This window comes from Zingiber officinale, chromosome 4A (genome assembly GCF_018446385.1).
Source record: "Zingiber officinale cultivar Zhangliang chromosome 4A, Zo_v1.1, whole genome shotgun sequence".
In the NCBI taxonomy this organism is placed as follows: Eukaryota; Viridiplantae; Streptophyta; class Magnoliopsida; order Zingiberales; family Zingiberaceae; genus Zingiber; species Zingiber officinale.
This window is the reverse complement of record NC_055992.1, coordinates 147,302,149-147,374,237: the sequence shown is the minus strand read 5'-3', so window position 1 is coordinate 147,374,237 and position 72,089 is coordinate 147,302,149. Positions and strand designations below refer to the sequence as shown.

General features: G+C 44.2%; 1 protein-coding gene and 1 long non-coding RNA gene across 2 annotated transcripts; one reads left to right on the top strand and one right to left on the bottom strand.

The window, feature by feature from the left end:
• The first annotated feature begins 16,957 nt into the window (after nt 1–16,957).
• On the top strand, nt 16,958–17,500 carry LOC121973764. The gene is made up of 3 exons (XR_006109753.1): nt 16,958–16,984; nt 17,064–17,156; nt 17,408–17,500. It is a non-coding gene; the product is annotated as an uncharacterized LOC121973764 (long non-coding RNA).
• A 5,394-nt stretch (nt 17,501–22,894) lies between these two features.
• LOC121972906 (beta-galactosidase-like) lies at nt 22,895–28,652 on the bottom strand. Its single transcript, XM_042524522.1, has 18 exons — nt 28,488–28,652; nt 27,912–28,007; nt 27,700–27,812; nt 27,547–27,613; nt 27,366–27,458; nt 26,939–27,082; nt 26,590–26,678; nt 26,399–26,504; nt 26,191–26,278; nt 25,949–26,067; nt 25,704–25,868; nt 25,330–25,505; nt 25,058–25,161; nt 24,693–24,802; nt 24,075–24,188; nt 23,877–23,984; nt 23,519–23,727; nt 22,895–23,018 (listed from the first exon to the last, which is right to left on the bottom strand). Exons 1-18 carry the CDS (start codon nt 28,650–28,652, stop codon nt 22,895–22,897), a joined length of 2,190 nt encoding a protein of 729 aa, XP_042380456.1.
• Between the last annotated feature and the right edge of the window lie 43,437 nt (nt 28,653–72,089).

The following is a 72,089-nucleotide window of genomic DNA, read 5'->3' as shown; positions in this document are numbered from 1 at the left end:
TTATTAATTCCATTAAATATTAATTTCCATAATTGGTTCCCAGTACTGACGTGGCGAGGCACATGGCCTTCTTGGATATGGGAGCAACCACCACCGACTAGACAAAACCTTTTATAGAAAGCTAATATTTAATTTCCTAAAATAACTTTAGGTTAACCAAAAAGAACAATCAAATCACAAGGAAAAGAAAAATAAAAGAACACAGCATCGAAAAAACATATTCGAAATTCTAGAACGTAAGCCTCTTGTATTTGTTATTATTTCCATAAATAACTAGCATGATGCGGAAATAAAAATTACTAGTTATACCTTGTAGAAAAACCTCTTGATCTTCTACCGTATTCCTCTTCTAACCTCGGACGTTGTATGGGCAACGATCTACCGAGATGAGAAACCACCAACCACCTTCTTCTCCTCCAAGCAAGGTTCGGCCACAAAGGAAGAACTTCACCAAAGAAGAAAACCAAAATACTAACCAAGCTCCAAGAGATGCTAGCTTTCTCTCCTTCTTCTTCTTCTTCTAAGTAGTATCCGGCCACCACAAGAACTCCAAGAGGGATGAAGTATTCGGCCACCACAAGAGGAAGAGAGGGAGAGGATAATGGCCGGCCACAACACCAAGGAAAAGAGGGAGAGAAAACAATAGAGGTTGTATCTCATGAAGGCACCCTCACCCCTTCTTTTATATTCCTTGGCCTAGGCAAATTAGGAAATTTAATTACAATAAAATTTCCTCAATTTCCTTGACATGATTTAATTTGAGAAAAATAAAATAAAATTTCCCAAATAAACCAATGGCCGGCCACATCAATGAAGAAAAAAATTAGACAAGTTTTAATCAACAATTAAAACTTCCTAATTTGTTTCCGGAAATTTAAAAAAAATAAAATTTCTCTTTAAAATCTCTTCATGGTTGATAAAAGGAAATTTCTATAATTTTAATTTTATCAACATGTGAATAATTTTTAAAGAGAAAATAAAACATCTCTCCAATCTACAAATAAGGAAAGAGATCTAATCTCTTTCTTTAATCTTTTGTAGATCTTTTACAAGAGAGATATTTTAATTTTAATTCTCTTTTAATTATATCTTCCACATAATAATAAAAATTAAAATTAAATTTCTTTTTTAATTTAATTTGGCCGGCCCTACTAGCTTGGGTTCAAGCTAGGGCCGGCCACCCAATTTTATACCTAGGCCGGCCCTAGCTTGTTTCCCAAGCTAGCTTGGCCGGCCCCTATTGGGTGGGTATAGAAGGTGGGTATAGGTGGGTATAGAACTCTATAAATAAGAGGCTACGATAGGGACCGAGAGGAGGAATTGGTTTTGGTCTCCCGATAAAATTAAGCATCCCGTGTTCGCCCCGAACACACAACTTAATTTTATCAATGATAATTCATTCCACTAGAGAACTATCATTGAACTACCGCACCAATCCCAAATTATATTTTTGGGCTCCTTCTTATTATGAGTGTGTTAGTCTCCCTGTGTTTAAGATATCGAATGTCCACTAATTAAGTGAGTTACTGACAACTCATTTAATTAATATCTAAGTCCAAGAGTAGTACCACTCAACCTTATTATCATGTCGGACTAAGTCCACCTGCAGGGTTTAACATGACAATCTTTATGAGCTCCTCTTGGGGACATTATCAACCTAGTATCTCTAGGACACAGTTTCCTTCTATAATCAACAACACACACTATAAGTGATATCATTTCCCAACTTATCGGGCTTATTGATTCATCGAACTAAATCTCACCCATTGATAAATTAAAGAAATAAATATCAAATATATGTGCTTGTTATTATATCAGGATTAAGAGCATACACTTCCATAATAACCGAGGTCTTTGTTTCTTTATAAAGTCAGTATAAAAGAAACGACCTCAAATGGTCCTACTCAATACACTCTAAGTGTACTAGTGTAATTATACAGTCAAGATAAACTGATACCTAATTACACTACGACCTTCTAATGGTTTGTTCCTTTCCATTTTGGTCGTGAGCTACTATTTATAATTTATAAGGTACTGATAACATTATCTTCTGTATGTGACACCACATACTATGTTATCTACAGTATAAATTAATTGAACAACTACAACTAAATGTAGACAATTTGACCAAATGTGATTCTTTATTCAAAATGAATGTTTACAAAGCTTAGGCTTTCAGTATACACTCCAACAGGACTAGCCACTGGAACTCCTCCGGACAGCATCAACCTGAAAAATAGCAACGGAGGAGGGTGTGAGATCAACACTCAGCGGGTAACATCTGATATACATAGTAAGGAAATAACATTTAGCACTAATCATGCGTACAGTCTCCTGACGTAATAAAGGTAAATGCAAACTAAAATAAACAGAAGAATACTGTACTAACCAGGACCTGGTACAAGGATAAACAATCCGAGAGGTATAGAAATCCTTTATGCATGTCAAGCATGGGCATCCAACCAATATGCAGCAAATAAATGTAGCAAACACAATCACAAGAAATAAATGCATCAATGCGTATGATGCCAATGCAGTCATGGTCACCCCTGACGCCAGTCAGCCATCTCACACATAATGGTGGGACCGAGTGGGTAGGGATGTTACAACCGTGCACTCTGCATCAATACTCCTAATGAGTGACCGAGTAGACGGGATACTGTCGGAGTACACACATACTCCTACCCCAAATCATAAATGGGGGAGCGCAATGCTCTCATCTCCCGGTACACGATGACGGGGGAGGGATCTCGACGTGTTACCACGCTGCAATCACACTACCCATGAGAGGACCAACGGAGCACCGAACGAGCAAACTGACGCGCTACCACGCTACGTCACGCTACCCATGAGCGGACCAACGGAGCACCGAACAGTAATGAAACTGGCGATGTGCTCGACAATAATGGAGCAATCTATCACACAGCATGCAATCATGCGAATGGTGCATGACACTAAGCATGACAATATACTGAACCAATCTATATACATATATGATGTGCACCATAGTCAATAAATCATATCAAGGTTACACAGATCAGATAAGATATCACACCTAGGTTCTGAACATGGTGAAGCATGGTTATATCACTACCCCTATAAGCATGTATAATTAGGTAAGTAATAACATAAGATGCAAAACCAGCAATCAACCAAGCATGTAACAGGTATCGGGTAGTGACTAACCGAAACAAATAAGAAACATAATTATTGCTATTTGTTAAATTCACTACTATGCATATCAAAGACATAAAGTCAAAAGTACCCGCCTCTAATCGAAAAAATCCAATCTGATAATCGAGATACTCGTCTCGCGTCAAAATCCTGTGTCACCAATATATATATTTTTATTTAGCCAAAATTCTCATAAATAGCTAAATAAAATCTTTAACCCTAAATTAGGGTAAACCCCTAATCATGTCACCATCATCCTTTCTATAACCAAACTACTACATACCAACATATTCTAACACTAATTCCAATACCTTCATTGATCAATTAAACCCAACTCGCCCACATCAATAATCCAACAGCCAAAGTACCAAAATCAGTTACTAAAGTTAGTGTTCACCTCTAGTATAGCAGCAGGGCAGCAAAACACTCCCCTGTGATCTGTGAAGAAAGAGTTCACTGTTCCTTCATCAGTCCAACACCAACATCCATAATTAGCCAAATTATCCTTGAAATGCATTATTATCCGAAATTCAACTTACCTCAACCGTGACCTAAATCCACCGCAAGGAAGGGATGATCAAGAACAGAGAAAAATATCCAAGCTCTGATCTGGAAACACAGTAAGAACTGATCAGAGATCCTCCTCCTGGTCTAGAACAGCAAGAAGATCACAAGGGAAATCAATCACAGATCCCTAATTCCACAGCAAGTTAGATCGCCTACCTTAAGGATCACTGCTAGGGCAAAAGGTGGCATCGCCGTGATAGACAGAGGGTGCTAGGGCACCTGGTGCGCCGGTGATGGATCGGCTCTGCTCCGTTCGACCTCAGGTGGTGGCAATGCCTGATGCGGCTCGGGAAAGAGGAGAAGACAACCGTGAAGATGGCTAGGGCTCGCGGTGGCCGGCGCTAGGGCTGTGGAGTCGGCGTCGCTGCTCCCTGTGGCAGATGCGGCGTCGCTGCTCCCTGTGGCGACTGCGGCATCGGCGGAGACGCTAGGGCACAGAGGTGGTGGCTCGGCACCTAGGGCAAATCGACTGGTCGCGAGAGATGAGGGAGGAAGGAGGGTTCCGCTCGGGAAGGAGAAGAGAAGCAAGACCCTTGCCGAGGGGTTTTGTACTCGGGTGGGGGAGAAACCGTCGACGCCGGTTAGGGTTTCGGCGTCGGCACGCGCGGGGGAAAAGGAAAATGGCACACGGCGTCGAAGAGAAACCGGAGGAAATGAAAAAATAATAAATAAAAGAAATAAAAGAAAAAGTAAACTTTTCCTCGCTTAAATAGGTAGCCTAAACAGGCTTTCCCGGGCCCCATTTTCATCCCCATTAACTCGTTCGTACGAGCTCCGAAAAATTCTCAAAAAATTTCTAAAAATTTCAGAAACTTCCCTTATTAATATTCATCTGTTTTTGGTATTTACATTCTCCCCCACTAATAAAAATTTGGTCCCCAAATTTCGTTATCTACCATCAACAAGTACTAACAACAGATTAAGAGTATAAATGCTAAACGATAAATTAAATCACATACCTTAAGTGAAAAGATGGGGATATTGAGCTCGGATCGTATCCTCGAGCTCCCAGGTAGCCTCCTCGTCTGAATGATGCTGCCATCCAACTTTAACCAGCCGGATAGTCTTGTTCCGCAACTGACGCTCCTTCCGGTCTAAAATCCGTACCGGAATCTCCTCATAAGTGACGTCAGGCTGAACTGGAACTGAGACATCTGTCAACACATGTGTCGGATCGGGTACGTATCTCCTCAGCATTGATACGTGAAATACATCGTGCATGCCTGCCAGGGACGGTGGTAGTGCCAGGCGGTAAGCTACTGCTCCAATCCTCTACAGGATCTGGAAAGGGCCAATGTATCGCGGAGCTAGCTTACCACTGAGGCCAAATCTCTTCACCCCCTTCGTGGGTGAAACTCACAGAAAAACATGATCACCAATAGAGAACTCCAAAGGTCTGCGTCTCCGATCAGCATAACTCTTCTGGCGGTCCTGCGCCTCTGACATCCTCCGTCTGATAGTACGGACCAACTCTGCCTCCTGCTGAGCTCTATGAGGTCCCAACAGCTGGGCCTCTCCAACCTCATCCCAGAGGGTGGGTGTCCGACAAGGCCTACCATACAACGCTTCAAACGGTGCCATCTGGATAGCCGAATGAAAGCTGTTGTTATAGGCGAACTCTACCAATGGAAAATGGTCCTCCCAACTGCCTCTAAAATCTAGTACACAAGATCTCAGCAAGTCCTCTAGAGTCTGAATGGTCTGCTCTGACTGTCCATCTGTCTGCGGATGGAAAGCTGTACTAAATCGGAGCTGAGTGCCCAAGGCCTGCTGCAGACTCTGCCAGAAACGAGACGTGAACCGGGGGTCTCTATCCGAAATGATAGTCAAAGGAACACCATGTAATCTGATGATCTCCCGGCAATACAGATCTGCCAATCGATCCAGGGGATCAGTCCTCCGGATCACTAAAAAGTGCGCGGATTTGGTTAATCGATCAACGATTACCCAAATCGCATCATGGCCTCGCCGTGTCCTCGGCAATCCCACCACAAAGTCCATAGTAATATGTTCCCATTTCCACTCAGGAATAGGAATCCTCTGAAGTAATCCGGCAGGTCTCTGGTGCTCAGCCTTCACCTGCTGACAGACAAGACATCTAGCTACAAATTTCGCGATGTCTTTCTTCATACCGTTCCACCAGTAGGAACGCCTCAAATCTCGATATATGCGGGTCCCGCCTGGGTGGATCGCAAATCGAGAGCGATGAGCTTCCTGAAGTAGCTCCTGTAAGACCGGATGAGACTGAGGTACGCATAATCTGCCTAGGAAGTATATAATACCCTCCTCGTCTCGTGTAAACTCGGTCTGTTGCCCGGAAGCTATCTGACTGCCAATGAACTGCAAATGTTGATCACTAGCCTGGGCCTCTCGAATCCTCGTCCTGATCGACGACTGAGCAACCATGGTAACAAGTATACCCTGCTCTGTATGTCCCTGCTCCTCAAGGTCTAACTCAGAGAAACCCTGAACCAAGTCTGTAACTGAAACTCGGTGGCAAGCCAAAGTCCCTCTGGACTTCTTGCTGAGTGCGTCGGCAACCACATTAACTTTCCCCGGGTGGTAGCTAATGGTACAATCATAATCCTTCAGGAACTCCATCCATCTCCTCTGTCGGAGATTAAGCTCCTTCTGAGTAAAAATATATTTGAGACTCTTATGATCAGTGAGAATCTCAAATGTAATACCGTATAAATGATGCCGCCAAAGCTTCAGAGCAAATATGATGGCAGCTAACTCCAAATCATGAACTGGGTAGTTCTTCTCATACTCCTTCAACTGTCGAGAAGCATAGGAGACTACCCTGCCGTGCTGCATCAGAACGGCGCCCAAACCCTGAAGAGACGCGTCGGTGTAGAGTACAAATCCATCCTCTCCAGAAGGTAAAACCAAAACTGGAGCCGACACTAATCTCCGCTTCAGCTCCTGAAAGCTGGTCTCGCAATCCTCGGACCACGTGAACTTCACACCTTTCCTGGTAAGGCGTGTCAGCGGCATAGCAATACGCGAGAAACCCTCGACAAAACATAGGTAATATCCTGCTAGTCCCTGAAAACTGCGGATCTCCTGCACTGACTTTGGTTGCTCCCAGCTGGTGACAGCCTCGATCTTCTGAGGGTCTACCGAAATACCTCTGCTCGAGACCACATGTCCCAGAAAACCGACTGAGGATAGCCAGAATGCACACTTGCTGAACTTCGCGTACAGCTGATGTCGTCTAGGAATCTCCAAGACTATGCGAAGATGCTGTTCATGCTCCTCCTCGGAACGCGAGTAGACCAATATGTCATCAATGAAAATGATAACAAACTGATCCAAATACTCCAGAAAGATGTGGTTCATCAAGTCCATAAACACCGCTGGAGCATTGGTAAGCCCAAATGGCATTACCAAAAACTCATAATGACCGTATCTGATACGGAAAGCTGTCTTCTAGATATCAGAATCTCTGACTCTCAGCTGATGATATCCGGATTGCAGATCAATCTTAGAATACACTGATGTACCTCTGAGCTGATCAAACAAATCCTCGAACTATGGTAAAGGATATTTATTTCTGACGGTCACTACATTCAACTGTCTATAGTCAATACATAGCCTCATAGTGCCGTCCTTTTTCTTGACAAATAATACCGGAGAACCCCATGGAGAAACACTAGGACGAATAAATCCCCTGTCTAAAAGCTCCTGGAGTTGAACCTTCAGCTCATTCAACTCTTTTGGTGTCATACGATAAGGAGCTTTCGATGCCGTGTGGTCCCCGGAATCAGCTCAATAGCGAACTCCACTTGCCTTCTGGGAGGCAAACCTAGTAGCTCCTCTGGGAATAAATCTGGGTACTCTCAGACCACCAGAACGTCGGAGAGCTGCGAACTACTGCTGTCCTCAGTACTAATCAAAGATAACAGAAAACGCTGGCAGCCATGCGACAGCAGCTTCTGAGCCTGAATCACCGAAATGATCAATATACCGTCGTCTCTGATGTCAGTGAAATCCCACGATGGTTGGTTCGGAGGTCGGAATGTGACCACCCTCGTCTGGCAATCAACAGTGGCATGATATGCTGACAAACAGTCCATGCCAAGTATAATACAAAAATCGACCATTTCCAATACTAAAAGATCCACCATAAGTATTAGGTTGCCAAAATCTAACGGGCAACCTCTAACCTCTTGGGTGACGCCCAAAGTATCACCGGACGGTAGAGAGACAGTCAATCGTTGGGGTTTGCAAGTGGGTAATCTACCAATCTCCCGCATAAAAGTACGAGATATAAAAGAATACGAGCTACCAGTATCTATCAATATATCTGCAGATAAGGCATAAATAGAAATCATACCGCGGAAAACCGATCCGTCGATTCGCTGCGCATCCTCTCTGGTCATCGCATGAATACGCCCAGTCTCTGGTGGAGCAAGAGGTGGTAACGCTGCCTACGACGACTGCGTTTGACCAGGAGCCCGCCACTGAAGTGGTACTGGATATTGCGCCAAAGAAGTCTGAGAGGGTGGTGACTGATACTGTACCGATAGCTGAGACTGCGTCTGATACTAATCATGTGGTTGGGACTGCAGTTGATACTGCCCCTGCGTCAGATAATGAGATCCCGGAACGGAGCTCTGGGGTACTATGGGAGTACTGGGGTACTCCTGTCCGAGCATGCCAAATGCAGCTGCTGAAGTGGAAGCTGTCCCCTGCTAGCGATGTGAGGGTGAAAATCTCCGCCCTCCTCGTCTAGCCCCTGACTGACTGTGATGTCCTCCCTGAGCAGTAACTCCGGGAGCAGTATGCTGAGCCTTCAGCTGGCAATCTCGACTCTGGTGCCCAGGCAGTTTGCAATAAAAGCAAACTGACTGTCCCAGAGAGCAGGCTGTGGTGATGTGATCTCTGGATCCACATCGGAAACACTGAATGTCGCTGGCGGGTTGTTTCCGGTTCTGCTGAGGAGACCGGAAACGTCCTGAGGAAGACTACCTTGACTTTTGAGGCCTACGAGATACCCCAGAAGTACTCTAACCTGTCCGAGTATGACTACTCTACTGCTGTATAGCCGGTGGCTGCTGGATCTGTCCAGATGTCTGATCGGGCTGCTTCCTTTTCCTGTCCGGAAACGCTCTATGCTGAGCTGACTCAATCATGAGGACTCTGTCCAACGTCTCCAAATAAGATGTGGTACCAAGACCGGCAAGCCTTACTTGCAAATGTCGATCCAGCCCCTGAATGAACTGCTGCATACGTGAACTGTCCTCAGTAACTAGCTCTGGACAAAATCTGGCCAATCTGTCAAACTCTGTATTATACTCTGTCACCGATCGGTTGTTCTGTCGTAGACTCAGGAAATCCTGACGACGAACCATCTGATAAGCTCGTGGGAAGAAACGGCTCTCAAAAGCCTCTCTGAATCTGGCCCAAGTGATGTTCTGCTCGTCGATGATGGAACGCTGAGTAATCCACCAAGTGTCGGTCGCGTCCCGTAAGTGAAAAGCAGCTAGCTCTGCTTTCTCCCACTCGGAGCAAGCCATATAGAAGAAGGTCCGTTCCATAGTCTCAATCCAAGACAGGGCCACACTCGGATCACGGTCTCCTCGGAAGAGTGTAAATCGACTCTTCATCGACTCTGCCAACACTGGAATCCTGGCTCGTGCCGCGACAATGTTAGTGAGGTGTGTCGGAACGGCTGCAGGAATTGGCGGAACCAATGGAGCTGGTGCTACAGGTGGTACCGCTGAATAAACCGGAGGAGGTACTCTCGATGCCGTTGTATAAACTGGAGCATATGCCGTCGGTGGCACTGTAGGGTCAGCGTAGGTGGTCGTGGCTGGATGTACTGTAGGTAGTGGTACCGGATGTGGAGCAACTGGTATCGCTGGTGCAGGTGCTGCTGGGTATACCGTAGGTACTGGGGGAACAGGTGCCACTGGTATCGGATACACGGTGGGTCCAGGTGGCAGTGGTGCCGGGTACGCCGTAAGCTGCTCTAGAGCAGGTGTCGGGTATGTCAATGGTACCCTTGGTGGTACCGTAAATACGGTAGGGGTGGATACAGTCGGTGCAGCCAAGGTAGGTACCTCTAAGGGAGCCATCGGAGTCTGAGAGCCCGACGCACCCGCAGTATCTTGAGTTTGTCCCTGACTGACAAGCTCAACAGCAATAGGTATCTCTGGCATGTCCAGAGATCTCACGGTCCTCGTACGTGGCTGTCCAGCACCACGTCTCGCAGCAATACGTGTAGATCTCCTCATATCTGTTAAGTTATATCACAGATATTACTATAAGTACAAAACAATTACAAAATAACTTCATACCTAATTGCTGTCTGGAGATGTTCCGTCGCTGTCCAGTCCCGATTTTACCTCAAAATTTCGTACAAGAAAATCACCGAAAATTCATACTAAAATCCAAAACAAATACTCAGTTTGACTCACAAACCTGGGCTAACACAAAATATACAGAATACCAAAAGCAGGTATCACACCCTGCTCTGATACCAAATCCAATAAATTGGCATCTGATAAATCTCAAGATCCGTAACACGAAAATCAAAACAAGTATCGTCAAACCTTGGCGGTCTGATACCAAATAAATTGGTATCAGGTTATTCCAAATATCCAAAATACGAAAGCAATGTAAAATACTGAAAATGATAAGGGAATTTTTCGAAATTTTTAGAAATTTTTTTTGGAAATTTTTCGGAGCTCGTATGGACAAGTTAATGGGGACAAAAACAGGGTCCGGGAAAGGCCTGTTTAGGCTACCCTATTTAAGAGAGGAAATGTATATATATTTCCTTTTCTTTTTATTTATTTATTTATTTTTATTTCTTTTTCCTTTATTAGTGTCGTCGTTTCCTTCCCCTTGCCGAACCGGAGCGCGCCTCGCATCCTCCCCGTCGTTGTGTACCGGGAGATGAGAGCATTGAGCTCCCCCATTTATGATTTGGGGCCAGAGGACAGGAGTACTCCGACAGCATTCCGTCCACTCAGTCACTGTCAGGAGCAGTGATGTCCGAGTGCACGGTCACCATATGCATTTATTGCATTTTATTGTTGTGATTGCTGCACTTATATGCTGCATTTGTATGGATGCATTTGATTGACATGCATACAGGATTATGATTTCTTCGGTCTGACGACTTGTTACCTTTGTACCTTGATCCCGGTTAGTACAGTTATCTCCTGATTTCGTTTCAGTTGCATTTATTCCTTCTCGTATTCAGGAGACTGTACGCATGATTAGTGTTGTCTATTATTTGTTTTATTATGCATATCAGTTGTACCTGCTGAGTGTTGGACTCACCCCGCCTCCATTGTTGATATTTTCAGGTTGAGGCTGTCCGGAGCAGTTCCAGTCGCTGGCCCCCCATATGCACGTAGAGCCAGTTCTCTACTAGTTCGTTATTTGTTTTATTTTGGCCTTTTTCTATATCAAACTTTGTTTTAGTATTGTCTTTGGATTTTTCCTATGGATATTGTATGGAGTGATACCTTTTGATGGATTTTTGATATGATATTGGATTTCATTCTACTACGTGCCTGCCAGGATGGCAGAAGAGGTAAGTTCGTTGGATTTGAGCTTTACGTGTGTAGTGGAGATTGTTATTGATTACTACTATTAACTGCGTGGTTGTGACAGCCAGAGGCTGAATATCTTTATAAACTGTGTGGTGTTTGTTTTTTTTATTTTTGTTATCATTCCAGCCGCCTGTGGCTGATGTATATGTGATATGTAGAAAGTTTCATATTGTCCGCCGTACAGTTCTTCGGACAGAGACTCCTCTGGGGCGTGACAATTTAGTGGTATCAGAGCAGGTATACGATACTTGCTGTGTGTTCTAGATTTATACGATCTTTGTTTTCGTATTTTGGATACTTTGAATAATCTGATATCAGTTTATTGGGTATCAGCGCGCCAAAGTTTGGCGATATTTATTTGATTTCCGTGTGTTGGATTTTTTTTGAGATTTATCTGATACCAATTTATTGGTATCAGAGCAGGGTGTGATACCTGCTTTTAGTATATTGGACATTTTTATACTAGCCCTAGTTGCGAGACAGATTAGTCTGGGCAGTTAATTTTGGGTTGTACGGATTTTTTTCCGTTTCGATTTTGTTATGGATTTCCGTTATTGATTTATATGGATTTCCGGTGTTTGTTTTTCTCATACGGAATTCCGAGGTCATTTTGGGGACTGGACAGCGATGGAACATCTCCAGACGGCATATAGGTATGATGTTTAATTTTATAGTTTATGACAGGTATTAGCATTCTTTATTTAGTACATGTTTGGTTGTAGTAGCACATATTACATGTGATGGATTAGCCATTGAGCATGGTTGACCTTAATAGAGATAAAGGATTATAATCTCTGGTGATTTTTCTTATCATACCATCAGTAGTGTTAGCTTCTGTTACTACTCGTAGGAGATGGAGGCACATACCAGCCTCTGCTATTGTTAGTTGGGTAGTGGATGATACCTACATATTCTTGTTGACTTAGCCAGGAGAGTTTTATACTCATATCTTTTGGATATTAGGATACCAGGTACGATGGAAATTGATCATTGGGGGTTACCATGTTTGATCATTGTTGAGAATGGTTTGAGGTTGAGGGATATTGTGAGATCAGATATTATGATATGTTGATTTCTAATGATTTATGAGAGTAAATGTTATGTGGTTGTCTGATGATCAATTACTAGATATTTGTTTTGATGATCTATTAGTGGATAACTATTTTGATGATTTATATTTGGGTTGTCATTGAGGGTGACATAGTGAGTGTCATTTATGATATTCACAGGTTTGATGATTATGGTTGGTGATCAGATTATAAGTTGGGTGTTGGAGAGTTTTACGGTTGAATGTACCTATGAGATTTTAATAAATCTGGTTGGTTATGGATAGTTAACAGGATGAAAAAAAAAATGATATATGCTTCCTCTGATATGGGACTATGTGGAAAAAAATAATGATTGATATTTTGAATGCTAACTTGCCCTCATGGGGAGTGGAGATTTATTCATCTGATATAGTGTGGGCTGATGTTTTTGAGGATGAAGATGAGAGTGATGTTCTTAAATTCTGACTTTTTCTTTTGGGTCGTACACATTTATACATATGATATTATGTAGTTGGATATACCTTAGTTGCTTGTGGAGGATTAAGGTATTCTTGATTAGTTAGTAGATGAATGATTTAGTTTTGTTGGTTGATCAGTAGAGGATTGCCATACTCTATTTTTTTTAGAGGTTCGAACCTTTAGGTTATTTGTGTTTAGTTATGTATCTAGAGCACCTTTGAGTACTTGTTTTGTACTGACGTGGAAATGACTGATTTAGCCATATATCATTGTCGGCTTGGATAGGTGATAAAGGATCGATGTACCCTATTTCATGAAGACTTTGACCATGGATTGTATATACCTGGTGGGATAACTTAGAGGGTGCATTGGGATATGTGACCCCGCTGGTGTAAGGAAGTGTAGAGTTAATTGCTTAACACTTATGGGATACAATCGTTACTAGTGTTTACTGGGAGAGTACATTTGGATTTATGATGATAAAATTTTTCCCATTAGATATAGTCTTGGTAGTGTATGACATTGACTGGCAATGTTATACCACGGTGTGTATATCTTTCTTGTCCGATACCAGTTCCTTTGAACCTAGAGCAGGGTTGTTACTGGATGATTAGACTGCTTTATTTTGGGTTGCTTTTGATTGATGTATTCATGCTTGATACATATGCATGAATTTTGTTTAGATATACCTGTAACCCATGAGTATTGGTAGCATAAGGTTGGTCTCTTTGGTTGAGCTGGTATGCTGATTTTGCATGTCTATGTTGCATGTATATTATGATTGTTATGTGTTGTAGGAGTCCTATGGTAGACTGTCCATTTGCAAGTAGTATATATATCCATGTTCTGATATGGTTTGAAGGTTCCTGGTGGATCATAGATATGTAGTTCGGTGTATGTATCTGGAGGTATTATTGAGGATAGCTTGTTGATTAAATCCGAGATGTAGTATAAGTACATCGGTGGTGTTTTGATGGAAGCATTTTGTCGATTTAATCTGAGTTGTGATATGTACATATGTGTTTGGTGTGGTATCTGAGGTAACCTTTTTGATTATGTTTGATTTGTGAGTGCACCTGGGTTTAGTATGCTTTATTGGAAGTATATGTTGGTTATACTCTTGGCATAGGTGAAGATATGTCATATGAGCGTTGTTTGAGGTGTATTGTTGATTTTACCTACATTGATTTTGGACACGTGTTCGGTATGTATTGTTGGAGGTATCATACTGATTATACCTGAGTTGTGAGTATGTTTGGTGTATAATAATTGGAGGATTTTGTTGATCATACATATGTTGTGTGAGCATGTGTGCTAGGTGTATACATTGGTAGCAGTAGGATGATTCTACTTATACTGAATGCAGAATGTGGAGTGACTGCATTATGTCATTTGTTGAATTAACTCATCAACTAATTTTTCTATCAGTGGATGACCCACTAGGATGCTGATAGAGTTGATGATGGATTTGATTAGTTACTAGGTTGTTATATCCTAGGCTAACCACAGCGAATTATGGTAGAGAGATCTTGTACAGTCTCTAGCTGGATAGTTAGGTGCCTTGGGGTACTTGGATATTGTTTTGTGGTGGAGCGTTACTCCCACATATCACGGATTGCTGGTAGCGGAGCATTGCTCCTATATTTATTGCAGATACATATTTCAGATTATTTGTGGTGGAGCGTTGCTCCCACATGTTGAGGATTTCTTGTGATGGAGCGTTGCTCTCACTCTGGAGGATTTATTCTTTGGTGATATATGTTATTGATGATCAGATTTTTTCGATTTATTATTGGAGATCCTATGGATAGGAATGTCTGTGATACGTACATTATGTGTCTCAGTTTTTGCCATAGAGGCTTACAGTGCCTTAGATGTTTTCAGGGACTCGATGATCCTGGTATGTCGAGGATGTTTGGATGGGTTTCCATTATCTTTGTGGACGATGTTGTGATCTATTACGGATCCGAGGTGAGTCACGTACACTACCTTTGCATAGATCTAGAGATGATTCGACGAGAACATCTATATGTGATTATCAGTAGTGCTGGTTTGGATTGTTTTATGTGAGATGTTTGAGCCACACGGTCACCAATAGAAGTATACCGTGGTTCCACATGAGATCGAGATTGTTACCGTCGGGAGTAGACGGAGTCAATAGAAGAGGCTTGTAACCTCCTTTGTTTGGCCGATATTTCCGGAGATACGTTGAGGGTTTCTCACGGATTGCTATGTCACTTACACGCCTGACCATGAAAGGCGTGAAGTTTATTTAGACTGAGGATTTCAAGATCAGCTTCTAGGAGCTGAAGCGAAGACTAGTGTCGGCTTCGATTTTTGGTTTTTACTTTCTAGAGAGGACGGATTTGTCCTCTACACCGACACGTTTCTACAGGGTATGGGTGCTGTTCTGTTGCAGCACGGTTGAGTATTCTTATATACTTCTTGATAGTTGGGGGAGCCTGAGAAGAAAATACTCAGTTCATGATCTGGAGTTGACTGCTATTATTTTTGCCTGAAGATTTGGCGGCAGTACCTGTATGATATTACATTGAGATTCTCACTGACCATCGGAGTCTCAAATATCTGTTTCACTCAGAAGGAACTTAATCTTCGACCGAGGAGATAGATGGAGTTCCTGAAGGATTATGATTTTACCATTAGCTATCACCTGGGAAAAGCTAATGTGGTTGTCGATGCACTTAGCCAGAAGTCCAGAGGGACTTTAGCTTGCCACCGAGTTGTGGTCACAGATTTGATTCAGGGTTTATTCGAGTTAGACCTTGAGGAGCAGGGATAGACTGAGCAGGGTATTCTTATTGCCATAGATGCTCAGTCGTCGATCAGGACGAGAATCCGTGAGGCCCAGTTGTTGGAACCTTATAGAGCTCAACATGAGGCAGAGTTGATCCGTATTATCAGACGGAGGATGTTAGAGGCATAAGGCTGCCAGTAGAGTTATGCTGACCGGAGTCGGAGACTCATAGAGTTCTCCATTTGTGACCATGTATTTCTGCGAGTTTCACCCGTGAAAGGGGTGAAGAGATTTGGCCTCAGTGGTAAGCTAGCTCCGCGTTACATTGGTCCTTTCGAGATCTTGGAGAGGATCGGAGCGGTAGTTTACCATCTGACACTACCACCGTTCCGGACAGGTGTTCAAGACATATTTTGTGTATCTATGCTGAGAAGATACATAGTAGACCCAGCTCACGTGTTGGCTGATATTCCAGTTCCAGTTCAGCCTGACATTACTTATGAGGAGGTTCCGGTACGGATTTTTGGATCGAAAAGAGTGTAAGTTGTGGAACAAGACTATCCGGCTGGTTAAAGTCGGATGACAGCATCATTCAGACGAGGAGGCTACTTGGGAGCTTGAGGATACGATCCGAGCTCGATATCCCCATCTTTCCACTTGAGGTATGTGAATTATTTACCGTTCAGCATTTATACTTTATATCTGTTGTTAGTACTTGCTGATGGTAGATAACGAAATTTGGGGACCAAATTTTTATTAGTGGGGGAGAATGTAAAATACCGAAAATGATAAGGGAATTTTTCGGAATTTTTAGAAATTTTTTTTGGAAATTTTTTGGAGCTCGTATGGACAAGTTAATGGGGACAAAAACAGGGTCCGGGAAAGGCCTGTTTAGGCTACCCTATTTAAGAGAGGAAATGTATATATATTTCCTTTTCTTTTTATTTATTTATTTATTTTTATTTCTTTTTCCTTTATTAGTGTCGCCGTTTCCTTCCCCTTGCCGAACCGGAGCGCGCCTCGCATCCTCTCCGCGCACCCGACGCCGCCGACGCCTTCTCCTCCTTGCCCTAACAGCACCCCCTTGTTGCCCTAGCCGTGGGGATACCGAGCACAGGGCCGACCGAGCCCCCCATCCCGATCCTTTCCTCTTTGCTCCAAGTCGTGCCCTAGTGCTTTACTGCCGTCGCTGCTCCTCTGCACAGTGTCGGCCAGTGAACCCTAGCTCCGGTTGCCATCACCTCTGTGCCAACGGCCAACGCCACTGCTTCTCCTATGGGGCTTCTTCCAGATTCAACGAGGGACGAACCTTTGAGACACCCTCTCCTCTTCGGTATCAAGAGGAAGAGTTTTGTGTTCACCAAAACAGTACTTGGATCTCATTCATTCTGGAGAAATTTCAGATTAGGGTAAGTTGTTTGAATTATGGGTGTGATCCTTGAGGAATTGGGTCTGATATTGATTTTTGTCGTGTTAATTGTGATTTAGGTTTATCTGTTTGGGAGATTGGCAATTTATCCTTGCTCCGACTGTTGATTTACAGAAGCAACGTTTCCAATCAGATTTGGACAAGTTGTAGAGGTAATTTTGTGTATGTACTATATTTCATTTTTGTTGTGGACTGGTTAGGGTGCCGTAATTCTACATAATCGTGATATGTGGTTTGAGTGAATTTGGGTTTTAACCATTTTGTTGATGATTGATAGATAGGTTAATAACTAATGTTAACCTAGGTATACGTGTTGAATTAAGGAATGGATAAGATTATTAAATAGGTTTGGAGATTTTTATTTAGCTATATAGCTAAATACCTTATCTGTTTAATAACGCAGGACTCTGATTCGAGACCGTATCTCGACGGGTATCTTGATTCCCGGATTGGACCATTTTATCGGAGGCGGGTACTTTGACTTATGTCTTTTGATATGCATGATAATATGTTTAACATATAACAATAATTGTGTTATCTGTTTGTTTCGGTTGGTCGCTACATGATTAGTTACATGTTTGTTTGTTTATTTATGCTGCACTGCATGATATCTACCTGATCACATATGCTTTAGGTAGTGAATCAACCACATGCTATGATATGTTCTGGATCTAGGGTTTATTTGATACCCTATTTGATTGGTGTACCTTCTATTTGATACTTCTTCCAGTGGTACACACTTGTATCTACTTATATGGACTATGCCATGTTTTTAGTGTCATGCATCATGATTGCATGCTGTGCGATTGTCGGCTCCACTTTGGTTGAGCCCATCGCCAGTTACATGTACTGCACACACCACCCATGGATTAGTTGTATATCTGGCTGGAGTGTGGCGGTTCTGCTGTTTGGCTCCATTGGTCAGGTGACTCAGCGTGGTAGCCGGCAGTCAGTTCCGCTCTGTTTGGCTCCGTTGGCATTTAGGGTAGCAGCGTGGTAGCCCGCAGAGATTTCCTCCCCGTCGTTGTGTACCGGGAGATGAGAGCATTGAGCTCCCCCATTTATGATTTGGGGCCAGAGGACAGGAGTACTCCGACAGCATTCCGTCCACTCAGTCACTGTCAGGAGCAGTGATGTCCGAGTGCACGGTCACCATATGCATTTATTGCATTTTATTGTTGTGATTGCTGCACTTATATGCTACATTTGTATGGATGCATTTGATTGACATGCATACAGGATTATGATTTCTTCGGTCTGACGACTTGTTACCTTTGTACCTTGATCCCGGTTAGTACAGTTATCTCCTGATTTCGTTTCAGTTGCATTTATTCCTTCTCGTATTCAGGAGACATGATTAGTGTTGTCTGTTATTTGTTTTATTATGCATATCAGTTGTACCTGCTGAGTGTTGGACTCACCCCGCCTCCATTGTTGATATTTTCAGGTTGAGGCTGTTCGGAGCAGTTCCAGTCGCTGGCCCCCCATATGCACGTAGAGCCAGTTCTCTACTAGTTCGTTATTTGTTTTATTTTGGTCTTTTTCTATATCAAACTTTGTTTTAGTATTGTCTTTGGATTTTTCCTATGGATATTGTATGGAGTGATACCTTTTGATGGATTTTTGATATGATATTGGATTTCATTCTACTACGTGCCTGCCAGGACGGCAGAAGAGGTAAGTTCGTTGGATTTGAGCTTTACGTGTGTAGTGGAGTAGGGTGGATTTCGAGTCAGAGTCCTATTGTTATTGATTACTACTATTAACTGCGTGGTTGTGACAGCCAGAGGCTGAATATCTTTATAAACTGCGTGGTGTTTGTTTTTTTTATTTTTGTTATCATTCCAGCCGCCTGTGGCTGATGTATATGTGATATGTAGAAAGTTTCATATTGTCCGCCGTACAGGGGAGATGCTGCCGAAATTTCTTCGGACAGAGACTCCTCTGGGGCATGACAAGCAAAGATCGTAAAACTTGGGCTCTGATACCAAATAAATTGTCACGCCCCGGAGGAGTCCCTGTCCGAAGAAATTTCGGAAGCATCTCCCCTGTACGGCGGACAATCTGAAACTTTACTACATCACCATATACCTCAGCCACATGCGGCTGGAATAAGAACAATAATAAACAAACAATAACACAGATATCCACGCAGTTTATATCAATTTCAGCCTCTGGCTGACACAACCACGCAGTTTAATAGTAAACAAACTGAACAGTGATAATATGATTCAAAAACAACCCGACTCAACTACACTCATAAAGCACAAAACCGATGTCCTACTCCACTACACTCATAAAGCTCAAATCCGACGATAAAATCAACTTACCTCTTCTGCCGTCTAGGCAGGCGTGTAGTAAAACAAATCCAATAAAACTCATAGGCAATAAGAATCCATACAAGATCCGAATGTATCAACACAAACAAGTCCAAATAGTGCGATATCCATAACACAAAAACCATAATCCAAGTGTATCAAACAGAACTAGTCTGATAAAGAAAACCAAAAGATAAACCACACAAGCTCGCGGTCTGTAGGGGACTAGCGAATGGAACTCCTCCGGACAACATCAACCTGAAAAATAGCAACGGAGGAGGGTGTGAGTCCAACACTCAGCGGGTAACAACTGATATTTATAGTAAGGAAATAACATCTAGCACTAATCATGCGTACAGACTCCTGATGTAATAAAGGTAAATGCAAACTGAAATAAACAGAAGAATACTGTACTAACCAGGACCTGGTACAAGGATAAACAGTCCGAGAGGTATAGAAATCCTGTACGCATGTCAAGCATGGGCATCCAACCAATATGCAGCAAATAAATACAGCAAACACAATCACAAGAAATAAATGAATCAATGCCTATGATGCCAATGCAGTCATGGTCACCCCTGACGCCAGTCAGCCATCTCACACACAATGGTGGGACCGAGTGGGTAGAGCTGTGACAACCATGTACTCTGCATCACTACTCCTGATGAGTGACCGAGTGGACGGGATGCTGTCGGAGTACACACATACTCCTACCCCAAATCATAAATGGGGGAGCGCAATGCTCTCATCTCCCGGTACACGATGACAGGGAGGGATCTCGACGTGCTACCACGCTGCAATCACACTACCCATGAGCGGACCAACAGGAGCACCGAACGAGCAAACTGACGTGCTACCACGCTGCGTCACGCTACCCATGAGTGGACCAACGGAGCACCGAACAGTAATGAAACTGGCGATGTGCTCGACAATAATGGAGCAATCTATCACACAGCATGCAATCATGCGAATGGTGCATGACACTAATATACTGAACCAATCTATATACATATATGATGTGCACCATAGTCAATAAATCATATCAAGGGTACACAGATCAGATAAGGTATCACACCTAGGTTCTGAACATGGTGAAGCATGGTTATATCACTACCCCTATAAGCATGTATAATCAGGTAAGTAATAACATGAGATGCAAAACAAGCAATCAACCAAGCATGTAACAGGTATCGGGTAGTGACTAACCGAAATAAATAAGAAACATAATTATTTCTATTTGTTAAATTCACTACTATGCATATCAAGACATAAAGTCAAAAGTATCCGCCACTAATCGAAAAAATCCAATCCGATAATCGAGATACTCGTCTCGCGTCAAAATCCTGTGTCACCAATATATATATTTTTATTTTGCCAAAATTCTCATAAATAGCTAAATAAAATCTCTAACCCTAAATTAGGGTAAAACCCTAATCATATCACCATCATCCTTTCTATAACCAAACTACTACATACCAACATATTCTAACACTAATTCCAATACCTTCATTGATCAATTAAACCCAACTCGCCCACATCAATAATCCAACAGCCAAAGTACCAAAATCAATTACTAAAGTTAGTGTTTACCTATAATATAGCAGCAGGGCAGCAAAACACTCCCCTGTGATCTGTGAAGAAAGAGTTCACTGTTCCTTCATTAGCTCAACACCAACATCCATAATTAGCAAAATTATCCCTGAAATGCACTATTATCCGAAATTCAACTTACCTCAACCGTGACCTAAATCCACCGCAAGGAAGGGATGATCAAGAATAGAGAAAAATATCCAAGCTTTGATCTGAAAACATAGTAAGAACTGATCCGAGATCCTCCTCCTGGTCTAGAATAGCAAGAAGATCACAAGGGAAATCAATCACACGATCCCTAATTCCACAGCAAGTTAGATCGCCTACCTTAAGGATCACTGCTAGGGCAAAAGGTGGCGTCGCTGTGATAGACAGAGGGTGCTAGGGCACCTGGTGCGCTGGCGATGGATCGGCTCTGCTCCGTTCGGCCTCAGGTGGTGGCGACGCCTGATGCGGCTCGGGAAAGAGGAGAAGACAGCCATGAAGATGGCTAGGGCTCGCGGTGGCCGGCGCTAGGGCTGTGGAGTCGGCGTCGCTACTCCCTGTGGCGGCTGCGGCAGAAGGAAGGCTGGCGGTGTCTCGTCGGACCAGAGGAAGGGAGGGGAATCGGGAGGTGGCGTCGGCGGAGACGCTAGGGCACAGAGGTGGTGGCTCAGCACCTAGTGCAAATCGGCTGGTCGTGAGAGATGAGGGAGGGAGGAGGGTTCCGCTCGGGAAGGAGAAGAGAAGCAAGACCCTTGCCGAGGGGTTTTGTACTCGGGTGGGGGTGAAACCGTCGGCGCTGGTTAGGGTTTCGGCGTCGGCACGCGCGGGGGAAAAGGAAAACGGCACACGGCGTCAAAGAGAAACCGGAGGAAAAGAAAAAAAAATAAAGAAAAGAAATAAAAGAAAAGAAAAGAAAAAGTAAACTTTTCCTTGCTTAAATGGGTAGCCTAAACAAGCTTTCCCGGGCCCCGTTTTCATCCCCATTAACTCGTCTGTACGAGCTCCGAAAAATTTCCAAAAATTTCGAAAAATTCCCTTATTAATATTCGCCTATTTTCGATATTTTACAGGTCGGGTTGTTACAAGTACTTTACCTCTGCATGGGTCCAACCAGACCTTCATTTGTCTAGTCCCACTAGGATTTAGTCATTGCCTAGTTTTTAATCAGGACTTCACCTCTTATCAAGTAATCTGTACCTACACACTCGACAACAGTTATCAGTACAACACATAACTTTAAACTTAGTCATACTTTAAAATTTAAGTTTAATGTGGTGCCCCTAACAATAACAAAAAGATAGTGATCCAGTGTAAATTTAAAGTAATAATTTATAAGGTTGGAAAATGATGCAGTGATAGACAACCATCAAGCTATTTCATATATATTAAATCATATTAACCGATTAATGGCCCAATTACATTGAAATAGGTGAAACAATCTTAACAACTCGTGATAACCATTGCACTTATACAATTTAACCAAATCAAGATGGATTATGGCATACCTTTAACTTGCTAAGTTCTCAATTAATATATATATATTAGTAGATATAGTGATGTACAACACTTTCATATATTATTCAAAGAGCTTAGACGATTACATTTAGCTTAGACATCCATCTCAAATTTAGTAATAAGAAATTTTATTCAAGGAATTCAATATGAATATGGTTGGGCAATGTACAATAGGACTCAGAATTTAGCATCCTCATATTGAAAACCAAAGAAAATTAAACAACTAATCAATATCTTGCATGCACCACTACTCCTTTGCTAAGATTATTACATCCACGTACTAAATTTAAAAGCACTCTTTGTAAATCGATTGAGCATCGAGCTTGGGAAGTACATGCCTGCAATCAGAAAATGTTGATCATATATTACTTAATTTTGTGGTTATATTCAAATTATAATTATCTTATTACTAAGATCTTTCTTACCTTATGTGTTATTGTCAGGACATCAAGAGCATCACAATATCCTTTCGCAAATAAGCCTCAAAATGTAGTCGCAACGGACGACACTTTTTGGAGACTTATTTTGGATATATCTCCTCCAAATTCTTCAAATAAGATCAATGTATTGGGCCCTTTGGTTGTGAAGTATCTGGGAACGTGATACCTATTTAAAATTATGCTCTTAGGACCAATGTAAAATCATTGCACAAGAAGAGATATGCATCTCGAATTAATATCCACATTTTCTTCCTGAGATTTTTTTAAAAAATCCTTAAACAATTCATATCAATATTAACTGAAAAAAATATAATGAGAAACAAAAAAAATAAAACAAGTTCTCAAGTGCAAGCTATTTAAGATGGAATATTTTAAATATAAACATTTAGTTGATGTTCTTTTAATATTATATTGTGTAGCCTTATGGAGGGGTGAATACAATATTTGACATGATCAAAATTTAGCTAAGTACTAAAAAGTTGTAGTAGTTTGTACTTAATAAAACTTGTCTGAATGTCTCAGTTACTAGAGTTTACTATCTTGCAAACCTATTAAAATCACAATGAAGTTTCACGGAAAAATATATGACTTTTTACCATAATTTTATAATATTTAAATGTATTATAGAACTTAAGTATCCAAAATTAAAATGATTGAGACACTTACCATCTTTGAGAAGGCTTTCCACAATCAGTTCTACATCTGTTTGAGTCATACTCATGCTTGTAATCACAAGGTCCACATCCTTCATCATCAGCGATGAAGGATGGCCAATATCGACCAATGCTATGTCCATTCACCCAAGCATACCCTTTTCCCATGCCTTGCAAATCGAGTACCAAAGCATCTTTTCCCTCAGGAACCTCAAATATAGTCTGTGATAAAAAAAAATAACAACTATTTCATAATTGTAATTTAAAAAAATATGACCAAATTAAGTATATGACTATAGTAGTTCAACAAAAACAATTTAAAATTATAATGTGAATTTGTGTTTATAATAGAAAGACTAAAAATGTCTTACCTTATACCATATAAGCGGTCTATTAATAGGTAGATGACCAGAAAACCATTTGATACTATGTTGTTGTGATGGCAAGTACAATTTCTCATCCTCTCCATTCAACCCAATCTTAGAACAATTATAGAATGGTTTCAAGAATTTTTGTAACACACAGTATAATTTTTAAATGAATCTTCTAAAATATGTACTTGATGGTACCTTATATGTCCATGTGTTTGATGTCAAGTTGATTGTTGCATTTCCGTATCCAATAAGGTTGACTGGACCACCATCGATTCCGGCCCTTTGTAAATCAAAATATGCTCCATAATTCTAACCAGTGCAACAAACATAATACAATATTGTTAGCAAGGTTTTAATTCCAAGAACCAGTTGGAAGAAAAATAAAATAAATAAGATTAATGGTTTTAAAAATGTTTTTCCATTAAAACAAAGATATTGTAAAACCAAAACAAGTAACTTTATGTAAAAAGTAATATTGAGATACAATCTTTATCTTAAAATGTGTTATTCTAAGATATACAAGAAAAAACTTTTGTGCTTAGTGTCATGAGAGAAAGAAAAATAGTAGAATATTTTCCCCCTTCATATCAAATTAGGATCTTTCAAATATGTTCATAACATTTTTAATTTTCACGCTATACTATTTTAATTCACAATTTCCTTAATTATTGGATGTATGATCACAATTGTTTGAAAAAAAAAAAAAGAAAAATTTCATCTTTTCATATATTTTGACGAATATTAATAAAATATCTTGTTGACTATAATAAATAATATAGAATAAAAACATGTTCAATAGAAGGAAATACAAACCGCAAGTCCGTTTGTAGAACTAAGAAGGGCTATGTAATTGTGCCCTTTTCGCAATTTTGTTGTCTGCTCAAAGACAAACTCATACGCTCCATTCACAGCATATTGTGAACCTGGTTGATAAACTTCATTAGATTCTTCTCTAAAATTTTCACCCTAGCTAGTAATCATCAATAATTTGACAAATAAATAAATATTTAATCAAAAATTTTTTGCATCATTTTACTAATCTAAAATTTAGACAACTAGAAATAATAGTCAATTAGATTCAATAATTAATCAAAAAGGTATAGATGGAACTTCAATGATGGAGATTATTAAGTAGAACACCATATAACATTGAGAATAAACTAGAAAAGAATGATCACCTATAAAGTGCTTGTTAACAAAAGCATGAATAATATGCCCTTTTGTATTAACATGAAGCTTCATTTTCTTGCTCCAATATTGGCGGAACTTGTTCAAATCAATTCTGTAACATGTGGAAGAATAAATCATAGTTATGTCACCTACAATTGCTCCGAAAGGGACAAATCAAAAGTGAGTTCTTTATTCTCTTTTGCACAAGTAAATTATCATATTTTTCAATCCTATGTGGAAACCTACAAAAATTGATTTAATTGATATAAAAACCAATTACCTAGTCATGTACCATAGGAAATCACTAGTATCACCAGTAGTCAGGATCTGCTCTAATAGAGAGTTGTTAGAAAATGATCCTTTTTCATGAATAGTGGTCAGTATCTCAGGCCGCCATTGCCATTTGAAAATTGATTCAGTAGGCTTTGTGACTATTAAAGTGGTTGGAGCATTCACCTGCTTTCATGGAGAGTAGTCTTTAAGAATAAAAAATTAATTATCCCTCAACATGCAACAAGGTGACTAAGTTTGATTTATTTATAGATAATAATTTCACTTCTCAAGAATTTTTCTCATATATTTTGTTACAAATGTTAATTGTATATCACATCAATTACAAACATGTTAGCCTTTCAAAAGATGCCTCAATATTACCTTAGCAGTGTTATACACTTCTTTCTCACAATTAGGAAGGACACTGATAGATTTGGAAGGGACAAAATATATCTTTCCATTATATGTCAGGTTGGTATCAGTTGATTGATTAGCATTTATCAAAAAACAACCATCACTAATCCCATTTGCAATGTATTTCGTCACCTGCAATTTAGTAGTATAACATTATTTTCTATGAACAAGTCAAAATATTATCTTATGTATGAAGTAAGCAGTAGACATACTGTTAATCCAGCTCCTAAGTTTGTAGTATTGGCAACTCCATATACGAGAACCTTTTCCATTGCTTTTATGGCATTATGCAATTGCTCTAAGTGTCCCCACTTGGGTTGCCTTATATTCCCTATATTTAGGATAAGAAAAGAATCATGCAAGTCACTAATTTTTAACAATGTCTTGGATTAAGTAAAAATAATTTGTCTTTTGGATAATAAATGTTGTAAAAATGGATTAATGAAATGTATACCATATTCATCTAGAGGAGCGTCATAATCATACGACGTTACTATATATGGGCCTCCCAATGTCCGACCAAAGTTTGTTCCTCCATGATACTGGAAATAATTATGCTATTACCACATGAATTTCAGAAAATATTGAAAATAAATAATGATGTGTGAGGAACTAATGTAAGTTAGTAAGTAACAATGAAACATTAGTTATAGATTTCAAACCATATAATAGTTTTGAAAAGTTCCTCCGGATGCAAAAAAGTTTGCAACGGCATAAGCTATGTCCTCGACAGGCCTATGTGGTTTACTTTGACCCCAATCTTGAAACCTGCGCAATTCACCATTTAGTTATTTCATATTTTATTTAGGAAGTGTAATACTCATTATAATTATAAAAAAAAAACTAAACTTACCATCCAGTCCAATTCTCTGTCCACATTTTAGGGCTAGTTGGACGATTTGGTGTAAACTTGTCACAGTAGAAACCATTACAAGTGTTTATCTGTAAAGAAGGAGAACAAATATATGCAATTTACACCAAATGAATTAATTTTGTTTTGTCATGATAGATGCACCTATAGATTGTTCAAAATGATCTTGATTTCATGATTGTACATAGGCTCATTTGATTAACAATTTTATCATTTACCTTATTATAAAAATACTTGCAAGAGGGAAGTTAGCCCATATAATTCATAATAAAATTTTAGTCATGTTACCTTGATGCTTTCAAATTAAAATATTTAAGAATTATGCATTTACCATAGGAGGTGGGGCATCCGCTTGTTGGCACATTATCCATGGCACACCTATATTAAGTGTTTCTGCCAAGTTTGCACACCATTGGATATATCGTTTCCCAGCAGATCCATACTTGTCCATGATATTGCCATACTCATTTTCAATCTGAGGAGTACATGTCACAAGTTTAGTTGGTCTTTCAATGATAATGAAAATGGTTAGAGGGCATTGCAACTTTGGTACACAAGGTATAAAAGATGACAAAGTAATTAATAATCAAATTAACTACATAATTTTATGGTATCTATTCAAATTTTGTCTAAGATAGCTACTATTCTAAGTTAACTACATAATTAAAAATATATGTAGAAGTTTGAAGAAGACATGCATGGAATTGAAAGAAGAATTAACATTTGGAAGTGTCTTCTTTTATTTTCTTAGAGCATACTTGGGCTATGATGATCGGTCCACCTTGTGATGCAAAGAGACGTTCATTCTTGACCATGTTAACAATCAAAGTGGTGAAATTTTGCATCTCAGCCTACACAATATCAGATGGTAACATAAACAAGTAATCTAAAAAATTAAGAGTTGAATTCAAGAGTCAAGCTAAGTGCATATGATAGTACCTTAAATATTTCATTATCAGTTCTCATTTCAACTCCTGGAATTTGGTGTAGCCACACAGGAAACCCACTGAGAGGAGCCAAAACAATTTTCATATATTCTAGCTAGCATCATACATGGAAATAATATTATGCAAATGAAGTTGTTTAGGTTACCCATAATTCCATTCAGCACAAACATATGGTCCGATTCTAAGAATTGCAAAAAGGCCTGCATCTTCCACAATCTTGATGAACTTGATAAAGTCCAAGTTTCCATTAAAATTGTACTGTTGGGAGTAGAGAAAAATAGACAAAGGTTAGGAAGGTTATCACATTTACAATATAGGCACATGATGCATCACAATAAGGGTAGTTAAAAATTAAACCTCTCTTTTGGTAGGCTCATGAGCATTCCAAAAGATATATGTCTCAATGGCATCGAGTCCTCCCTCCTTTGCTTTTTGAATGAGGCCTGGCCACATCTGAAAGAAACCAAAATTCATAAAAACTTGTCACTTTAGCATATGCAAAATATGTTGGATTGAAAGGATAAGGCTGGTGGGAAGGAAGATGCTTATCTTCAATTTGTTTGCTTATATTGATAATCGAGTTGATATGGAATGGGAATATCAAACATAAATACAAACAATGAAAAAAAATTTATCTTTATTCGTGACTAAAAAGGAAGTAATATGACATCTTAAAATAATTATATTACCTTAATAACTATTTAGTTTAAATGCTTATTTTAATAGTATAATTATTTAAGAAACTATTCTATGTATAACCATATTTACGAAGTTAAATGGTTAAACTTTTATGTAGAATTTTAAAAAATATTTTATACATAAAAATTGTTCCATAAATATTAAAAAGATATGCACTATACATGAGACAAAGCATATTGTAATCAAAATACTTAAAATAAAAGTTTGCATGTGAGACAATGTAATAGGACTTACGTCAGGAGTGCTGCGTGGATAATGAATTGAACCTGAGATGAGAACTCGTCTTTCTCCATTAATGATAATTGCTCTCCCATCATAGGTAACATTTGCTGCTAAGGATGACGAAATTAAAAAACAAACAATGAGTAGTAACAATAAAGTACTTGTTGTTGTCACCATTGTGATAATTAACATCACACACATCATCCTTCCACCCTCTTGGAGATTTATATAGAGGAATTATTTTGGATAAGTCCTTGGCATGGTTTATGTGTTGTCATTGTCCGTTTCTTTAGCTATTGACAAATTTTTCTAGACATTTTTAGATTGTTTTGTTAGCCATAAACTTCCAATATTTATCTACCACGTAGATTAAAATAGATCGTAAACAAGTATTGTAATTACTTTTCGTCATGTCAAATAATGATTTTATTTTTAATGCCAACTAGGATTTATATGGTTTTTGAAAATTGCCAATTAAATATTTGTTGTGTATTCAGTCACCCATTTATGATTGTCATTTTTAAGGATAAGCAATCGGTTAATAATCAAACCGACTAAACCGATTAAATTAAAATAGAATAAATTAAATTTTTTTTTTTTTGTTCAAACCAAATAGACCGAACTTTACCACAAAAATTGAATAAATAGAACTAATAAAAAATTGATTAATTGTTATACTGAATTAACCAATTATTTTGCCACTTGACTGATGTGTAACATTAATTGACTACTATGAGACAATTAGGTCAGAAATCAAGATTTTAGGATTTTTTTTAACACTGATCTATCAACATCAGTTAATTGTTTATAATATTGCAATTGACTTATATTGATTTGATTTGATTAGTTTCATTGATTTTTAAATTTTAAAATCGAGAGCCAATAGAATAAACCAAAATAATCAAGATTTTTAAAAAAATGAAATTGTGAATTAACCATACCGAACTTCTAAATTCTATCGATTAAGTCAATTAATGTAATTTAACCGATCTTTTACTCACACCTAATCATATGTAATTATTAATTGGATTGGTAAGCAAAATCTATGTGAGACTCTTCACCATTTTCATTCATTAATTTTTTCCTTTTCTATTTCTACTTATAAAACTTATATTATTTCATATGCCTTTTTTAATTATAAATATTTAAATATCTTAAATTAATGTAAATTTATTAAGGTAAATATATTAAAAGTTATGTCAAATACTTAGACTTCTAATTTTGCTACTACTATCCTTTGAAGTTCTCTTAAACCATCCAATTGTATTCTTCATTTGTAATTAAGCAATTTATATACTAGTTATTTAGTGCCACATTTGTCAAAGTAAAAGTGATACCAAATTATTAAATCTCTTTTGAGATGCATATTATTATATTATGTATAATCATTTGTCTACCTCATTATTAAAATTTTAAGAGAGTTGTGCTCTTGAGATTTAATTCTCTTAGATAAATTTAAGAGTTTTGTAACTAAATATCAAGGTTTATTTTTCTACATCTTCAAAGAGCAATCTTGTTTGATAAATTTGTCATAATAAGCTTTATCCCTTTCAAGAAAGTGATGAATACTAACAATGTGAGAATTGATGTAGGAGAGTTTTTCAAAACATCTTAAATATACTTACTAGTATTATTTTTTGTCATTGTATATAAGTGTAGATCTGTTATATTAACGGTACACTTAATGTCGGTCCAATGGATATCGAGGGAGGTACATATAGGTATACAAGCGTTAGGCGTATGGTGGAATAAATCTTAAGTAGTCAGTTTCTTATAATTGACCCCTGATCATTACGTCAGAGATACCATGCACTCATCATCTATGCAACGCTCTAAGGACTTTTTGTCATTGTATTTAAGTTTTATCATACTGTTGAAATATGCTATTTCGGAAACATATTGAAATATGCTAGAATATGCTAATTAGGAAAAGATTGATTCTTATTACACAAATATTTTCTCGATTTATATTATTTCCCTGTGTCTCTGTATCTTTCTTTACATGATATCAAAGAAATTTGTTTCTAGGAAGCTTATTTGTCCAATATGATGGATTTGACTTCTTATTTATTAAAGAAAGTTAGAGGAAATGTTGTTGATATTTATGATCCATTTATTCTTCAACACTTGGATCATCCAGGTATCATTTTGGTCACCAAACATTTGAATTGTGACTGATCCCGTCCGGAAGCTGAGTCGGACGAAGGCCGGTCGCGTTGGACTGGACGTTGACGGAAAATCGCGGGCGGCGCAGGCTCCCCACGGGTGGCTGATGCGGCTGCAGGACCCTGCACACACTCAGACGATCTCCCCCTTCCACGTTAGAGACCGAAACCCAGGGAAAAAGTCCCCGGATCAGGCCCTCCAACGCTCAAGTCAGGTCCTTTTTCCCCAGAAAGAACAGAGAGAAGCAGAAAGAAAAAACAGTTGTGGAAAAAAGTGACGAGAGAGTGTGTGCGCGTACCTGCGTACGAGGGATTTCTCCCCTTTTATCCGTCCTCCTGCTAGAACCTGCCCTCCTGTCAGAAAACGTTGGACGCCCGGCTTTGTCCTCTAGTCATGGACACCTGTCGCGCTCCTATTTGTTGTGAAAGCATCTTTCTGTTTAGGAGCCTCCGCCTTCGCACTTGGGTTTTGTCCTGTAGTGAGAGACAGCTGGCAGGCTACTACTGGCTACGAGGGCATCTTTTCGTTTCAGGAACCTTCGCCTTCGCTCGCATTGTTGGTATGTAATGATTACCCCTGACGGACCGTTGAGATTCTCCGCTCCCGTATTACTTAGCTCCCCCGATTCATTGTGCCCCCGCACCAGCCTGCACCTGTGGTTCGCATTTCCAGGCCTCCCACTCGCAGACTTGCAGCCCTAACTGTCTAGACATAGCTACGCTAATCTTCAACCTGCATCCTGCGCTTTGTACTTCCTGGCCCTCAACCGCAGGTCTGTAGCTCGGGCTGCTTCTGATCAGCTCTGCCGCTTCCGACCCATTGGCCTATACTTCCAGTTCTTGGCCTCTGCTTAGCTCTGCCGACCCTGACCGGCCTATGTGCTCTGTATTTCCGGGCCCTCAACCGCAGGTCTGTAGCTCGGGCTGCTTCTGATCAGCTCTGCCGCTTCCGACCGGCCTCTGTGCTCTGTATTTCCGGGCCCTCAACCGCAGGTCTGTAGCTCGGGCTGACTCCGCTCAGCTCTGCCGACCCTGACCGGCCTATGTGCTCTGTATTTCCGGGCCCTCTACTGCAGGCCTGTGGATCGAGCTGACTCCTCTCAGCTCTGCCGCTCCCAACCCGCTTCTGCCTATGCTGAGCCCTGACTGCCCTGTCAGCCTGCCTTTTTGACCGCCAAGTCGCCATGACTATTGACCGCCACCTCCTCGTGACTTTTGACCGCCACATAGCCTGGACTTTTCTAATCCTTTCCTCTTGGGCCCCTCCATCACTAACCGTATCACAAGCCTCCCCCACAAGTCTAGTCGAAGGAGGACGACAGTCTGACTGACTAGACCTCTGCACATTTCTGTGACTTCGGCCTATCTTTGTGACTTCAGCAGATCTCTGTGTATCTACCTCAGCGTATCTCTATGATCTCAGCATATCTCTGCGCCCCTTGCTTCCTGCGTCACGCATCAGCTTTTGTGTCACGTTGCTTGGGATATCATGCCTCCTTTACTGTGTTGCCAGCCGCTTGGGGCGCCGCGCCCACTTAGTTGCTTGGATTCAGCTGCCATTCCTCTTTATAAGGAGCCTTAAGGTTGCTTCTCCGTGCTATCGCTTCTTTTTTACGCTGTCTTTCCTGCGTTCCGCCAACCGCTCCTCCACACGATGCATTCTCCTCCTCCTTCTCAGGAAGTTGACCAACCACCCTCCCGAGTGATGGTAAACGAACTCACCACGCTACTTGTCTCAAAAGAGCGTGAGCTGAATCGCGTGTCTCAGGATCGAGATCGCCAGGTAGCTGCTCTGCGTTCCATGGAAGACCAGTACCGCCTTGCGAAGTACTGCGTGGATGTGGAGAGGACGAGGAAGGAGCAGTGCCAGGCTAGCCTGCAGCGTCAACTCGGTATCCAGGAACAGTTGCGTCAAGAGCATGAACAAGCGCTCTCCCTCCTCCGCGCAGGCCTTGAGGATAAGCAACGTACTATCACTCAGCAGCAAGCGGTCATCAGATCTTTGCGCGCGGAGCTGGCTCAAGCTGTGAACGCTCCCGAATCCCCCAACAGGTCTTCCCGCGGAAGTGTTCATTCCCCCGGGCCAATTCTTTCCACGAGTAAAAGCTGGCCTGGGGAATAGTTGTCTCAGTGGCTCCTTTGCCAAACGGCGCTTCTGCTTGTGGCCTAGGCTGTATCCCTCCCTTGCTGAACGGCGTTGCTACGCTTGTCGATCCGTCCCCTTTTGGCCCAGCTTCTCCTGCTCAATTTTCATCTAGCAAACATATTTTTAGAAATTGGCCCTTGGGTAAGAGCCTAGAGTCGCTTCATGATTTCTTTTCATGCATGTATTTCGGATAATAAAGTCAATGTAGTGCTTGAAAACTGCAACTGAGATGAACGTGTAAAACCTGATTTTGTAATTAATATTGGCGCTGTAGGAGAAGGGTAGATGGCCTTTCACACCCCTTGCCCTGCGTGTTTGCTGCATATTTGCAATTTGCATAAAATAAATCCCAATATAGCTGACCTGATTATGGAAAACGCTCTGCTCAAGGTGAGGCACATCTCTCAGAAAGGTAGTTAGGCATATGCACCGAGTTCGCTTATGATTTTCGCAGAGGGGCTGATTTTTGATTCCCGCATGGGGCCGACCTGAAAGGTCGTTGGTCGTGAGGATAGAGCTCACTTTTGATTCTCGCATGGGAGCCGACCTAAAAAGGTCGTTGGGCGTGAGGACAGAGCTCACTTATAACTCGCACTGGGGCGAGAGTCTGGGACTACCGACCTAAAAGGTCGTTGGGCGTGAGTGCGGGGCTCACTTTTAATTCTCGCATGGGAGCCGACCTAAGAAGGTCGTTGGGCGTGAGGACAGAGCTCACTTATAACTTGTTAGGCGTGGGCGTCGAGTTCGCTTAAGATTTTCGCAGGGGAGCTCACTTTTAATTCTCGCATGGGAGCCGACCTGAAAAGGTCGTTGGGCGTGAGGACAGAGCTCACTTATAACTCGCACTGGGGCGAGAGTCTGGGACTACCGACCTAAAAGGTCGTTGGGCGTGAGGACAGAGCTCACTTATAACTCGCACTGGGGCGAGAGTCTGGGACTACCGACCTAAAAGGTCGTTGGGCGTGAGCGCGGGGCTCACTTTTAATTCTCGCATGGGAGCCGACCTAAGAAGGTCGTTGGGCGTGAGGACAGAGCTCACTTATAACTCGCACTGGGGCGAGAGTCTGGGACTACCGACCTAAAAGGTCGTTGGGCGTGAGCGCGGGGCTCACTTTTAATTCTCGCATGGGAGCCGACCTAAGAAGGTCGTTGGGCGTGAGGACAGAGCTCACTTATAACTCGCACTGGGGCGAGAGTCTGGGACTACCGACCTAAAGGTCGTTGGGCGTGAGCGCGGGGCTCACTTTTAATTCTCGCATGGGAGCCGACCTAAGAAGGTCGTTGGGCGTGAGGACAGAGCTCACTTATAACTCGCACTGGGGCGAGAGTCTGGGACTACCGACCTAAAAGGTCGTTGGGCGTGAGGACAGAGCTCACTTATAACTCGCACTGGGGCGAGAGTCTGGGACTACCGACCTAAAAGGTCGTTGGGCGTGAGCGCGGGGCTCACTTTTAATTCTCGCATGGGAGCCGACCTAAAAAGGTCGTTGGGCATGAGGACAGAGCTTACTTATAACTCGCACTGGGGCGAGAGTCTAGGACTACCGACCTAAAAGGTCGTTGGGCGTGAGCGCGGGGCTCACTTTTAATTCTCGCATGGGAGCCGACCTAAAAAGGTCGTTGGGCGTGAGGACAGAGCTCACTTATAACTCGCACTGGGGCGAGAGTCTGGGTTACTCCGGTACGAGACCGGTGGCGATGGCGCTGGTCCGAGACCAGTAATGATACTCCGGTCCGAGACCGGTGGTGATTGCGCTGGTCCGAGACCAGTAATGATACTCCGGTCCGAGATCGGTGGCGATGGCGCTGGTCCGAGACCTACTGGACCCTCCTCGCTAGTAGCACAAATGTGATGCTCTCTTCAGCCTCCATCTGCCTCATCTGCACCGCCTTAATTACTTCTACCGGGCTGGGCGTTATTCGCTAGTTTTGCGCTCGTTCTGCCGCATCCCTCGTCTTCCTGCAAGCATATCATGCATAGTATAGGATGTGGGCGGAAGAGAGGGAACCTGAACCTTATTCGGCCCCGGGCACGCAACGCTCTTCTAGCTTGTGGGAGCTTCGCGTGCCTTTGCATGCTGGTGTGGTTAACGAACCGGCCTGGGGGCTGTCTCCACCGAGATGCTTGCCTAGCTATTCCGAGTAAGCAGCTCCCCTGGCCGCCCACCCGTGCCTTCCTAACCTCCGCTGATCAGCCCTGTTTCTTGCGCAATCCCTACTGAATCGCCTGGCCTTTGCAGCTCTGTAAAATCTCCCGCTTGACCTTACCGAGGGATGCCTCTTTTTTAGAGCCACACCTTGTCATGATTACCCCGCCGCGCCTATCTTTAATAGGTTTATTCTTATGCTGACACCTGTCCGTTGCATTTATGGCCCACGCTTCCTGACGTCAGTTTCCATACCTTTTTCGTACGCCTCCGTGCTTACTTCCCTTTAGACGGTGCGAGGCGGGTTACCCAAAAAGATACTCGGCCCGATTCTCGATGCTTCCTATGCCTGAATGAGCTTTATAAACCCTAAAGGTCATCCGTCGCTTCCTTTCCAACGCTTCGTTCTCCTCCTCTCCTCCTCCGTGCTCGTCCTTGTCAGTGCAACTTGTCATCTTCCGGCCTGAGCTCGCGACCCCTCTGCCCTTCTGATCGTTCCTGGCCTGTGATCCTTCTCGCCTCAACCCTTCTTGCTTGCTTCTTCCCCGCGACGATGGATGGTAAGGACCTCCCCTGGTATTCATGCTATCTTTCGGATTTGGACCATCATGACCTGTCGGTATTACAATCCCTTCTGCAATTGGATTCCTCCTATGAGCTTCGACTCCCATCACCTAATGAACATCCTTCGTCCCCTCCTGAAGGCTGTATTACTGTCTTTAGAGATGAGATTATGGGCAGTCTTCGCTTTCCTTTGCACCCCTTTATTTCAGACTTGTGCCAATATTGCGGCATCGACGTCTCCCAGTTTGCTCCCAATGTATTTCGGGCTATCTGTGGAACCGTCATCTTATGCCGTATCTATCGAATTTCCTTGACGCCTCACCTATTCCAGCACTTCTATTCTTTCCGGCGAGCCGAGGCGGGGATATTCAACGTTCAGGCCAAGCCAGGCTTTAAGTTCTTTGACGGCCTACCTTCTTCCAATAAGGGCTGGAGGTCTCGCTTTTTCTTTCTTAAACCGCCTTCCCCCTTAGCCGGGTCTTCTCAGTGGCGCCCCCTCCCCGCTTCGGCTTTTCCCCCACATGTTCATGAATCTGCCTGCTTTGCAGCTGCGGACAAGTTGACCGGTGTTATTGTTCGCTTGTCTGTGTTGATGCTGGAAGGCGTTTTATACACCTTCGGTCTTAGTCCCGTCCCTGCAGAAATCGGAGCTCCCTTTGGTAAGTTGTCTATTCTTGCACGTCGTTCTTCGCTAACTGAGGTGCCTTTTCTTTTTTTATTCTTGTAGCGGCCGCTATCCTCCGTTCCTTCGCCTGCCAAGAGACGCCCGCAGTTGCTGTCCTTGAAGCCCTGCATCAGGAGCTGACACCAGGCCTACCCTCTGATCCAGCTGCTGCCCTCGGTCCTCAACTTCCAGCGCCCCCGACCTCTGATGTTGTGATTGCCCCGCCGCTCTCAGTGCTACCTTCCCCCAGTGCCGCAGACCCAGCATTGTCTCACACCTCCGATCAACCGGCGACTGCTTCCTCGCCCACTAGACAGGCTCCTCCTCTCTGTCCTACTCTACGGCTGCGTGTGACGCGCAATAGCAAACGGACGGTCCCGGTCACCGCCACTTCTCCTCCACCTTCATAGCGCCAACGCGTGGTGATTCTTTCTTCCCCCTCCAAGTCTTTGGGCACGAGCTCGGCTCAGGAGACAAGTTTGGGCCAGGAACAGGCCTATGACCTGGAGGTGGCAAGCCCGCCGTTAGACCGACTTACCACGGCGCCACTCCAGAGCGTGCTACCCGCCCCGCCTTCATCTTCTAGTGGCCAACCCTTGGATTCGTTGACTCCTCCAGCCTCCTCCCCTCTGATGCCAACGAGCTCGGCCGTGCCTATTTCGGAACCGCCCTCCTCGGACTGGGCCTTTAGGCCCCTCTGGAGGCTTCCTTCGGAGACTGTCCCGGCCAACGTGCCGGCTGCCAACCCCTCCCCTTTTTTCGGCAGGGTCGACTTCCACGGGGCCTTGGCCAACTCTTGGTAATCGGCTAATCGGCAGTTCTGGGAAAGCGACTGCCCTCTGGAAGAGTTCGATCAGATTGCTTGTTCTCTGGTCGTGGTGAGTCTCTTCTTTCCTTTTTTCCTTCTTCTGGGCATGCGTGTGTTTCCATAACCTCATTTCCCTTCCTATGGGCACTTGCAGACCTGCTCGGCGAGTTTGAGTGTAGTTCAGCGAGCGGCCGAGCTAGAGCGGGAGAATGCGGCACTCAAGGCCCGTCTCCGGGAACTGGAACCCCCTTCATCTTTCACAGCTCCTTCTGAGCCCTCCCTGGGAGGCCTGGACTCCTGTCTGCCTACCGCCGGGGAATCAGCGGCCTCTGCCCGGGCCCTTTCTGACGCCGCATCCAACAAACTGCGGGCATTGGAGGCGGCCTTAAAGGCGAGTGAGTCCTCTCTGGCCTCTGAAGTGGAACGCCGTCAGGCGGCGACCTCTGAACTGAAAAACCGAGAGGCAGAGCTGCTTGCCCAGTCCAGGGAATTGGCTCTGCTGAAGCAAGGTCGGGAGCTCCTACAGAGGGGGCTGGCTGAAGCCCAAACCGTGTCCAGTGCTGCTGTGGGTCGGGAAACCACCCTGCGAGCTCAGTGGGAAGCCTGCCAGGCCCAGCTTCAATCTTTGCAGACGGAGCTTTCGCGGGCCCAGGAGGCAGTGTCTCAGGGTCAGAGTGACCTGGCTGCAGCTCGCGCGGAGGCTACCCAGGACAAAGATGCCATGGCAGAGTACCTGGCGGGAGAGCTCGGGCGGTTGAAGGTCTACCGCTTGGCCTATGTTCGTTCTTCCTTCTTCCTTCAGAAGCTGGGGCGCTGGATGGTCATGCTGCTGAGTTACGGGGCTGCTGGCGGGGTGAGACAAGCCTTCGAGCAAGGTTATTTGTGTGCAGCGCCCCCCGCCACTTTCTTGGACACTGCTCGCCTGGCCCGGGAATTGCCGCAGGACACGTTCCCCTCCTTCGAGGCGGATGATGGGCTCTTCTTCCAGGCTGCTCCTCCTCCTGCGGCCGATCCAACCCCCATAGAGGTGTCTCCCCAGGATCTTCCTGTCGCCGTCCCCGAAGCTTCTGATGCCCTTGCCCCTCCTCCTGCTGAGCCGGCCGACCCGGCACCCCCTCTGTCGGCTTTTGATGACCCGTCTCCTCCTTCTCCGAATGTAGTGTAATTTGAACTATGTTATGCTGCTTACTTTTTGATGCGTTGATACCGGCTTTTCTTCGGTGGTATTTGTGTAATGGTACTGACCTCGGCCCGTTTGTCTTCGATTTCCCCTGCGATCCTACAACTGTGCCGCGTCCCCTTCGCGTACTTATAGCTTGCTTTCTTCGGCAAGTTGCTCGTTGATTTCGACCGAGCTCCGATGATCAGATTTCCCTTATCTACTTTCCTTCGCTACGTAGCCTTTCCTCCCATCGCCGCCCTTCTAATGAGCTTGCCTGGGCTAAAGGTTACCTCGCGTGTCAGTGTAGCCCGCTGATTTGACTTATACGCCTTCTGGTGACCCCTCCGTACACTTCTGTCCTGTTTGGAACAACTTCCTAGGGAGGCGCTTCGTATATCGAGCCCTTGTCGTTCCCTTAATACCCCCTGGTTACCTTCTCGAAGCTCATCACAGAGCGTTCCTCGTCTACTCCAAACCCTGCATCTACCGTCCGTTGCTAACTTACGAAAATGTCTTGCACCCACCATACCTATAAGTATCATCTGACTCTTTCTTTCATCATCACAGTAGAGCACTCAAACGTCGCCGCCGCCGACTAATTTCCTCCGAGACCTTGCCGTAATCCGTCCCTTCTCCTTTGGCGTTCCTTTGCGATTGTCCTTTCCACCCTCTAAGGTGTTATCTTCCTCCATGGCCTCTCCTTCCTGGGCCTCTCTGTTGGCGGAGCATTTCCCAGGCGTTTCGAACTTCGCCGAGTTAGATTGGGATGACCTACGGTACACTTATGAAATCCCTGCTAGCTTCCGCCCTATCCTCCCTACTAGTGCAAACCTTTACTTCGATCCTCCGCCGGGTTCGTGTACTTTTTTCACTGAGCAATTTGTGTCTGGCCTTCGTCTACCTCCACATCCTTTCCTATCTGGAGTGTGCCGCTACTTCCACATCCCCTTGGGTCAGTTAACTCCCAACTCCATAAAGATTTTATGTGGCTTCGTGATACTCTGTGAGGTTTGCGAAGTTTCCTGGTCTGCACCTCTCTTTCACTGCTTTTTCGCTCTCGCTCGGCGTGCCGATGGTCTTTTTGACTTTCAAGCTCCCAGTCAAACTGTCTTTTTCTCCCGTCTTCCTCCTCACGCTAACTGGGGGAAAAAATTCTTTTTTCTCCCGTTTCCTGAAGAGACAGGCTGGCCTATGCGTTGGCAACCTGAACTTCCTCCGCCTCCGGCGTTGGAAGAGTTTCACATGGACCTCTCCTATGCTGCAGCCGCGACAAGAATGGAGCATTGGCGCCTGGATCTGACGAGACTGTTATCTGAAGACATGCTTTCTTTCTTCCGGCTGAATCCCTCCTTCTCCGGGGCTCCGCGCTCCTTAGGTAAATCCACGCTTAGCTCTCCTCTCCTGCTTAAGCTTGTTTTCTCTGTAAGGGTAACCTTCCGTGTCGACGCCTACAGCGGAGGCCTTGCATCGTGCCTCAGAAGTTCTGCCCCTGCCCTTAGATGATCTGGAAATAATGCGACGTGGTCGAGTAATCTTGGAGAGGAGGCTGCTCCCTCATCCCGGCCCCGTTTCCTTTGGGGCGGCAGTTCAACCCGTTTCCGACCCCACTGCGTATGAAGCTCCTCCTCCACCAGTCGCCCCAAGCGGGGATCGGGGTCACGCTCAGACTAGCCATCGAGCTAGGCGGGTCTTCCGAGGAGCCCCCCGGGCCTCCCGAAGGGGTCGCGCGGCTCTTCATCGCACGGGTCGAAACTTGTCTGGTCAAGGCGCTGCGGGTGGCAATGCCACGGCCCCCTCCCAAGGTCTGCCTAATTCTGACGATTATGGCTCTGATGGTCAGCCCCAACTTCAAAGACGGCGCCGAAGACCAGGTCTGACTTCTCGCGGACTCGACACTGTTCCCTTATCGCCGCAGTGTTCCCTGCCGTCCTCCTGGCTAGCTCTAACAGCATTTCCTCTTGTTATTGTCGCGTTATTTCCCTGGCAGCCTCCCCCAACCCCTACAGGGGAAGACCCTCTGCATCTCGTTCTACCCCCATTCCTCAGGAGGAGGACAGCCCCGGTGAGCGACGTGGCCCGGCATCAGGCGAGCCCACTCCCGAGTCGCCTCCTGCTCCTCCTGGCTCAGACGCAGGCCCTTCTCAACCCGCCGGCCCTTCTCAACCTGCCCGCCATTGTTATAGGACCACTATCCCCTCTGAAGCAGCCCAGGCTCGACGACATGATGTCTCTACTAGCGTCTTGGCAATGAAGGGCTGCCTTGGCGACTTGTGGACAGAGAGCATGAATCAAATGGGTAGCTTGTCGCCCTTAGCTCAAATGGATAGGTTTTCGAAGTCTTGGGCTAAAGTAAGTACCCCGTTCCTTCTCCTGAATGCGAGTTTGTTTTAACTGAGGGCTGTTATTCTTGCTCCAGACTCACGCAGAGTCCCTGGTGCTGAACCAATCCTTCCACACCCTCCATCATGAAAGCAAAGACCTCCGGGACAAAGTCTCTGAACTAGAGCTACAACTGAATGATCCCGATCAAGCCAGCCACGCTTTGCGAGCCGAGATTCGAGCTTTAACCAACCAGACTGAGCGACAAAAAAGGTCTCTGACGCAGGTCAGAGATGAGCTCCGAGCTGTGCGTGAAGAAAGTGCTGCACAAGAGGCGGGACATCAGCAACAGCTCGCCCATCAGGTTGGGGAGACTCAGTCCAGAGATACCCTGTTGCGGGAGAAGGACACTAAGCTGGAGGTTCAGGCAGCTAAATTGGCAGCCCAGGAAGTAGAGCTGCAGGCCTTGAGGGAGGAACTGTCTCAGTCTCGGGCGGCTCTGACGGGAGTGTCTACAGCCTTGTCAGCCTATCAAGAGGGAGAAGAAGCTCGTTGCCTGCGAAGCCGAATGTCGTATCTGACTTCCCCCGAATTTCTATCCCAGGCTGGGGCACGCTTTGCTATGACCGTGCCATATACGGCGGCGGGAGTTATCAGGCAACTAAACGCGCAGGGCTTCTTGAGCTCCATCCCCGCAGCAGACTTCTTGAATCACAACCTAATCATTCAAGGCTTTCCGGATGAGATTTTTGCTCCTTTCAAATGATCTGTACTAGCCACTTAAACTGGGAAATCGTTACATGTACATATGTCTTTTCGAGTTTTCACTTGACTATCCTACTGTTTCCACGCCCCTCGTCTGATCCAGCCTACGTCCACAGAGCCAACCCCCTCAAACTCGATAGGGCCGCAAGTAGTTGGCACTCCAAGGTCGATCCAACTTCCTTCCTTGAGCGTCTTGTAAATAGTAGGCTCCCGATGCCAATCTCTTGATAACCTTGTACGGCCCATCCCATTGAGGAGCTAACTTCGTCACTTCCCCTAAGGGCTTTATCTGCTTCCAGACCAGGTCACCTTCTCCGAAGAACCGAGGGATCACCTTCCTATTATAGTTCTGTCTCATCCTCTGTCTGTAGGCTTCCAACCTGGCAGCTGTTTGCTCACGAATTTCGCTGATGAAATCCAGTTCAGCCAGCCGCCGCTCGGTGTTCTCTTCGTCGTACATCATCCTTCTTACAGAAGGTATCCCGACCTCCAGAGGAACCACCGCTTCATTACCATAGACCAGATGGAAGGGTGTCAGACCTGTGCTCTCTCGGGGCGTCGTTCGGTAGGCCCACAAAATGCCTGGGAGCTCGTCCACCCAGCTGCCTCCCATGTGATCCAGCTTGACTTTAAGCCCGCGTACTATCTCCCGATTGACCACCTCGGTCTGACCATTACTTTGAGGATGAGCCACTGAGGTGAAGGCCTGAGTTATGCCGAACCCCTTGCACCAATTCTGTATCCTGTGCCCCTGGAATTGTCTGCCATTGTCCGACACTAACTTATGGGGTAAGCCAAATCTGCAAAAGATATTTTTCCATAGGAACTGGATCACCGCATCTTCAGTGATTCTGGCTAGGGCTTCTGCTTCTACCCACTTGGAGAAGTAGTCTACGGCTACCAACAAGAAGCGCCTCTGCCCGGTAGCCATCGGGAAAGGCCCCACGATATCCATACCCCATTGGTCGAAAGGGCAGGATACTGTAGAAGTTCTCAGCAGCTCTGTAGGTCTGTGCGTCAGGCTCTGGTACTTCTGGCATGATAGACAAGTATTCACCAACCTCTGTGCGTCCTTCTGCAAGGTAGGCCAGAAATAACCAGCTAGCAATACCTTCCGAGCCAGCGTTCTTCCCCCAGCGTGATTACCACAGCACCCCGAATGTATCTCTCGCAAGGCCTGGTCCGCTTCCTCCATATTCAGGCACTTGAGTAGAGGTCTGGAGAAAGACCTTTTGTACAACTGATCCCCAATCATTGCATAAGAGTGGGCTTGCCTCCTGATCATACGCGCTTCCTCGGGGTTGGTGGATATGGTTCCTTGCTGAAGAAAGCTCATTATGGGCGCTCTCCAATCAATTACCTCTCCCGCGTTATTCTGTAAATCTATCTGGGCTACAAGGAAGGTCTGCGCTATAGATCGGTCGAGCGTCCATGTACTCAGGGAACTAGCCATTTTAGCCAACTCATCCGCTCTTTCATTTTCAGCTCTAGGAATCTTCGTGACTGTGACCTCCTTGAATTCTCCCTTCATCTTTTCATAAGCCTCCTTATAAACTTGCATCCTCTCGCTATTCACCCCAAATTGCCCGGTTGCGTGCTGCGTTACCAGCTGGGAATCGGAATATATGATGACTCGGCTTGCCCCCACATGCCGAGCTGCTTGCAGGCCTGTTAGTAGAGCTTCATATTCTGCCTCATTGTTGGTGGCTCTGAAATTTAACCGCACGACCAACTGCATGATATCTCCCTGTGGGGATATGAGCAGTGCTCCTATGCCACTCCCCCAATGGGTAGCCGATCCGTCCACGTAGATTTTCCAGACCTCTTCTGAGTCCACGGGGTATACTTCTGTCAGGAAATCTGCCAGAGCCTGTGCTTTGATTGCGGTTCGAGGCTGATATTGTATGTCATACTCCCCTAGCTCAGTTGCCCACTTGATAAGCCGACCCGCCACTTCCACCTTGGTGAGAGCTCGGCCCATTGTACTGTTCGTCAAGACGGTAATGGGGTGCGCTAAGAAATACGGTCGGAGACGCCGAGCCATGAGAACAAGTCCATAGACCAACTTTTCCAGGGCCGTATACCGAGACTCGGCCCCCTTCAATAAATGAATGAAAAAATACACCGGCCGTTGTACATTATCCTGCTCCTTAACTAGCACGGCCCCCACGGCCTTGGGGGTGGCTGACAAATAGACCCAAAGGGGCTCTCCCACAACAGGCTTGAACAGTGATGGCAAAGACTCCAGGTACTGCTTCAGCTCTTCAAAGGCCTGTGTGCATTCTTCCGTCCACTGAAACTTGGCCGCTTTTCTGAGCACTTTGAAGAAGGGTGCCGCTCTATCTGCAGATTTGGAGATAAATCGGGACAAGGCTGTTATCCTGCCGACTAGCTTCTGCGTCTCCTTCAGATTCTGAGGGATCTGCATGTTCCGAAGTACTTGCACCTTCTCAGGGTTGGCCTATATCCCTCATTCGGTCACCAGATAGCCCAGAAACTTCCCTCCTTTGGCCCCGAACAGACATTTCAAGGGATTCAGCTTCACCCCATATTGCCTCAGAGTCCCACAGGTTTCTTCTACATCTTTTATCAGACTGGACGCCAGAGGGGACTTGATCAGGATGTCATCAACATAAACCTCTACGTTCCGCCCGATTTGAGCCCGAAAGACTTTGTCCATCATCCTTTGGTAGGTAGCTCCAGCGTTCCTGAGTCCGAATGGCATGACGGTATAGCAGAAAGTACCGTCAGCCGTTATGAAGCTGACCTTCTCCTGGTCTTCCTGGGCTAAGGGTATTTGATGATATCCCTGATAAGCGTCCATCATGCATATCCTTTCACAACTAGCCGTTGAGTCCACCACCTGATCGATACGCGGGAGAGGATAACAGTCTTTGGGAGTGGCTTTGTTGAGGTCGCGAAAGTCTATGCACACCCTCCACTTGTTGTTTGGCTTCTTTACCAACACGACGTTAGAGAGCCAAGACGGGAATTGCACCTCTCGGACGTGTCCAGCCTTCAGGAGCTGCTCTACTTCAGCTCGGATAATTTTATTCTGCTCAGCAGGGAAGTTTCTCTTCTTCTGCTTGACTGGCTTAGCCTCGGGTATAATATGCAATTTGTGTTCGGCCACTTCTGGTCTGACCCCGGGCAACTCCTCTGGCAACCAAGCAAAGACGTCTCGGTTGCGGCTCAGACACTGTATCAGCTTCGCTTTAAGCTCCGGAGATAAATCACTAGAGATGTGAGTGATGCTCTCTGATCTGTCGGGGTGTAGCTGGACCTCCTCCCAAGAGATCAATTCTTCAATAATAGATAGCGGTTCCTCTTGGATAGCGAGTACTCCCCCATCTTGCGTCCTCCGGCTTTTGCGCGCCTCTACTCGGACCATGTCTATGTAGCAGCTACGAGACGCTTTTTGCTCCCCCTTGACCTCTCCGACCTGCTCGCCGACCGGGAACTTGATCTTCTGGTGAAAGGTGGAAACGGCAGCCCGGAACTCATGCAGGGCTGGCCTTCCCAGGATAACGTTGTAGGAGGAAGGCGAATCCACCACAATGAAAGTGCTCCTCCGCGTGCACACCAATGGCTCAGTGCCCATGGAAATGGCTAGCTTGATCTGACCCATGGGCTTGACTTCATTACCTGTAAATCCGTACAAGGAAGTGGTTACAGGTTGTAACTCAGCGGCGTCGATCTGCATCTCCTCAAACGCAACCCTGAATAAAATGTTAACTGAGCTCCCAGTATCCACAAAGACCCGGGCCACTCGGCTATTAGCAATAACGGCCCTGATTATGAGGGCATCATCGTGGGGCAGCTCTAAACCCTCCAAGTCTTGGGGCCCGAAGCTGAGGGCAGGGCCAGATGCTTGCTCGTAGCTGCATCCCACGGCCCCCACATATAGTCGCCGGCTATGTGCTTTACGTGCCCGGCCTGAGTCTCCGTCAGTGGGCCCTCCTGAAATCATACCAATCTCTCGCACAGCCACGTTGCCCCGATTATCGAGTTCTCCGGCGTCTCTTCGGTCTTCGCCGGGGCCAGCCTGGTTAGATGGGCCAGCTAGGTCGGGCCGGGCCTGCCGAGCACGTCCAGCTGCAGCTCTGTTCTTGGGGGGGGGGGGGGGGGGGGGGGGGGCAAACCTTGCTCCGCAGCTCGCCTGGAATCCCGGGCGAATTGGAAGCAGTTGCTGAGATCGTGTGTCCTGGACCGATGATATGTGCAATATGGTGCTCCCCTTGGTCCAGGCCTGGGCGCTTGTATGGCGGCGACTCGCGGAGCTGGCCTGGCTCCCTGAGCGGGCTGGGGGGCAGGCCTGGGTTGAATGCGCTGGAAGGGCTGGGCTGGCTGTGGTGCTCTTCTTTCAGGTCGGTTGCCTGGTGCCACCGTCTTCTCGGCTTTCCGCCTGGCGGCCTGCGCTTCTTCCACTTTGATGTAGCACGAAGCTTTCTCTACCATATCGTCAAAACTCCGGGCGGGGTTTTTGATGAGATCCCTGAAGAATTCCCCTTCTCGCAATCCATGGGAGAAGGCGCTCATCAGTATCTCAGAGGTGGCAGAGGGGACGTCGTTGGCTACTTGACTGAATCGATTGATGTAGCTTCGCAGGGGCTCCGTTGACTCCTGCTTGAGGGAAAAAAGACAGTGGTCGGTTTTTTGGTACTTACGACTGCTGGCGAAACGACGCAGGAAGGCCGTTTTGAAGTCCCTGAAGCGGCTGATGGATTCTGGGGGCAATCCATCGAACCACTTTTGCGCCGATCCAGACAGAGTGTGCAGGAAGACTCGGCATTTGACGGCATCGCTATATTGATACAATATAGCCGCGTTCTTGAACTTTCTCAAGTGCTCTTCTGGGTCCTTGCTCCCATCATATTTTCCAATGTTTGGAGCTCGGTAACCTCGCGGCAGGCTTTCTTTCAAGATCTGGGCAGAGAAAGGTACCTTATCGTCAGGATCTTCGGGCAGATCTTCAGCCATGATCACGGCCTTCCCCTTTCCTGAATCCCGAGGCGGGTGTAGAGAGCTTTCCGCCACTGAGGCTGGCGGCTCCTCCTTCTTTGGACTACGCCCGCGAGATCCGGCCCGATGATAATCGCGGCGAGGCTCTCGGAATGAAGCACGCGGAAGTTCTTCCGGCTGCTTCCTCTTTGAGCTCCTGTCGGAAGCGGGAGCTAGTTCTTTGGATACCTCGAGGGCTGGGCGAGGTCGTGAAACTGTGCCTTGTCTTTCGGAGGCGGCCTGCTTCCTAACCTCCTTGAAAAGCTCGTACTCCCCCGCAGTCATAGTTACGTTGATCCTCCGGCTAGAGCTTCGACCGGAGTCCTCCATCTTCACGCTCCGGAACAGGTTGTTGTGTTCCCACAGACGGCGCCAAATTTGATCCCGTCCGGAAGCTGAGTCGGACGAAGGCCGGTCGCGGTGGACTGGACGTTGACGGAAAGTCGCGGGCGGCGCAGGCTCCCCACGGGTGGCTGATGCGGCTGCAGGACCCTGCACACACTCAGACGATCTCCCCCTTCCACGTTAGAGACCGAAACCCAGGGAAAAAGTCCCCGGATCAGGCCCTCCGACGCTCAAGTCAGGTCCTTTTTCCCCAGAAAGAACAGAGAGAAGCAGAAAAAAAACAGTTGTGGAAAAAAGTGACGAGAGAGTGTGTGCGCGTACCTGCGTACGAGGGATTTCTCCCCTTTTATCCGTCCTCCTGCTAGAACCTGCCCTCCTGTCAGAAAACGTTGGACGCCTGGCTTTGTCCTCTAGTCATGGACACCTGTCGCGCTCCTATTTGTTGTGAAAGCATCTTTCTGTTTAGGAACCTCCGCCTTCGCACTTGGGTTTTGTCCTGTAGTGAGAGACAGCTGGCAGGCTACTACTGGCTACGAGGGCATCTTTTCGTTTCAGGAACCTTCGCCTTCGCTCGCATTGTTGGTATGTAATGATTACCCCTGACGGACCGTTGAGATTCTCCGCTCCCGTATTACTTAGCTCCCACGATTCATTGTGCCCCCGCACCAGCCTGCACCTGTGGTTCGCATTTCCAGGCCTCCCACTCACAGACCTACAGCCCTAACTGTCTAGACATAGCTACGCTGATCTTCAACCTGCATCCTGCGCTTTGTACTTCCTGGCCCTCAACCGCAGGTCTGTAGCTCGGGCTGCTTCTGATCAGCTCTGCCGCTTCCGACCCATTGGTCTATACTTCCAGTTCTTGGCCTCTGCTTAGCTCTGCCGATACCAACTTGCATCCTGCACTTTGTACTTCCTGGCCCTCAACCGCAGGTCTGTGGTTTGGGCTGACTCCACTCAGCTCTGCCGACCCGGACCGGCCTATGTGCTCTGTATTTCCGGGCCCTCTACTGCAGGCCTGTGGATCGAGCTGACTCCGCTCAGCTCTGCCGACCCGGACCAGCCTATGTGCTCTGTATTTCCGGGCCCTCTACTGCAGGCCTGTGGATCAAGCTGACTCCTCTCGGCTCTGCCGCTCCCAACCCGCTTCTGCCTATGCTGAGCCCTGACTGCCCTGTCAGCCTGCCTTTTTGACCGCCAAGTCGCCATGACTATTGACCGCCACCTCCTCGTGACTTTTGACCGCCACATAGCCTAGACTTTTCTAATCCTTTCCTCTTGGACCCCTCCATCACTAATCGTATCAGTGACCATAATGACACTTGGAGTTGTCAATGAATATAGCTCTCAGTGCTAAAAATTAGACGAGTTTTATAACGGAAGCATCAAGAAACCATCATTGACGGTGAAACTTTTCTCTATGGAAAAGGTACAATGACATGGTTTTATCATGGATATATCCTCAATTCTATTGAATCTAGTCTTGCCAATAGCGTGATTTATGCTGAGTCAGCTACTAAAGTTTGGACTGATTTGAAGGAAAGATTCTCCCAAAATAATGTGCCTAAAATATTTCAATTCAAGAGATACATCGCCTCGCTACAATATGGTTCTATGTCTATTGCAGTTTATTTTACTAAATTAAAAGGCATGTGAGATGAACTTTCTTCTTATACTGATCTGCAAGTTTGCACTTATGGTGTCATGAAGAAAGTAGAGGAGCGAGAACAAAGAGAAAGGTAATGCAATTCCTTATGGGCTTGAATGAATCTTATTATATTATTCAAGGTCAAATACTTTTATGCAACCTCTTTCTACCATTGGGAGAGTTTATTCCATGGTTTTAAATGAACAAAAACAAAGAGACTTAATTGTCTCCAAGGAGATCATGCTAGTAGACACACGTAAGACTCATTATGGGAATCATTCATCAAATAAAAGTAAAAAAAAAAAGTTATATTATAACAACTGGAATGAGAATAATCATACCATTGATAGATGCTACCACTTGCATGGTTTTCCTCAGGGATATAAGAAGAATAAAGGGAAGAAGGAATCTTTTACAAATAATTATCTCTCAGAGACTCTAAGCTTCACACACGAACAATGTCAACAACTCTTGAATCTCTTAGATAATGATGAAACTCAACCAAAGGCAAATGTAACAGGCAAATCTTTGGCGTAAACGACTCAGTCATCCATCCATACAACCTATGAAGCATCTTGTATTTAGGGGTCGATTCTTGAGAATTGACAATATGAGATTTATATCATCATGAGTCTAACGTCTATGTATTTATATTTACCTCCCTCCATATTTGTAGGGTTGATACTAGGAGTGTCGTTAAGATAGAGGATCTACCTTTTTATGAAGCATCTTGCATAATCAGTTAGCGAAATTTCTATTTGTTTAGATAAAATTTATAATATTTGTCTTTTAGCCAAGCAAAAAAGACTACCTTTTGGTATGAGTTCCATTTCTACTAGTAATGTTTTGAATTAAAACACTTTAACATTTGAGGACCTTTTCAAGTTACTTCCCATTGGGAGCTCATTATATCTTAACCATTGTGGATGAGTTTTCTATAAGACACAATCTTTGCTAAAATCTTTCTTTGCCTTTATTGAAACTCAATTTAAAAGAAAGGTTAAAATCTTTCAAGTAGATAGAGGGGGTGAGTTATTTAATACAATTTTCTTTATTAACATGGGATAATGTATGAAACTACTATGAATTTTATACCCCAATAAAATGATGTTGTTGAATGAAAGCATCATCATATCTTGAGTGTAGCTAGAGCCTTGGGATTTCAATCTCACTTACCACTAACCTTTTTTTTTTTTTTTTTTTGACTACATTATTGATGAACCTTTCAATATATCACCTCCCACAATTCAATCCAATGAACCCATATTGCAAAAATGTATTCCCCAACCATCAATTTAGTTACGTGATTTCCATTGTGCCCAAACCAAAGTTCTTTCCCCAAAATCATCATCATCTTCAACGACAAAGTCATGTAAAGGTACTCGTTATACTTTATAAAATTTTATATATTATAAAAACTTGTCTTCTTCTCATTGTGCCTTTGCTACTCGTATCTCTAGTCTTGTGGAACCTAATACATTTGCCCAAGCTGAGAATGACCCTAAGTGGAGCGAAGCCAAGAGTTTGGAAATTAAAGCATTATAGAAGAAAATGGTACATGGACCCTTACTTCCTTACCTAAAGGAAAGAAGCCAATCAGTTGAAAGTTGATATACAAAATCAAGTACAAATCAGATGGATCCAGTGAGGGTTACAAGGCGAGACTTGTTGCTAAATGTTATACACAAGTTGAAGGATTAGATTATTATGAGATTTTTCCATTAGTTGCCAAGTTAGTCACCATCCGTTGTCTACTAGTTATAGCTACTGCAAGTGGTTGGACTCTTCATCAACTTGATATTCAAAATGCTTTTCTCCTTGATGATCTAGATGAAGAAGTATACAAGCTTCTACCACTTGGTTATAGTTAATAGGGGGATTACATCATTTGTCAACTAAAAAATCATTCTATGGATTAAAACAAGCTTCTTAAAATTAATATTAAAAATTTTCTATAGTCATTCAAAAGGCCAATTTTAAGTCGTCTATGACAGATTACTCATTGTTCACATGAGCATATGGAGACTCATTTAAGGCTATATTGATTTATGTTATAATGACCCGACCCTCTTGGCCCATTTGGCGGCCCATTTGGCGACCCTCGGGTCGTCGACCATCGGCCCTTATGTCGTCGGCCCATTTGGCGATCTCTCATGTTGTCGACCGACGACCCTTGGCCGTGCCGTTACTCACTAGAACTTTCCACCCCTGGCAGTGGATTTTTGCCTCCCCCAGGATTCGAACTCTAAACCTCCATGCTTAAGTATTAGAGTTTATGAATCCTGGTAACCAAGTGAGATTCACTCTAATACTTAAGCCTGGAAATTTAGAGTTCGAATCCTGGGGGAGACAAAAATCTATTGCCAGAGGTGAAAAGTCCTAGTGAGTAACGGCACGGCCAAGGGTCGTCGATCGACGACATGAGAGATCGCCAAATGGACCGACGACATAAGGGCCGACGGTCGACGACCCGAGGATCGCTAAATGGGCCGCCAAATGGGTCAAGAGGGTCGGGTCGTTACAATAAAATGTGTCTTTTTATTGTAATGACCCGACCCTCTTGGCCAATTTGGCGGCCCATTTGGCGACCCTCGGGTCGTCGACCGTCGGCCCTTATGTCGTCGGCCCATTTGGCGACCTCTCATGTCGTCGACCGACGACCCTTGGCCGTGCCGTTACTCACTAGGACTTTCCACCCCTGGCAGTGGATTTTTACCTCCCCTAGGATTCGAACTCTAAACCTCCAGGCTTAAGTATTAGAGTTTATGAGATCATCTCACTTGGTTACCAGGATTCATAGACTCTAATACTTAAGCCTAGAGGTTTAGAATTCGAATCCTGGAGGAGGCAAAAATCCACTGCCAGGAGTGGAAAGTCCTAGTGAGTAACGGCATGGCCAAGGGTCGTCGGTCGACGACATGAGAGATCGTCAAATGGGCCGACAACATAAGGACCGACGGTCGACGACCCGAGGGTCGCCAAATGAACCGCCAAATGGACCAAGAGGACCGGGTCGTTACATATGTTGGTGACATGATAACATGGGAAATGATCCTAACACCATAAGGACTCTTAAAAACATTCTCCATGAGCACTTTCGAATAAACGACCTTGGAAAGTTAAAATGCTTTTTGGGAATAGAAGTGGCTACATCAAAACAAGGAATTTCTATATTACAACTGAAGTACACATTAGATCTACTTGATGAGATGGGCCTTCTTGGAGCTGCACCAATCAGTTGTCCCATAGAACCAAATTTCAAACTCACATCATCATATGGAGAAATCCTTAAAGATCCTTCACAATATAGAAGACTTGTTAGAAAACTTATTTATTTAACAATTATTCATCCATATTTCACTTATTCAATGCATCTTCTTAGTCAGTTCATGTATCATCCAAGCAAACCACATCTTGATGCATCTATTTAAGTTTAAGTTATTTAAAAGGAACATCTGGACAAGGTAATTTTCATTCAAGCAAAAATGACCTTAATTTAATTGGCTATTGTGATTCTGATTGGGGAAGCTATCCTACTACAAGGTGATCAGTGACTAGATTTTGTGTTTTCTTTGGTTCCTCTCTTGTTTATTGGAAGACAAAGAAACAAACAATTATTTCTCATTCTTCTATAGAGGCAGAGTATAGCAATGACAACAATTACATATGTGTTAGCTTAGTTGAGAAAACTTTTACATGACTTACAAATTAATAATTTGGGGCTTGCCATATTGCATTGTGATAACAAAGCACACTACATATTGTGGCAAGTCTTATTTTCCATGGGCAAACAAAATATATTGAAATAGATTGTCATATGGTTCAGGAAAGAATTCAATTGGGTCAAATTTTTACTACCTTTAGGCTATCATACTCAAATTTCAAATATCTTTACTAAACCATTTGAAAAGTCACTCTTTCAATTATTAATTTTTTACTAATCAAAGTTATATTTGGTCGATAATATTTAATTTTTACTGATTAAAGTTAGATTCGAGTAATATTTAATTTTTACTGATTCGAGTACTATTTAATTTTTTACTTATCAAATCTATTTGGGCCGGTTTGATTTAATTAGTTTAATCAATTTCTCGATTTTAAAATCAAGAACTAATTGAATAAACCAAAATAATCAAGATTTAAAAAAAAACTAAAATTTTGAATTAACTGAATTGTACTTCCAAATTCAATTGGTTTGGTCAGTTAATATAGTTTAACTGATCTTTTACTCAACCCAAGTCATATTTATCTATTAATTGGGTTGGTAAGTAATATTTATGTGAGAATTTTCACCATCTTCATTCATTAAATTCTACTTTTTTATTTCTACTTATAAGGCTTATGCCTTTTTTAATTATGAAGATTTAAAAAACTTAAATGAGTGTAAAATTTATCAACGTATATATATTAAAAGTTATGTCAGATACTAGTTATGTCAGATACTTGGACTTTTAATTTTGTTACTACTATCCTTTTGAAGTTTTCTTAAACCATATAATCTTATTCGTCATTTGTAACTAAGACATTTATATACTAGTTATTTAGTGCTACATTTGACAAAGTAAAAGTGATACCGAATTATTAAATCTCTTTTGAGATGCAAATTATTATATTATGTATAAGCATTTGTCTACCTCATTAGTAAAATTGTAAGAGAGATTGCGTCTTGAGATTTAATTCTCTTAGATTAATTTAAGAGTTTTGTAATTAAAAATCAGGACATCTTTTCTACATCTTTAAAGAGCAATAATGTTCGATAAATTTGTAATCATAAGCTTTATCCCTTTTAAGAAAGTGATAAGTACAATTATACAACTACTTAGTTTTTTCGGGAGACATTCTTATCAAATATTATTTACAACACTCTCGCGCTTTATGTGGGCAACCACCATTATTTTTTTACATTCGTAACAATAGAGCTTTTTTTTCTTATGTGTAATTTGTTGGATCATAATAGACAAAAGGGGAGGTAAATCTTTTTCATTTAAAATGTTTTTCGTATTAGTAAAACCGAATCAAAATATAGTTTGCAGTAGAATCAAAAATATTGATGCAAAAAAGCATCAGACGATTAAACCTAATTTTTTATTATGGAAAAGAGTTTAAAATTAAATTGTCTTGTGATCTAACAAGTTGAACTAAGTGTGTAAGAAAGTCTAAGTGATTTTAGGCAAAGGAAAGTCCTATGTCACGCCCCAGGTAGTCCCTGTCCGAAGAAATTTCGGCAGCATCTCCCCTGTACGGCGGACAATATGAATCTCAGTATACATATATCTATGCCTCGGCCACACTCGGCCGGAACAATACAGTACAAATAAGAAACAAACCACGCAGTTTATATCAATATTCCACACAGCTCAACATATACTCAATCCACGCAGTTTAATAAGGAAGAACGATATAAAACCAACAAAGATATACGTACACATCATACTCCACTACAACGAAGAAAACAAATCCACGAAGTAGTGTGAAAATCTGCAGCGGAAAACAATAGTAGTAAACCCGAAGGTTCAATGTCCAAAATACAAACCCACAATACCAGTATATAAGATGCAAAAGCAGAATAAATCCGACAAAGAAAATCCTCGCGCTAATGGGGCTAGCGACTGGAATATCTCCCGACGGCCTCAACCTGAAAAATAGTAACAACGGGGTGAGTTCAAAGAACTCAACAGGTAATCCAATAGATATGTACAGCAACATATAACCACCAGTAATAGCCTAAGGTACAGTCTCCTAAACCATGGGATCAAGAGTACAATTCTCTAACCATACAACCTACGGTATAGTCTCCTAACAGAATAACAGATATGCATAGCCGAAATAAACTGTAGTAACCAGCAATAGGCATAAGGTACAGTCTATAGCAAGAATAATAAGAAAATGCATAACTGAAATAAACTGTACTCACCTGCGAGGCTTGTGCAACTGACTGTAAACATACACAGATAAAGATAGTCAGAGCAAAAGCATATAACCTGTATGCATGTCAATCATATGCAATCACCAAAATGCATCAATCATAATTAATGCAATCTGTGCATATGATGCAAATGACATGGTCACCCCTGACGCCAGTCAGAATCTCACACACAATGGTGAGACCGCGTGGGTAGGGCTGTGACACCGTGCACTCTGCCGTCACTACCCCTGAAGAGTGACCGAGTGGACGGGATGCACCGGAGTACACCTATCCTCCAACCTCACTATAGGAGGGAGCGCCATGCTCTCATCTCCCGGTACACAATGACGGGGAGGGACCCCGGTGTGCTACCACGCTGCCTATCACACTACCCATGAGTGGAGCCTCCAGCGGAGCACCACCGGGCAACCTACACACCCTGTGTGCTGTGCCACTACCCATGTAGTGGTCACGTGGTGCGCAGGTCAATGTAGCCGGCCGACGAGCTCAACAATAATGGAGTCGTCAATCGCCCAGCATGCAATCATGCGATATGGTGCATGCGGCTACAATATATCATACCTGAACATATCCTCCATATGTGTAGATGCCAAACAGACAAACACATATATAACGATGATAATAAACAGCATAAATCCAAAGACATCACATATAACAATGATGTAAGTATCATGAATCCAAGAGCATGTATCACACATGTAAAGCAACTAATCCAGTAGAGTAGAGCACTATAGATATGCATCTCTATGATCATATATACACATGGCAAGAGATATAATACCCAATCCTGAAGTAAAGCAACTAGCAGATGAAACATGTGATAGGTATCAACTAGCTAAAACCAGGGAAGAAATGATCTACTATCTACCACTAGTAAATATATATAAGCTACACATATCATAAGACATTATCAAAAGATAAGTCAAAGGGTACCCGCCTCAAATAGAAGGTACAGTCAATCCAAATCCGAAGTCAAGACGCCCGTCTCGAATCAGAGTCCTACGTCAAACAACATATATATATATTATTTAACTAGATCCAAAGAATAGCCAAATAAAATCCCTAAAATCAAATTAGGGCAAAACCCTAATCACATAACCACAACTTACCTAACTAAACCTAATGGTCGATTAGGGTTAGTTACCTATTCCCTAACCACCAATTTGATTAGAAATCCAAACTTAGATTAGATCCAATAGTTAATTAGGGTTAATTGCTTAACCCTAATTATTCCATTAGATTAAATCTACGTAAATAAATCTAATCATAATCAACAACTAGTAATCCAAATACTCCTAATTCATATCATAAACCTAAATTAACTAACCTACAGCAAGATCAAAAACCATACCTCAATTCCACAGCTACTGTGGCTATTGGGATAAGAGGATTGTTGCTGCCGAGACCAAGCAATTTCTGGAATCAAGAACAAGAAACCTAGCCACACCTATTGATCCACAGCCCTCAATTTCACCGCAATGATCACAATTCCAGCCTCACAGCAACAGACCCTCACTTCACTGATCACCAAACCTCACCTGGAAATCAATCCCGTGATCTAAATCAGCCACAAAGAAGAGGATCAAAATCATCTAGCACCAAAAGATCCAAAGGGCAAAGCTCCGGCGATGGATCTAAGGCATGGATTGAAACAAGAACGCAACAGAAGGTTCGATTGCTTACCTTTGAAGCCCTAATCGCCCCTTTCACGCCGGCGGTCGGGTGGCACGGCTCGATCCAGATCCGGCCATTGAAGAGGTGGATCGCACTATGAGCAGCGCGAGGAGAGAAGAACGGAGGTCGATCGGTTGGGTGTCGGCGAATCTTGCTCCTCACCGTGCCCTAGCCACCTCGCCGTTGACGCTCAGCCGCAGAACTCACCGGATCAGGACCCCCGATCGGATCCAGCTCCTCGGCACCGTCGAGCTCCGATGATGAGTCTCCTTCGGCCTCGGCGCCGAGTGATCCGCGAGAGAGGGAGAGCACAGAGACGGAAGGGAGATCGGGGAAGTAAGGAGAGGAGGAAGACTCGGGTGATCGGCGTCGGGTTTGGGGGAAACGGCACTTGGGAAGGGAATTTAAAGAAAAGAAAATGATTTATAATTAAAAACATTTCCTCACTTAAATGGGTATCCCAAATAGGCCTTATCCGTACCCGGAATTGATCTCCTCAAAACTCGTCGTACGAGCTCCGAAAAATCTCCAGAAAATTTCTAAAATTCGGAAAAATTCTATAAGGCTATTTCCCAAATAACCTTATTTATTTAAATTTTCCGAGATCTCACATCCTCCCCTACTAATAAAAATTTGGTCCCCAAATTTCTCTATAACCAACAGCAAACACTGAAATATAACCATGCAGTATAAATGCTGAAAGGAACTCTAACCCACATACCTCAAGTAAAAAGATGGGGGTATCGAGCTCGGATCGTATCCTCCAGCTCCCACGTAGCCTCCTCGTCAGAATGATGCTGCCATCCGACTTTAACCAGCCGGACAGTCTTGTTCCGCAACTGACGCTCTCTATGGTCCAGAATCCGCACCAGAACCTCCTCGTAAGTAACATCAGGCTGAATAGGAACAGATATATCTGACAGAACATGTGCCGGATCGGATACGTATCTCCTCAGCATAGATACATGGAATACATCATGAATGCCAGCTAGAGATGGTGGTAGCGCCAGACGGTAAGCTACTGCTCCCATCCTCTCCAAGATCTGGAATGGTCCAATATATCGGGGAGCTAGCTTACCTCGGAGACCAAATCTCTTCACTCCTTTCGTGGGTGAAACTCTAAGAAATACGTGATCACTAATGGAGAACTCCAGGGGTCTCCGTCTCTGATCAGCATAACTCTTCTGACGGTCCTGGGCCTCTGACATCCTCCGTCTGATAGTGCGAACCATCTCTGCATCCTGCTGAGCTCTCTGAGGTCCTACCAACTGAGCCTCCCCAATCTCTTCCCAGAGGATGGGTGTCCGACAAGGCCTACCATACAACGCCTCAAACGGTGCCATCTGGATAGCCGAATGATAGCTGTTGTTGTAGGCGAACTCCACTAATGGCAGGTGGTCCTCCCAACTGCCTCCGAAATCCATGACACAAGATCTCAGCAAGTCCTCCAATGTCTGAATAGTCCGCTTTGACTGCCCATCTGTCTGCGGATGGAATGCTGTATTGAAACGGAGTTGTGTGCCCAAGGCTGCTGCAGACTTGCCAGAATCGGACGTGAACCGTGGGTCTCTATCCGATATGATGCTCAAAGGAACACCATGTAATCTAATAATCTCACGACAATATAACTCTATCAATCGATCCAGAGAATCGGTCTTACGGATCGCTAAAAGTGTGCGATTTGGTTAATCGATCAACGATTACCCAAATCGCATCATAACCTCGTCGAGTCCTAGGCAAACCCACCACGAAGTCCATAGTAATGTGCTCCCACTTCCACTCGGAATAGGGATCCTCTGAAGTAATCCGGCAGGTCTCCGGTGCTCGGCCTTCACCTGCTGCAGACAAGACATCTAGCTACAAAATCTGCGATGTCTTTCTTCATACCGTTCCACCAATAGGAACGCCTCAAATCACGATACATACGGGTCCCACCTGGGTGGATAGCAAATCTAGATCGATGAGCCTCCTGAAGTAACTCCATGACCGGGTGAGACTGAGGTACACATAATCTGCCTCGGAAATAAACAATCCCCTCATCGTCTCGTGTAAACTCAGTCTGCTGTCCGAAAGCTATCTGGCTGCTAATGAACTGTAAATGCTGATCTCCGGCCTGGGCCCCTCGAATCCTCATCCTAATCGACGACTGAGCCACCATGGTAACAAGAATACCCTGCTCTGTCCGTCCCTGCTCCTCAAGGCCCAACTCGGAGAATCCCTGAATCAAGTCCGTGACTAAAACTCGGTGACAAGCTAAAGTCCCTCTGGACTTCCTGCTAAGTGCATCAGCAACCACATTAGCTTTACCCGGATGGTAGCTAATAGTACAATCATAATCCTTCAGGAACTCCATCCATCTCCTCTGTCGGAGATTGAGTTCCTTCTGGGTGAAAATATATTTGAGACTCTTATGATCAGTAAGAATCTCAAAAGTAATACCATAAAGATGATGTCGCCAAATCTTCAAAGCAAAGATAATAGCGGCTAGCTCTAAATCATGTACTGGGTAGTTCTTCTCATGCTCCTTCAACTGACGATAAGTATAGGAGACTACCCTACCATGCTGCATCAAAACAGTGCCCAAGCCCTGAAGAGATGCGTATGTGTAAAGTATGAATCTGTCATCACCAGAAGGTAAAACCAAAACTAGTGCCGATACTAATCTCCGCTTCAGCTCCTGAAAGCTGGTCTCGCAAGCCTCTGACCACGTGAACTTCACCCCTTTCCTAGTCAGATGTGTCAATGGCATAGCAATACTGGAGAAACCCTCAACGAATCATCTGTAATATCCAGCCAGTCCCAAGAAACTACGGATCTCCTGGACTGACTTCGGCTGCTCCCAGCTGGTAATAGCCTCGACCTTCTGAGGATCTACTGAAATACCTCGGCTAGACACCACGTGTCCTAGAAAACCAACTGAGGGAAGCCAAAACGCACATTTGCTGAACTTCGCATACAGATGATGTCGTCGAAGAGTCTCCAAGACTATGCGAAGATGCTGCGCGTGCTCCTCCTCGGAACGCGAATAGATCAATATATCATCGATAAACACAATAACAAACTGATCTAGATACTCCAGAAAGATACGGTTCATCAGATCCATAAATACTGCAGGAGCATTGGTAAGCCCAAATGGCATTACCAAAAACTCGTAATGTCCGTATCTGGTGCGGAAAGCTGTCTTCTGAATATCAGAATCTCTGACTCTCAGCTGATGATATCCAGACCGCAGATCAATCTTAGAATACACTGATGTATCTCTGAGCTGATCAAATAAATCCTCAATCCGTGGCAAGGGGTACTTATTTCTGATAGTCACTGCATTCAGCTGCCTATAATCGATGCACAACCTCAAAGTACCATCCTTCTTCTTGACGAAGAGTACTGGAGACCCCCACGGAGATACACTAGGGCGAATAAATCCCCTATCTAATAACTCTTGGAGTTGGACCTTTAGTTCGTCCAACTCTTTCAGTGCCATACGATACGGAGCTTTCGATGCTGGTGCAGTCCCTGGAAACAGCTCAATAGCAAACTCCACTTGCCTTCGAGGAGGCAAACCTGGAAGCTCGTCCGGAAATACGTCTGGATACTCTCGGACCACTGGAACGTCTGAGAGCTGAGGGCTACTGCTGTCGTCAGTATTAATCAACGATAATAGAAATCCCTGACATCCATGTGATAGCAGTTTCTGCGCCTGTATCGCAGAAATGGTCGATATCCCATCGCCTCTGATGCCAGTGAAATCCCAAGAGGGTTGGTTCGGAGGTCGAAAAGTAACCACCCTCTTCTGGCAATCAACTGTGGCATGGTATGCAGACAACCAATCCATGCCAAGGATAATATCGAACTCGACCATTTCCAATACTAACAAATCTACCGTGAGTATAATGCTACCAAAATCTAACGGACAACCTCTGACCTCCTGAGTGACATCCAAGGTATCACCAGATGGTAAGGAGACGGTCAGCCGTCGAGATCTACGAGAAGGTAGTCTACCAATCTCTCTCATAAATGCACAAGATATAAAAGAATGTGAACTACCTGTATCAATTAGCATATCAGCAGAAAATGCATAAAGTAAAACCGTACCGCGGAAAACGGATCCGTCGGCCCGCTGTGCATCCTCTCGGGTGACCGCGTGAACTCGTCCAGTGTCTGACGGTGGTAGAGGCGGTAGCACTGCCAAAGGCTGCTGTGTCGGAGTCGGAGCCTGCCACTGGGTCGGTACTGGATACTGAGTCAGAGCTGGGGCTATGGGCTGCAGTATGTACTGAACTGGTGGCTGGGGCTGTAACTGATACTGCGCCGATGGCTGAGTCAGATACTGAGGTCCAGGAATAGAACCCTGGGACTCCATCAGAACACCGGAATGCTCCTGACCGTACATGCCATATGCAGCTGCAGCAGGGGGAGCTGTCCTCTGCTGGCGATGCGAAGATTGGCCTTTCGGCCCCCCTCGCTGAGTAGCGGACTGATCAACCTGTCCTCCCGAAACAGAAATCCCGGATGCTACCTGTTGAGACTTCAGCGTACAGTCTCGTCTTATGTGTCCGGGCAGTTTGCAATGATAGCAAACTGACTGTCCCAAGGAGCACGCAGAGGTGATGTGATCTCGGGATCCGCATCTGGTGCAAAAAGAGTCACTAGTGGATTGTTTCCGGTTCTGCTGAGCAGACCGGGAACGTCCTGATCGTCCTGACTTCTGGTGTCGGCCAGATGACCCAGAAGTACCCTGACCCGTCTGAGTGCGACTCCTCTGCTGCTGTCCCGTAGACTGTGGCTGCTGGCTCTGTTCGGAAGTCCGATCAGTCTGCTTCCTCTTCTTATCTGCATTCACTCTCCGATGAGTAGACTCAATCATGAGAGCTCTATCCAGTGTCTCGGTGTATGATGAAGTACTAAAACCAGAAATCTTCAGCTGAAGATGCCCGTCCAGTCCCTGGACAAACTGAAGCATACGAGATCTGTCATCGGCAACTAACTCAGGACAGAATCTGGCCAACCGATTAAATTCAGCATTATACTCCATCACTGAGCGGTTATTCTGCCGCAGACTAAGAAAATCCTGCCGAAGAGTCATCTGATATGCTCGGGGAAAATACTGACTCTCGAATGCCTCCCTAAATCTCGTCCAGGTAATATGCTGATCGCCTATGATGGAGCGCTGTGTGTCCCACCAGATCTCTGCCCCATCTCGCAGGTGGTAAGCAGCTAGCTCGGCCTTCTCCCACTCGGAGCAGGCCATGTAAAAGAATGTCCGCTCCATAGTCTCAATCCAGGACTGAGCTATGCTCGGATCAGTCTCCCCGCGGAATAATGTGAATCGACTCTTCATCGACTCGGCTAAGGCTGGGATCCGTGCTCGTGCCGCAACTATACCAGTAGGGATCGCTGCGGAACTAGGGAGAGCCACTGGAGCTGATCCTATGGGTGGTGCTGAGGGATAGGCCGGAAGAGGTACCACTGGTGCTGTCGTATAACCTGGGATGGGTACTGCTGGTGGAACTGCTGAGTAGGCATAAGTAGGGGCGACTGGAGGTACGGTGGGCGGTACCGGATAAGGAGTAACCGGTACTGCTGGTGCGGGTGCCGGGTGTGCAGTAACCGGCGCAGGTATCTGGGGTGCCAAGTACGTAGTCGCAGGCGCGGCTAGAGGGGCTGCTGGGTATACTGCGGGTACTACTGCTGGGGGAGGTGCCGAATATGCCGACGGTGGTACCACTGGTGGTACAGTCGAGGTAGGTACCTCGGAAGTCGGAGCTATCGGGGTCTGATAAGCACCCGTACCCACAATGACCTGAGGAGTCTGCCCCTGACGGACCGGCTCAACCCTGACAGACCTCTCTGAAGACTCTGTCTCAGGAGAATCTAACGGCCTCTTACGTGGCCGCCCACGTCTCGGTGCCGGTACACGTGTAGGTGGCATATCTGTAAAGAAATGTTACCCAAATATCACTACAGGTATAAGAACTGAAAAATTACCTAAATTACCTATTTGCCGTCTGGAGATATCCTGTCGCTGCTTAGCCCCAAATAAAACCAATAAAACCTCGTCAAAATACCTCGGAATTCCGAAACGATAAAATCGACGGAGATCCGTACAATCCGAAAATATCGAGGAATGCTCACGAAAGTATCGTAAATCCGAAACCCGACAAGTAGGTATCGCAAAACCTGACTCTGATACCAAAAAATGTCACGCCCCAGGTAGTCCCTGTCCGAAGAAATTTCGACAGCATCTCCCCTGTACGGCGGACAATATGAAGCTCAGTATACATATATCTATGCCTCGGCCACACTCGGCCGGAACAATACAGTACAAATAAGAAACAAACCACGCAGTTTATATCAATATTCCACACAGCTCAACATATACTCAATCCACGCAGTTTAATAAGGAAGAACGATATAAAACCAACAAAGATATACGTACACATCATACTCCACTACAACGAAGAAAACAAATCCACGAAGTAGTGTGAAAATCTGCAGCGGAAAACAAAAGCAGCAAACCCAAAGGTTCGACATAAAGTCCACAATACAAACCCACAATACCAGTATATAAGATGCAAAAGCAGAATAAATCCGACAAAGAAAATCCTCGCGCTAATGGGGCTAGCGACTGGAATATCTCCCGACGGCCTCAACCTGAAAAATAGTAACAACGGGGTGAGTTCAAAGAACTCAACAGGTAATCCAATAGATATGTACAGCAACATATAACCACCAGTAATAGCCTAAGGTACAGTCTCCTAAACCATGGGATCAAGAGTACAATTCTCTAACCATACAACCTACGGTATAGTCTCCTAACAGTATAACAGATATGCATAGCTAAAATAAACTGTAATAACCAGCAATAGGCATAAAGTACAGTCTATAGCAAGAATAATAAGAAAATGCATAACTGAAATAAACTGTACTCACCTGCGAGGCTTGTGCAACTGACTGTGAACATATACAAATAAAAATAGTCAGAGCAAAAGCATGTATCCTGTATGCATGTCAATCATATGCAATCACAAAAATGCATCAATCATAATGAATGCAATCCGTGCATATGATGCAATATGACATGGTCACCCCTAACGCCAATCAGCCGTCTCACACGCGATGGCGAGACCGAGTGGGTAGGTTTGTGACACCGTGCACTCTACCGTCACTACCCCTGATGAGTGACCGAGTGGACGGGATGCTGTCGGAGTACACCTATCCTCCAACCTCACTATAGGAGGGAGCGCCATGCTCTCATCTCCCGGTACACAATGACGGGGAGGGACCCCGGTGTGCTACCACGCTGCCTATCACACTACCCATGAGTGGAGCCTCCAGCGGAGCACCACCGGGCAACCTACACACCCTGTGTGCTGTGCCACTACCCATGTAGTGGTCACGTGGTGCGCAGGTCAATGTAGCCGGCCGACGAGCTCAACAATAATGGAGTCGTCAATCGCCCAGCATGCAATCATGCGATATGGTGCATGCGGCTACAATATATCATACCTGAACATATCCTCCATATGTGTAGATGCCAAACAGACAAACACATATATAACGATGATAATAAACAGCATAAATCCAAAGACATCACATATAACAATGATGTAAGTATCATGAATCCAAGAGCATGTATCACACATGTAAAGCAACTAATCCAGTAGAGTAGAGCACTATAGATATGCATCTCTATGATCATATATACACATGGCAAGAGATATAATACCCAATCCTGAAGTAAAGCAACTAGCAGATGAAACATGTGATAGGTATCAACTAGCTAAAACCAGGGAAGAAATGATCTACTATCTACCACTAGTAAATATATATAAGCTACACATATCATAAGACATTATCAAAAGATAAGTCAAAGGGTACCCGCCTCAAATAGAAGGTACAGTCAATCCAAATCCGAAGTCAAGACGCCCGTCTCGAATCAGAGTCCTACGTCAAACAACATATATATATATTTTTTAACTAGATCCAAAGAATAGCCAAATAAAATCCCTAAAATCAAATTAGGGCAAAACCCTAATCACATAACCACAACTTACCTAACTAAACCTAATGGTCGATTAGGGTTAGTTACTTATTCCCTAACCACCAATTTGATTAGAAATCCAAACTTAGATTAGATCCAATAGTTAATTAGGGTTAATTGCTTAACCCTAATTATTCCATTAGATTAAATCTACGTAAATAAATCTAATCATAATCAACAACTAGTAATCCAAATACTCCTAATTCATATCATAAACCTAAATTAACTAACCGACAGCAAGATCAAAAACCATACCTCAATTCCACAGCTACTGTGGCTATTGGGATAAGAGGATTGTTGCTGCCGAGACCAAGCAATTTCTGGAATCAAGAACAAGAAACCTAGCCACACCTATTGATCCACAGCCCTCAATTTCACCGCAATGATCACAATTCCAGCCTCACAGCAACAGACCCTCACTTCACTGATCACCAAACCTCACCTGGAAATCAATCCCGTGATCTAAATCAGCCACAAAGAAGAGGATCAAAATCATCTAGCACCAAAGATCCAAAGGGCAAAGCTCCGGCGATGGATCTAAGGCATGGATTGAAACAAGAACGCAACAGAAGGTTCGATTGCTTACCTTTGAAGCCCTAATCGCCCCTTTCACGCCGGCGGTCGGGTGGCACGGCTCGATCCAGATCCGGCCATTGAAGAGGTGGATCGCACTATGAGCAGCGCGAGGAGAGAAGAACGGAGGTCGATCGGTTGGGTGTCGGCGAATCTTGCTCCTCACCGTGCCCTAGCCACCTCGCCGTTGACGCTCAGCCGCAGAACTCACCGGATCAGGACCCCCGATCGGATCCAGCTCCTCGGCACCGTCGAGCTCCGATGATGAGTCTCCTTCGGCCTCGGCGCCGAGTGATCCGCGAGAGAGGGAGAGCACAGAGACGGAAGGGAGATCGGGGAAGTAAGGAGAGGAGGAAGACTCGGGTGATCGGCGTCGGGTTTGGGGGAAACGGCACTTGGGAAGGGAATTTAAAGAAAAGAAAATGATTTATAATTAAAAACATTTCCTCACTTAAATGGGTATCCCAAATAGGCCTTATCCGTACCCGGAATTGATCTCCTCAAAACTCGTCGTACGAGCTCCGAAAAATCCCCAGAAAATTTCTAAAAATTCCGGAAAAATTCTATAAGGCTATTTCCCAAATAACCTTATTTATTTAAATTTTTCCGAGATCTCACATCCTAGCTGTAGTTAGGTAACGAAGTCCTAGTCTGGAGGACTAGCAGGTCGAGGACGTCAAACGAAAACCTAGGATCGCGGATTCTATGTGGAAGTCCTAGGGGTTGCGGACACCAGGCGGAAGACTGGACGAGTCGGGGATCGGACGTCCAGCAGAAAAGTCTTGAAGCCTCGAATGTTGAGTAGAAGTCCAAACGGTCTAGAGGATCGATCTGGCAAAAGGTAATTTCTCCTGAGAGGAGTAGGTGAGGACGCGTTTCCCAAAGAGGAAACAGTAGGCGTCGGTCCGACCTAAAGTTTCAACGAAACTTAAAGTCAAGACCGGATAGTCCTAAGGCTATCAAATCTTGTCATTCTTTACATATTATTTGCTTAGACTATGTCACGCCCCGGAGGAGTCCCTGTTCGAAGAAATTTCGGTAGCATCTCCCCTGTACGGCGGACAATATGAAACTTTTCTACATCCTCATATACCTCAGCCACATGCGGCTGGAATAAAAATAATAATAAAATACAATCACACAAACATCCACGCAGTTTATATATATAAGTAAACAAGACAGTAATACCACGACTCGAAACCAACCCTACTCCACTACACCCATAAAACACAAATCCGACAAACTCACCTCTTCTGCCGTCCAGGCAGGCATGTAGTAAAACATATCAAATAAAAATCCATCGACATCACAAAATCCATACAATGTCTATACCATCAACCAGAACAAGTTTAGCATAATCTAAGTAAGAAAACCAAAAGACCAACAATTTCTTTGAGATCTGTAGGGACTAGCAACTGGAACTCTCTCCTGACAGCATCAACCTGAAAAATAACAACAATGGAGGCGGGGTGAGTCCAACACTCAGTAGGTACAACTGATATACAAAGTAGGGAAATAACACCTAGCACTAATCATGCGTACAGTCTCCTGATATAAGAAAGATAAAAATGCAACTGAAGTAAACAGGAGAGAAACTGTACTAACCAGGACCTGGGTATAAGGACAAACAGTCCGAGTGGTATAGAAATCCTGTATACATGTCAAACATAGGTATCCAAACAATATGCAGCATATAAATGCAACAAACACAAACACAAGCAATAAATGCATCATGCATATGATGTCAATGATGCGTCCTGGTCACCCCTGATGTCAGTCAATCATCTCACACACAATAGTGAGGTCGAGTGGGTAGGGCTGTGACAACCGTGCACTCTGTCGTCACTGCTCCTAATGAGTGACCGAGTGGACGGGATGCTGTCGGAGTACACCTATCCTCCTACCCCAAATCATAAATGGGGGAGCGCAATGCTCTCAACTCCCGGTACACGATGACGAGGAAGAATCCCTGCCGGCTACCACGTTGTGTCACACTACCCATGAGCGGACCAACGGAGCCAAACAAAGTCCCTGCTGCAACATACTCTGCCTGAATCGACCACTAACCCATGAGTGGTGGTGTGTGCAGATTCATGTAACTGGCAATGTGCTCAACAATAATGGAGCGGACTATCGCACAGCATGCAATCATGCAAATGGTGCATGACACTAACCACAAAATATCCTGAGCTAATCCATATATATATAAAAGTGCACCATAGGTCAACGAATCAAATCAAAGGTACACTGAAGGTATAAAACCTAAGTCCTGAACATGGCAGGTATCGGATAGTGATTAACCGAAACAAATAAGAGAACATAATTATTGCTACTTGTTAAATTCACTACTATGCATATCAAAGACATAAAGTCAAAAGTACCCGCCTCCAATAGGAAAGTCCAAATCCGCAATCGAGATACTTGTCTCGCGTCACAATCCTGTATCAATACGACATACAGGTTTAGCTAATTATATACAAATTAATTAGCTAAATCAAATCCCTGGAATCTAACTTAAATACAAACCCAATTATAAACCCTAATTGGATCATCAATTAACTTATCCAAATGGAATACAACAAACTCATTTATCAATCTAATATCAACTAATCAACTGGTACTATCCATTACTATTAATGAAATTCAATGTAGAATGGAATCACCTCTAAACTCACCTAAATCTGGATGTATCACTATTAATCCAGGGTCGAAGAATTTCCAATTGACACGGCTGAAAACCTTACTGCCGGAAACCAGAAACAATTAACACATGATCCAACTTCAACATCCAAAATCCAAACACCTCTTTATTTGCCTTACCCAACTCGATAGTGTTGGAACCCCAAGGTTGTTTTGGTGTGATCAACAAGTTAAGTTAGGTCCTGCGTTGTTTCTAACCTTGTGTCTAAGTGTGCAGGAGCTTAGGAGCACAGGTACTCGAGCGGAATACGTAGCTAGCGAGAAGGACCACACGGGCGAGGGCCGAGGTGTTGCGGAAGAGTACACCGGCGGACGAGAAGGAAGTGCGGTGGTTCCGAGGCAAGCCGGAGCGGAAGATTGCTCGGGAGCAAGAGGCGGCTAGCGCGAAGGTCGGCGGGTGCGACCAGGGGCAATCTGCGGATGAGTCTGGTGGGCGAGAAGGGACACGCAATTCGAAGGGAGGCCGGAGGAAGCACCTCGAGAGAAGGCCGGAAGGGTTGGGTGAGCCCTATTCGGATGTCGAGATCACCCAAGCAAGCGAGCCGGAAAGACAGAGGCGAGCTGAACCGGAGAAGAGAGCACGGACCAAAAGTCAACTGGGTTGACTTTTGGCTCCGGGGCGCTCGGAACTGTCCGGGGTGCCCGGAGTAGCTCGGGGCGCCCGGAACAGCCCGGGGCGCCCGGAACCTGAAGTTTGACCAGAACGCTTCTTTTGCGTTCTGGACGTTGGGGGATAAAGTTTTATCCCCCCAGGGCGCCCGGAACCCTTCCAGGCGCCCCGACCAAGGCTATAAATATAGCCTTAGTCTAGAAGCTTTTCAATAATCACGATCATTCTATTTCCAAACACTTGTATGCTTTAGTTGTAGTTAAGCTTCTGTTTTCTGTGCCTAAACGCTGTAAGAGGCTTCTCCGCCTGAAGGAGTTTTTGAGTTTAATCTTCCTTGGATTAACAACCACATCAGTTGTAACCAAGTAAACATCTGGTGCCTCGTCTTTTCTTTTATGCTCTTATTTATCTGCTTAATTCATTTTACAAGTGTTAGCTTAATCGTTTGAGGAAGGGTTGTTTGTTTTTAATTGACAGGTTATTTACCAACCCCTCTAGCCGGCCCAACGGTCCAACAAGTGGTATCAGAGCCGAGTACACCTCAGAAGGACTAACCGCCGTCTGACGCAACAAAAACGATGGCCGGAGCTAGCGACAACCCACCTGCACTCGAGGGAGAGTTTTCCATCTGGAAACAAAAAATGGAGGTATACCTTAACTCAGATTCTGGTATTTCTTTAATAATGAAATTTGGTTATGAAGAACCAAAGAACACGAACAGAGAAAGACTCGATCTACGCCTCTGGAATGAAAAGCAACGTGAGGAGTCTATGGCAAATGGGCGGGCAAAATATTATCTTCTGAATGTAATACCAAAGGAGGATTTCAAAAAGGTCGCATATTATGAAAGTGCAAAAGAACTTTGGGAAAAGTTCTTGCAACTCTACGAAGAACCTTCAGAAGCTGACACCTCAATAGACACCGAGCCACCGACAGAAGAGTCCGAAATCGAGGTAAGTACTACAACAGCCGAAGTACATCCCGAGATCGATGAAGGGGGAGAATCTTCGGAAGAAAGCAACTCGATAGGGGGAGAATCAATTACTGACAAGGTAAGTCAGGTATGGACTCGAACCTCTGATCAATTAAATGATTCAATCGAAAATTTGCCTGAAGAGTCTTTCGAATCAGAAATTGAATCATCGAAAGAATTTTTCGAATTAGAAAATCAATTGTCAAACTTGCCTTGCAAATTATTATTAAAAGAATTTTGCAAGTTAAAAATTTTGTCGAAAAACTTTTGTAAATTGCAAAATATTTTTTCAAAAGAATTATGCAAATTAGAAATGATATCAAAAACTTTCTTCGAATATTTTTTTGAATTACAAATTACTTTCTCGAAAGAGTTTTGCAATTCAGAAAATGAGTCATCGAAAAAGTGTTTCGGATTAAGAAATCTATTATTAATAAATTCCTGCAAATTAGAATTTTTATTAAAAAATTCTTGCAAATTACAAAATATTCTTTAAAACAAATTTTACACATTGTCGAAAGAATCTTTTATAGCGTCGGAAAATTTTATCAAGTTAGAATCTATGCTATCGAAATATTTTTGTGAACTTGAAATTCAAAAAATAATAGAAATTAACATGATACAAATTGTTGCATGTTTAATATTTTTTGCTTTAAATCTGAAAAAGTGTGACATAAGAATTTCTGATAAATTAAAATGGAAATTTAAACCTTCTGATTAAAGCATAAAATATATAAATAAATAAATGCATAGAAAATTTCTCTTTATGTTATTAATTCTCTGAAATTTTCTTGCATAAAACTTTCTGTTTAAAAACTTCTTAATCTTGATGTCGAATGACTTAGAAATTTGTCTTGACTTAGAAATATTTCCCTGAAAATTATTGAAATATAGTTTCAAAATTTTTTTTAATGTCAACTCTTAGATTTCGTTTGTACCCCATTTTTATTGTGATCAAAGGGGGAGAAGGGAAAGTATAAGTCTAAGGGGAGGTAGACAAAATTGAAAATTAAAATGTTTGAAATTTAATTTTTTTTCTATCATGTTGCATGTTATTGCAATAAACTGTTTAATTTCATATCTATTGTTGACCCTAGCTTAACTTGGGTTGATCACACCAAAAAGGGGGAGATTGTTGGAACCCCAAGGTTGTTTTGGTGTGATCAACAAGTTAAGTTAGGTCTGCGTTTCTAACCTTGTGTCTAAGTGTGCAGGGAGCTTAGGAGCACAGGTACTCAAGCGGAATACGCGACTAGCGAGAAGGACTGCGTCTGAGGGGCAGTCTTTGCGGAAGAGTACCGCGACGAGAAGGAAGTGCGCACGGTGGTTCCGAGGTACAGCCGGGGCGGAAGATTGCTCGGGGAGCAAGAGATGCGGCTAAGCGTGAAGGTCGGCCGGGGTGCGGCCAGGGGCAATCTGCGGATGAGTCTGTTGGTGGACGAGAAGGGACACGGCAATTAGGGACGAAGCCGGAGGAAGCACGCTCGAGGCACCGGAAGGCGGGTTCGGTGAGCCCTATTCGGATGTCGAGATCACCCAAGCAAGCGGGCCGGAGCAGAAAGACCCGGACCAGAGGCGAGCTGAACCGGAGAAGAGAGCACGGACCAAAAGTCAACTGGGTTGACTTTTGGCTCCGGGGCGCCCGGAGCAGCCCGGGGCGCCCGGAACCTGAAGTTTGACCAGAACGCTTCTTTTGCGTTCTGGACGTTGGGGGATAAAGTTTTATCCCCCAGGGCGCCCGGAACCCTTCCAGGTGCCCCGACCAAGGCTATAAATATAGCCTTGGTCTAGAAGCTTTTCAATAATCACGATCATTATATTTCCAAACACTTGTATGCTTTAGTTGTAGTTAAGCTTCTGTTTTCTGTGCCTAAACGCTGTAAGAGGCTTCTCCGCCTGAAGGAGTTTTTGAGCTTAATCTTCCTTGGATTAACAACTACATCGGTTGTAACCAAGTAAACATCTGGTGCCTCGTCTTTTCTTTTATGCTCTTATTTATCTGCTTAATTCATTTTACAAGTGTTAGCTTAATCGTTCGAGGAAGGGTTGTTTGTTTTTAATTGACAGGTTATTTACCAACCCCTCTAGCCGGCCCAACGGTCCAACAGATAGCTCTTGTTTTTCTCTCTGCCGGCAGCTGGTGGCGAAGCAGGAAGACCCGTCAGTGGAGTCTAAGGCACAGCAGATGGCTGCTGGACCTGGCGTCGGCAATGGACCAAGGCTAGGGCACAGAAGCAAGAAATCTCCAACGATGGTCGGCGCTGCTCCGTGCGGCGGTGACCACGCATCGGAATCTAGGGCACAAAGAAATGAACACACGGTGCCGGCGCGATCAAACTGACAGAGAGATCAGTGAAGGGGGTGCTCTGCCGAGGTGCGCCCGTGCGGTGATGGCCGAAGAAGAGAGGAGAAACGAGCGGTCAGCAATCGGGCGGCGCCGACAGTGAAGTCGACGTCGGTTGTTGAGTTCGATGGCAGCACAGAGGGAAGAAAAACATCGGCTAGGCACGTGAGGAAGAGGAAAGATCCGGCGCAGAGGAAATAAGGCACGGCGTCGGGGCTTAGGGGAAAGAAATAAAAGAAAAGGAAGAAGAAACCGCCCGCGGCGGCGGTTAGGGCAAAGGAGGAGTCGGCCGCGGCGTCGAGCACGCGGGGGAGGAGGCGGAAGAAAATAGGAAAAAGAAATAAGAAAACTAAATAAGAAAACGTAAAATAATTTTAGAAATTAAACTTTCCCTCACTTAAATGGGTAGCCTAAACAGGCATTCCCGGGGTCCTGTTTTTATCCCCGTAAACTCATTCATACGAGCTCCGAAAAATTCCCGAAAAATTTCTAAAAATTCCGGAAAATTCCCTTATTATTATCCGTCATTTTTTTCAGGTATTTTACATTCTCCCCCACTAATAAAAATTTGGTTCCCAAATTTAGTTATCAACCATCAGCAAGTACTAAGAACAGAATAAGAGTATAAATGCTGAACGGTAAATTAAATCACATATCTCAAGTGAAAAGATGGGGTCGCAGAAATACATGGTCGCAAATGGAGAATTCTAAGAGTCTCCGACTCGGGTCAGCATAACTCTTCTGGCAGCCTTATGCCTTTGTCATCCTCGGTCTAATAGTGTGGACCACTCTGCCTCACGCTGAGCTCTATGAGGTCCCACCAACTGGGCCTCTTGGATTCTCATCCTGATTGACGACTGAGCAACTATGGTAACAAGAATACCCTGCTCTGTCTGTCCCTGCTCCTCAAGGTCTAACTCAGAGAAACCCTGAATCAAGTCTGTGAACACAACTCGGTGACAAGCTAAAGTCCCTCTGGACTTCCGGCTAAGTACATCAGCAACCACATTAGCTTTTCCCGGGTGATAGCTAATGATAC

What these genes read in the sequence shown, in the direction of transcription:
- LOC121972906 (XM_042524522.1), bottom strand. Translation starts at nt 28,652, where the DNA reads ATGGTGACAACAACAAGTACTTTATTGTTACTACTCATTGTTTGTTTT. An exon ending in ACAGAGAATTGGACTGGATG is followed by an intron (nt 26,505 to 26,589) that starts GTAAGTTTAGTT and finishes TGAATTGCGCAG; the next exon opens with GTTTCAAGATTGGGGTCAAA. An exon ending in TTCCTATGGTACATGACTAG is followed by an intron (nt 25,162 to 25,329) that starts GTAATTGGTTTT and finishes CACATGTTACAG; the next exon opens with AATTGATTTGAACAAGTTCC.